Genomic DNA, 72,089 nt, shown 5'->3' on the forward strand with positions numbered 1-72,089 from the left:
TTTATGTAAAAAAAATGCAGTATCAAAATTCCAGTCGCTTGAAGAGATACTGAAAAAAAATTATGTTAAAAGACTAATGGTTCTAGTATATAGAATCCCATTGCTTTGAGCATATGTTTCTATACGGTCACTTATATCTCTTTTGGGCGAACTTTGTCTTCAATTAAAGGAATTCGATGGTCCCACCTCCAAATGTTATACCTGTGTCTGTGACGTGTGGAATAAATGAAGCCCTGATGAAAATACACCTGAAAATCATTAAAAGTTTTTAAAAATGGAACATAAGACCATCAATTTCAGTCCAGTTGTTACTATCATCACCAGCTAAAAATAAAAAATAATAAATAGACCCCTGATGGATTTTTTTTTTTCGGTCATATATAGCCGTAAGTGTCATTGTTTTCCTTCCTGTGTAATGTTTTTCTTTTACTAATTACAAGGCACATGCACCCTTCTAGCTCAAGATCCCGTTCCTGCATGGCCAGTAGATAGCCCTCAGTGCCAAATAAATAGGAGTCGCGTGACGTCATCATATCACTTAACAGAACGAAAATATATCTTTTATTCTTCTTTCAAATCGATACTGCACGATCTACCCCAAATCATATACTGCACCCTCCTCGATCCTCCCCCAGTGTTCTATTGATTCACTGTCTAACTGTTTAGCAACGTGCTATTGTATTTTCCTTCTACTCGAGCTCCGCGGGGGAATTGTCGGGGGTTATAGTTTGAAGATCCGATTTTATATTTGCTCGCTCGCAGTCTGTGTAATTTGTCAGCTCACCCATTGTTGAACTCTAACGCGCCTGTATTTTGGTTGTCTGAAGTGTGTGGGCCCATTCACCGAGCTCTACAATAAATATTTCCTATTTGCAGTAGACCATCGTTATGGGAACCTAACGGGTTGAACTTGCTATAATGTTCGTAACGAGGTGAATAGGCTTGTTGAATATCATGATTCTTACCCGGATTCTTAATACAAGGAGGCAATAAGGAATTAAAATAATGTGAGATTTGTGTCTCCGACAGTTCGTGACAGCTTATCGCTTCACGTTGCCAAGCACTTACCCGTCTACCGGATCGCCCAACAGGTCAGTACTATACCTATCGGATTATAACTCCTTTACTAGGCCTAAACTCGTATTTCAACTAAATAACGTGGCCAGTCTTCGTATATCTAGCCCTTAGCAGTTTACTGTGTTAGGGAATATTAATATATTTTGTTAAGTCTTTAAACTGGAGAACAATTAATAACATGCGTTGTCCGATATTTTAGACATTATTAAGAAACAAGATTGAAAATTTTGTTTTTTTCCAACATAATTGAATTTTATATATTTCATAGGAGGAGGAAGAACAGTTTAGAGCTAAATTAAACTAAAAAGCATGCATGTAAATTATTAAAATTATTTCAGATGAACTTTCATATTTTTCTTTCTTCTTTTTCTCCTCTCCCCTTTCCCCCTCTCCTTATCGTCGTACTCTCGCCCTTCTTCTCCCCAATCTTCTAATTGGTCTTCATTCTTTTATTTTGATTCTCCTTTCTCCTTTTTCTTTCTCCTCCTCCTCCTCCTCTTTGTCTTATTTTCTCTTTTTACTTGTTCTTCAATATTTCTTTCTTTGTTATTCTCGATCTCTTCCCACTCTCTTAAATTTAGTATCTGTGTCAATACGTGTGTTTTCCTCTCTCTCTTTCTACCCCTCCCTCCGTCTATCTTTTAGTTTGTCTTCCTACATGTATCTATCACTTTTCCTTTTTATAAATCATAATCATTCTTGTATCATTTTAGTGTGATGCTTTTTCATTGGTCGACTCTTTATACCTAATTATAATGTTATCTGTTTATTCATGCAAGTTTATTTTTGTATATTAATTTGTCATGATAATATTATGTACTATGGTGTTTGTTGATATTTACCTCTGCATAAGCAGTCCTGTCTGGAATAAAGACTTAAATTGAATATCTCTAACCCTTTTTGACCTACTTAATTAATATTTAATTTTCGTTTTGGTCAATGAATTTTTGTTGCTCAGTATTATTTTCACGAATCTGCACGTTACACGTAAATATTGGATACAAATACTTTTCTATTAACCGTTACAAATGCAGTGTTTGTAGAATAAAACCAGGTTCGAATTATTACTTTACAAACATTTAAAAATGAACATTAAAGGAGAATGAAACCCTTGAAACCAGCTGAATCCATATCAAAGAGAAAAATCAAAGAAACATATTGTTGAAAGTTTGAGGATGATTGAATGAATAATAAGAAAGTTATGAGCATTTGAATATTGAGATCACTAATGCCATTTAGATCCTCCAAAAAATTGGCAATGCGACCAAGATCTGTTATGTCACACACGTACAACTCCCTCATTACTTTAGTACTTATTTCACTTATATTCTCACTTTTATAGAGTCTATCACAAGGTGAGGTGTTCTCTTTATGAGAGGACAAGTACAGAGGTTTCACAACATTATATCATTGATGAATCGTTTGTCATATGATTAGAATAAGCAAAAAGAGATGTTTTGGGGTATATTTTCAGTGTCCAAAAGGGGAGAGTTGTTCATCTGTGACATCATAGATCTTGGTCGCATTGCCAATGGGAGGATCTCCATAGTATTAGTGATCTCAATATTCAAATGCTCATAACTCTTCTATTGCTAGTCCTATTTTACTCAAACTTTTGTTGATCTTATTCTTTGATTTTTCTGCTTTCACAAAAGCTAACCTGCTCCAAGAGTTTCATTCTCCTTTAACAACAACAAACCAATGAATAAAGACCCCAGTGCATTCTACATACTCAATTTGTTACCATGCACTACAAGTTGCATTCTGTCACGATCTGTGATCCAACATGATAAGATCAGTAAAACTCCGGCTAGTTTATCGATCACGTCACACATCGTCTTATTATTTCTACTCTTCCATTTCATGATAATATCTTCCCAGCTCATTGAACTTTGATTTCAATCTATTGAGCCCATGGATTAATTTAGACAATCAATATCTAAATCAACATCAAACCCTAACAACGTAAACATGATGCTTGAACTATAATTGTGAACAAGTCGTCACCAGGGTGCGGCATGCAGGGATCACCCTTCCCCCTTTCCCGGTGATCGTAGAAATGATGACAAAAGAGAGGGAAAGAAACATGATAATTGAACAGCCATTGTTTTATATTAATGTCAACTGTTGATGATGTCAATAAAGTGTGACAGTTCTCTTCGTAACGTTTTAATAATATGACAAATACCGATGAGATTGTATTCCGGGGAGTATATCAAATGACGAGTTTCCATTCAAAGCACACTCCGCACACTATACCAAACACATTAAAACAAAAACCAACCGACCACTCTGCGAGGACTGCTTACCCTGGTGGAGAGTGAAATATATTATGGTAAAAACAGAGAGGCTTGTGCGATCGCCCCTCCCCCCACAATTAATATATTGGGGGGGGGGACATATCGCTTTGCCACCCTCAGTAATTTTGACAACCTGAAAATTTTATAAAATGCAGTCCAAATGTATTAAAACATTGGAAGGCATTATAAAAAAAACTATCAAACTTATTGGCATAAAATACTATTAACCGTACAAAATTGTCAATTTTTCGACATGCGTCGCACTCAAAGTTCTCACCCCGAAATTTGTGTATTTTTGTCACCCCCCCCCCCCCCTTCCACTTTCCATCCGAAACATGGATGATTTGGCTTTCCCATGTTTACTTTATGTCGGACACAGTAAGGAAATAAATCATAACAGTTTTAGTATCTTATACAAGTTGAATACATGGGATCTAGATTGATTGTTTTTTCTCTGATATACCTTTTTTCTTCCATTTTTCGTCATTTGCCTTTTTTTATAGAACTTTATTTCAATTAATTAATATGCTACGAATTGTCCCAACTATTGGCAAGCTTTTTTGTACCGTTGACATCATTTAAAATCTGTAATCTTAGAAGAATTCTTCAACTCGCTATCGCAATAAATAAACAAAATTAATCATTTGGTATCTTGTATCGTTCCATAAAACATGGTCAGTTTGATGTACTTTGTGTGATAATTATATGGTTTGTTGATTGCTAATGATGTAAAAGTTCAAGGAGTCATTGCTTTCGCGGTTTTTTGTTTACCTGACGTACCAAAATAAACTTAAATTAATTAAATCAAATCTTCTCCCACAATAATTTACTGATGGGGAATTTATTACTCGCTTGCATCACGAAATAATACCGAATGGCAGCATCCATGACACTGTACCTATTTAGAAATGTTTGTATATATTGTGAAATAAATAATATTACCAGATTAAACAAAGATGTTTTTAGATATCTAAATATGTAAAACTGTATAAAAAAAATTAACCCTGTGTTAATTTCTCATCCAAGTTTAATGATCCGAGGACCCTTTTAATTTGTCAGCACTGACATGTTGAGTTTCTCCGACAGTAATTATAGTAACAATCAGAGGTCAGTGCTTCTCAGCCATTCAAAACCAAGGATTTCACTGATAAAACCCCACCCTGGAATTACTTTTTTTATTCTTTTTCCTACATTGGACACAGGTCGGTTTAAACACGTTTCATGGAATGTGATTGGGAGTGCGTTTGAAATTGTAATGAGATCAGATCTTATTTTTATTTGGTAATACAGTACATTTAGTTTGTCGACCTACATGTAGGAGCACATTTAAAGTTGATTTGTGTATAATGCAAGTCAATCCATTGACCGCGGTGTAGGCCAAAAAAGCTCAGAAATATCATTCCAATGTGATAATGATCAATATAAAAACATAATATAATTGGTTACCTGCCAATTGGTTTTTCTGATTATCGTGATTGTGATTTAATCTGGTGGCCTGAAAAATATCATAATTCTACTGAGAAGAAACCAAACTTGATCGTCTCTAAAATAAAAGAAAGAAAAGTAGCGCTCTCGTCTATTTTAAAATAAAGGATGCCAACACAAACTACAGCTTTTAGACAAACAGGGGGGGACATAACGTGTTAACATGTCTATAATGCACAATTCTGTACATGATTGACATGTTTTTATTTTTTTAATTAGGATGATCAAAATAATCATAAAATTTATCGGTTTCGTATTGGGTATCATTCAGAACCTGAATGGGGGGAACTAAATCAATATCCTCATTCCATTTCTTCTTTGAATAAAAGCACGATTTAAAAAGTGAATACCACCTGACAAGATCCAATCAATATCAATCGGCCTTGTTTCAATGTTTGAGGTTTGCTGGGTTTGGTGTCTATAATGCTGACCTTGCCTTCATCAATGGTATCTATAATTGGACTCAAGTGACAATCAAAAGATGTACATGAAATGTGGTTTCTTCTGCCAGAGCCTATATCATCTTGTGAAATAGGTCACTGTCATCTCCAGCAACCGCATGTGTTGCGTGAAGAGATCAGCTGGCCACGTCCCCGGTCCTGTGGGTCTACTTGATGCTGTGAAGTCGTGTGCTCGCGAGTCTGCCGTGGAATTATATATCCTGTTCATTCAAAGTATCATTATACTCTATTTGATTCAAAGATAAACTCAGATACAGATATTGTCCAAAATCAATTTTGTTTTGGAATAGAAAGAGCAACATCTAAGCAGCATCATTCATCCATAGATTTACTTGACTATCATTCTGAATCCACTGTGACCTGTTCTGTAGTTTAATTTATCAACAAACATATGGACCTACTTATGAAGACGTTAAGAGTCTTGGCGGTGAAAGTACGATTCAGCAACAGCTGTGAAACTCTTTAGAATAATGATTGTCTCTGCTTAATACATAGGTTATTCATCTGTTAACTAAGTCTATCGACGACCGAGAACATTACAGATTTAGAAGAACAATAAACACGATTCACGAATCGTGATATAGACCTACTCAAAATATTGGTTTGCAGTTCAAAATATATATGTACCACTAGGCCAATTGACTGATTTCATCCTCTGGATCTTGCAGAGGGTCCACAACATGCCTCACATGGTACCCACCATGCACAAGGTGGGTGTTCGGGATGTCAGCGGTAGGTTCGTTGACACGTTCGACCTGATGCTGCAGTTGCCATGGGGAGCTCTCATCACCGTCGTCGTCCACCACGACATGACCATCCACCAGCTGAAATCCGCCATCGAGTTTTCGGTCGGGCTTCCGTCTGATCTACTGACACTGGGTTACAAGCGCCACGCCTCCCTTGCCGAAAATCTAACTCTTCGGGAGATGAAATTGATACCAGGTATACGAGAGTGGAGTATGTGGTTCTTTTGTTATGTGCGTTTAAGTATTAGATAACACGTTAAATCTCAAAATGGTTACTGCGATTTGGTTTGCATTTTGCTCTGTTTTCTTGTTGTTTTGTAGTTGGTATTGGTAGGCATATTGTTTGAAGATTGGTTCCCCCAAGTAGGTGTATATTTAGTAAAGTAGCAGCAGTAGTATCAGTAGAAGTAATTGTAGTAGTTGTTGTAGCAGTAAAAGTAGTTGTAGTAGTTGTTGTACTAGTAAAAGTAGCAGCAGAGGTAGTCAGCAGCAGAAGTAGCACACTGCAAAAACTCCGGTGTTGATTTAACACCAGCCAAGAATCTATATATGTCAACACCTGCAGAGAAGTATTGAAACAACACCAGTTTGGAATCAAACCGATGCTGTTTTAATACTAATTGGTGTTGTATAAACACCTATCTGGTGTTAGGCCAAAACGAAACTGGTGTTGTTTAACACTTCTCTAGTGTGGACATATATAGATTCCGGGCTGGTGTTAAATCAACACCAGATTTTTTGCAGTGCACTAGTAGCAGCAGCAGTAGTAGTGATAGTGTTGTTTATTGATGTGGTGGTGGCGGAGATGTGGTAAGGATAGTAGCAGTATCCTTATAACAAAAACCTAATCTCTATTATAACCATTTTCGTCACCCGAGGAAAACAAATTTGAGTCAGTGTAATCCTTCTTCCAAATGTTACTGATCATGTTATGTTACTGATTATTTACAGGGGATCGCGTCAATGTCATTCTCGAATATGGATTTGAAGAGCTTGTGTCTGGTGCTGTTTCTGGCAACACTCAGTTAATCATCAACGATATCAAGAGGCACTGGAACGAGGACGATGTCGACAGAAGGCGCATGGTCGTCATGTTCATCGCAGCACATCGAGGATTTCATTATCTTATTGATAAGTATGTACTTCAGTAACTCCTGTATGCAATTACGCTGATAGACACGCTCGTTTCGTTATCACCTGACTCCACCAGAATCATAATTTCGATGAAATATAGACATTGTGACTCTGGAGCTGTCAAATTTTCAAAAACAAATTTCAAAGAAAGGCAAAAATTTGCCGGAAAATTCTCAAGTGAAGTGATATGGGATATGCTCAACCAAAGTTTTCCCAAAAGTTTGAAGATCACAATTGCGAGAGCCTTAAGAATATTTCCCTAAGTAATTGAGGGAGAGGGGAGTGAACAAATCTTTCGTTACATTTTTTAGGTTACATCCAAAATTTGCTAATTAATCTTCAGAAAGTAACATTAGGAGTTTTTCAGTGTATGCGAAATGAACTGAACAATGGAAAGAGACGCAGTAATTATCGACAAAAAAGACAATAAAGTTTGCTTGTCAAAGACATCTATATTATTTTCCAATTGAAAGATATATTGAATTGATTTCTTTGATTTATTGATTTTCTTTCAGTTATGCATAATTATGATAAATATGAATTATGTCAAAAATATAACAAGACATAATACCATGTACAGGGACACAATTGTATTGCTATGTCTCATTGTCTTTGTAATTACATTACGATTTTGATTTACAGGATGTTAGATGATGGAGCTCACCCCGACTCAATAACACCTGCTGGTCGAACACCTCTTCACATCGCCTGTGCCATGGGGAATGGTGGATGTATAGATACCCTCCTGCAACACGGAGCTAACACTACACTAAAGGTATGTCATGTTCTTGACAGGTGCGACGCTCGGAATTTAGAGGGGGTACTGAGATGACCTGATGGTGACTTTGTTTTCATAATAATAAAAGGGGTAGCACGTGGTTACACGACCCATTACAATCTTTTCAATGTTCTTATCTATTTCTCCTCCTTTCTGATTTTCTTCTTCCCTACTTCTCCTATAATATTTCTTTGAGCAATTATATTAAAAATGACAAGTGGCACACCCGAACAAGAAATGCCAACTGCCCCAAACAAAAAGTTTGGATATTATTTGTTATAATGATATTGTCAAAGCATGAAGGGTATAATTCAAGGTTAGAAAACAACAAATACCATTCATGGTGACTAAAGAGCGTCTACCACCACCTCGTTTATTAATTCTCATTGCATAAAACTTTTCAGGATGCGAACAACAAGACTCCAGCTCAGCTTGCCTTCAGTTGCGGCCAGCAGGAGGCCGAACGTCGGATGGTCTTGTATGAGAGGGCTCGATCCCGTCAGACCAGACGGCTCAGCAAACACGATGATTGGTTGCTTACCTTACCAAAGAGCAGTCCATCGCCAACTACCGCTTCGACCTCATCCTCGTCATCGTGGTCTCGGTCACCAAGGTTTCCGGTCTCACGTCTAGCGAGAAGCGTGACACCAACACTGGCCCTGCAGGAGTTATCTCTTTCCCCGGCACCTGGTAAAAGCGTCTATAATTATTGTCACTGGCTTTTATTTTGTTTTGGGTTTTTTTTCCCCCGGAAACTCGTAGGGCATGCATTGTGTTTTGATATTTTGAAATCGACCCACCTATAAATACGAGATAAACAGATCGACAAGCAATCGCATCATTTATGAAAATAATTTATATGTGAGTAAGGCTTTCTCATTTATATTTGATAAAAATTAATTAACATACTTCAAAGATGGATCACTACAATGATCATCTTAGAACCACCTTTCGCCTTCCTCATGTTCAAATCGGACTTGTCAGGGGCAATTGATAGCATAAAATTAACGGAGAGAGAGAGATAGAGAAGGGAGAGATGGATACAGATAAAGAGAAAGAGGAATAGGAGCTAAACCTACTTCAGAATCTTAATCCTCTACTGAGGTCGTCATCGACATATTTTATGCTACACACAGGTCCGGAGCTGATGGTCAAGTCCTTGAGTGGAGCGGTGAAGACGAAGAAAGCACTGAACAGGTTTTCTGTTCGGAGGCTAACTCAAGCCGACCTTGACGGGATGAGCCAGAGCAGTGAGGGCAGCGTCGATTCGGAACCTGCCAAAGAAGAAGATCTTCCCACCTTCGATGATCAAGAATCTGCAAATGATGGGGAAGAGAACGAGGAAAATGTGGTAAGCTTCCGCAAAAAATAGACCAATTTTGACCATCTGCAATAAGATCAGGGGAGCGTTTTACTATAGTTCATCCCACAAAATCTGTTTCATCCGACAATTACCACAGTAACAACCAGACACTTGTGCCTCTCAGCCAGTCATAACCTAGGAAAAGTTGTAAGATCTGACATTTCGGATGATAAAGGTTACCGAAACTCTTTCTTTTGTAATATCGGAAGGTATCCCACTTCCGGAAGAATGCAGTGCGAAGCCTACACCATGCTTTTGTGTTCTTGGTAATGACAGAAAGTCGTCAAGTCATTGACTTATATTTCATTCATTTACTTCATTTTTAGTTTTATTAGAATAAGGTAGAACTGTCAGTTACAAACTGCTCTAACAACGCCCCTGATAATATAAGCATTCACCGAGGGGATTTACTATTTCTCAATAAAAAAAACCTGTATAATTTAGATCAATGTAACATGTGCAAATATCATGTGGCCAATATATTCTCACTTGAATAATCTCGATAAAGCGTAAAGTATCATTTTTGTCACACCTGCATAGCAGAGTGAGACTATAGGCGCCGCTTTTCCGACGGCGACGGCGGCGGTGGAGGCGGCGGCGTCAACACCAAATCTTAACCGAAGGTTAAGTTTTTGAAATGACAGCATAACTTAGAAAGTATATGGACCTAGTTCATAAAACTTGGTCATAAGGTTAATCAAGTATTACTGAATATCCTGCCTGAGTTTCATGTCACATGACCAAGGTCAAAGGTCATTTAGGGTCAATGAACTTAGACCATGTTGGGGGAATCAACATCAAAATCTTAACCTAAGGTTAAGTTTTTGAAATGTCATCATAACTTAGAAAATATATAGACCTAGTTCATGAAACTTGAACATAAGATTAATCAAGTATCACTGAACATCCTGCATGAGTTTCACGTCACATGACTTAGGTCAAAGGTCATTTAGGGTCAATGAACTTTGGCCGAATTGGGGGTATCTGTTGAATTACCATCATAACTTTGAATGTTTATGGATCTGATTCATGAATCTTGGACATAATAGTAATCAAGTATCACTAAATATCCTGTGCAAGTTTCAGGTCACATGATTAAGGTCAAAGGTCATTTAGGGTCAATTAACTTTGGCCAAATTGGGGGTATTTGTTGAATTACCATCATAACTTTGAAAGTATATTGGTCTTGTTCATAAAACTTGGACATAAGAGTAATCAAGGATCACTGAACATCCTGTGCGCATTTCAGGTCACATGACCAAGGTCAAAGGTCAGTGAACTTTGGCCATGTTGGGGGTATTTGTTGAATTACCATCATATCTATGTTAGTGTATTGGTCTAGTTCATAAAACGTGGACATAAGAGTAACCAAGTATCACTGAACATCTTGTGCGAGTTATAGTAGTTTTCAAAGTCAGCACTGCTGCTATATTGAATCGCGTGATGCAGGTGAGACCGCCAGAGGCATTCCACTTGTTTTTAAAAATTTCCCTTTAATATCCTGCCTCTCTAGTTACAAGTTACTACAGGGCAAATATATACACTTTGAATTGTGTTTTCAATTGTGGTTTATTTAAAGACATTAGATACCATACCAGTATCCAGTCCGGATGATACAGCTTCTACAGTCACCTTGCAGTCGCCTTCGCCACGACCACCGGCGATGCCGCCCGCCATACGACCACCACATCTTCTTCCATCGAGGACTACAGCTTGGCAACAAGAAACGCGGAAAGTCCGCTTCAATGATTCTACAAAAGACGCTGGTGTGATCCATACTGAGCGGTCAAGGGCACGTTCTGCTCCAGCCAGGAGATCAGTCAATATGTCGTCTGTGGTATTGGGATCAGATACAACACATCAAAGGTAATATCAAACTAAATGAAAGGGTCATGCTGATAAACAAATCAAAATAATCCTGTAAATAATTATGTAGGCCCTGGTATAATTGCGTTCATGTCAAAGCCAGTATAAACTAATCAATCTACTTATCTTCCTATAGGCAATTATCACAAAATAAGCTAAAAAATTAACTACTAATATATAAAATGAAAGAGAGAACGACGTGCTTATATATTTTGTAATGATTGTTATTAAATCAGCCATGACTTTTGTTATTTTCACGATATGTGATCAATATGTGTCATTCGAAGTTCACATACTTTTTCATCAGATAAACATTATTTTAAATAAGACAATGTTTAGATCTTTGAAATGTAACGTCGTACTTTTCAGTGTTGTATAGCTTAAGTCATTAGAATTTGGTCTATTTGATATCAGGTTCAAAATTTCTCATATTTTTGGCAGCCCTGACACTGGACCGGATTCCCCATCACGCGTTAACAGCAGCGGAGACAATCAGCATCTATCTAACCTTAGCAATGGAATTCAGTGCAATAAACCTATCGCCCCTCCCCGCAACAAACCACGAGCATCATCAGCTAGACTCCGAAGCCCACGTTACAACCCCCGATATCCTGATGACCGTTACGGTCGGGACGAAATATTGGACATGAGAAAGGTCAAAGACATCCAGGCATCCTTGGAGGTAAGCGTCGGTCTCCGTGAGACTACTGATCAACCATTTTTGTCAAACGGTCGCAGAAAAGCCACGCCAGAAGAGAATGGCGAAGCCTTTGTTGATTGGTTGGAGGGGAAGGTACAAGGTGCCAAGGATAGGAAGCTGTTGAACAATGTCCAGAAGATGTTGGATGAAGCATTTGGTAGAGCTGACGAGGAGATTAAAAGACAGGAAGAGAAGCGGCCCAAGATAACGGGCCAATCGTATGAGGACTGGAAGAAACAGAAAGATGAAGAGGTACGGAACAAGCGGAAGGCTGCATTGGAGAAGCAACGGCAAAAGGAAGAGGCGCGCAGACTCCAAGCATCCACTGATGCTGAGAATGAACTTCTCATAAAGGCTTGGATCGCCCGCAAGACTGATATGGAGAGGAAGATAAAGCTTAGCGAAGTGAAGGAAAAGAAAGAAAAACAGAAAAGAAGGACCGAAAAACAGATCGCCGCAGAGAGTGCCTTCACTAAGTGGAGACTCAACAAGGAATGGGAGGAACTGGTCAGGTTAAGAGAAGGGAAAGAATTCTTTGATCCGGCTCTGAAGGCCACGAGAGTGAGCGTAAAACGATCAGCAAGAAAACGAATGCAATCTGCAGGTCGTAGTAACACGACAAACTTGAAATATGGATCGTAGACATTCGCTTATTAATGGTAGTTCCAGTTTTGGATAATCGGACTTTAAAGCTTGCCAAATTTTATTTCACCCCGCATTGCCTTTCGTCAAGTGTTGCAGTTGAAATGTATTTCTATATTCTATAATTTTGATATATATTTCCGTCTTGATAATCCATTCCATTTCGATGCAATAATGTAGATACATTTTAATCACACTGATGCAATTTTTAACAAACGTTTAAAACGGTATATTGAAAGTAATTATTCATCGATCTTCGTCAAAAGTTTACAAATCATTGTCTGATATTTTGTATTTGACTGTTTGATGGCGCTTGATATATCAAATCATGGCATAACGGTGGGGTTGATTTCTCATCACGACCGGAGGAGGATATGTGACGTTATCCCCGAGAAATAAGGGTGATTTGGATGCAAGATAGGGTAGCGGCCGAACAAGAAAATAACCATACACCTATATGATAGTATTTGCTCATTAGTCTTCAAATTCCTGAGAACATGACCCCAGCTGCCTGGGAAGCGTCCACCCCCCGGTCACCGGATCACCGTCTCTGCTTATAACGGGATTATACATGTTCAGACTTCGATTTAAACCGTACATCGGTCATGTTCAATTTTAATCATTTCACCTATCTTTAATCGTATTTGTGTGTGTATGAAATGCACCTTTCATTCAGCTGCACTCTCAAAAATAAAATCTTGTCATTGATAAAAACACGTTTCTCATTCTTAGTGGAGTGAAACGTAAATATAAAATAACCACTCAGTTTAAAAAATACATGTTTCATGTATATACAACCGATCATCAAATTTTTTTTGCTTTCCGAAACCAACTTGTTTTACAATCATTTTTTTGTTGTTACCATCTATATAATAAGAATAAGCGTACCTATATAGCAAGGGAGAAAAATAACTCTTCGTGGTCGAAATGATAATCTGTCACCAAAACTCTTAATGGATCTTAGAATCATTTTTATTTTGTATATCTGGTCTACTATTAATGTATAAACGAGCGACGTAATAGAGTGAAACAAGGATTTTTGGTAAAAAAAAAAAACAATTGTCAAATTAGAAAATAATTATACTTTTTTTAGATATCTAAAAATATTTTTTTATTGCTATCCAGCCGAATAAGTCTGTCATGGCGACATTTTTGGCATTTAACCTGCTGTCCAAAATCAAGTCATGATCTGATGTAAGAGCAAAATGACCCTTACAAGTACTAAAGGAATAATTCACTTTACGCTTAAAAATTAATATAACGTACATTTTGTGTAAAACTATTGGGGCTAACCAGACTCTTTAATGCAAAATAAATTAATGATGCATGTTATCGATGCTAATGTTATTGAATAAGAGTGATCACTCTCTGAAATAATCTTGAACTTGGATCTTATGAGAGATGGAAGCACTCGATCAAAAAAAAATATTAATTTTGTCCATACTGCAAACGACCTCAATTAATTTGAAGCATTTTATTCGCGAGAATCAATACCCCCCCCCCCCCATTAAGATGTGGGCGCCACAAAGAAATTCCTTAATCGTCTCAAACTGAAAAGGGGTCTACATTAATTATGTTTTCACCTTATTTGTCACAATTTGAACATATCATAATTCCGATGGTACATTGCAATAAAGATCGATTCGTAAATATGGTGTCTTATTTTGTTATTTTCGTGACAGTAGTCTAATGGAGCGTACGCAGAAACTTTCAATGAATTACAAGTCAAATTTGGTTCCCAACATCAACATGATCAATCATATATCTTGCAATCCATTGCAAATTTGCACTCACTTGCTGTTTTTCTTTTTAAAGTAGGAAGTTCAAATTGATTTGATATACTTAAACATTTATATATTGATTGTAAATTTGCAAATATTTTCTAGCAACCCCATATTCTCAAAATTGTGCCCCTAGAGGTCTAGTTCTTGACCGTGACCTCGAGATCTGAAATACTTAACATTTCCTTAGGAAGTTGGGGTGCTGAAGCACCCCAAAAAAATTACCTGGAAGTGCTGCGTGTATTATCCTCCATGGGCAGCACCCTTAAGATATGTAACAAAAATGAAAAATGTGACCAAAATGACTTTTTTTCTTTCCAAAAATTACTCAGGACCAATTTGATATCCATTTTGTAGTGAAAACCCCCTTTGGGGCTTTTTTATTTTCTTCTTCTTACCTCATATATAAAATTGCCCTAACGGTGACAATATTTTTAAAGGTTTGTCCCCATGACACTTAAAAGTTTAGTTTGCATTTCGTTAATTTTATGCAACTTTTCCACTTACATGTACTTATTTTGGTCTATGTATCCAGCGCTTAGAAACAATGCGTATTAAGCGCTTTATAAATGTTGTTTATTATAAATTAGGCCTATTATTGTTATAAATCATATCAAAATTAAAAGGGGTCTAGATGTTATCACCTAGGTTGCCACCATTTAAATACAAACAAAGAGATACCAAGTTGAGAACTCATTAAGCAACTAAAGTAGCACATGGTGGATAATTCTGTTCATGCGTGAAATACGAAAGAAAAAAAATGAATTTCTGACATCATCGACTCTCTCATAACATGATCGAGCTGAATTGTTATGATATTCTGCCTGAAAAAAAATGTCACCTTTTATCTTAAATACTACAAATGCATCTCATTGAATACCAAAAATGATAAGAGTGAATCAGTGAATCAAAATTTCTAGACATAGGGACGCAAAAACTGGACATTTAAATCAGTTTGTAATCGTAAACAGAAAATAGGGGCCTATACCTTGTCAAAAACATGTTGCGAGCGGGAAAAAAGAGCTTCAAAATTGTCATTAAGCACAATCTGTAACCGTGAACAAGTTATATTTCTTTTTTTTTAAGAATAACCCTTTCACGGGGAGAGAACGGACTCTCGATTCTAACATACTTACCCAGACAACTTTAAGCATTTTATTGTAAGCACGTACGAATAAGATATGTTTCTCATTATAGAAGAGTCAATAGCGTGTTTCCGCACATCAACTCGAACAGACCTCTGCGACGCCAGCAGATTTTTTAAGAGACTTTTGGCCCCGTCGGAAATTACTGTTTAAAGGGGAAGTTCACCCTGAAGAAAATTTTGTTGTAAAAATAGCAGAAAAAAACAATAAAAATATTGGTAAAGATTTGGGGAAATTCCATTAAAGATTAAGAAAGTTATTGGAATTTTAAATTTTGGATTTGTGTATCATAAAAGAGCAACTGTTCCATTTGTTATATAATATAACATGCATAACTTTCAATTTGTTAATGGTTCGTTATGACTTTTTTTTTTCGTTTTAGAAACGGGTGTAAACAAATTAAGGTACAGTAAACACCATTTTAGATTTTATGAGAAAAACTGAAGACATTTCATTGATTTTAACCATACGATATATAGTAAAGCTGCTTGTATATGACGTCACAAATTAAATAATCAAAATTCTAATCACTTTTTTTTTCTTTGATGCATATTCCTAAGTCCTCCGGCAATATTTTTTGTGCAAATTTTACAAGAAACATTTTGTCAGGGTGAACTTCCCCTTTAATAACCATTTCGCGAATCCTGCACCGAAAGTTGTGTGACATTTGAAAATCCCTTCTTTCACATATACGACCGCTCAGGCTAGCAGCCCGGGAGTGCAACAGGCTAGATATTCCTGAGAAGCGCTACATTATGGCATCGAGAAGACAGTAGTTCTTCAAACAAATCGAGGACATTTCAAGGGAGAAAAAACTTACTGAAATAAGCAGGGGCGGCGGATCGAAGTTGATAGTGGGGGGGGGGGGGGGCACAGGGATAAAAGGGCACATTTTCTTTCGAAACTGGCACTATACGTTAAAACAAAGAAAAATGAAGGTGGCGTAATGAGCCAAAAATTTTGAGGGTGCTAGATGTCATATCACGTAAAATTTAAAGGATTTTACGAGCGAAGCGAGCGAGGAAAGTTTTTGACATTTTTATAACGAAAATACAATTTTGTGATAAATTTTGACATGATATTCAGAAAAAATAATATATTTCACCCTTCTCTCTTTCCTTTTCTTCTTTTTTCTTGGTCGTGATTCTTTTTTTTGGGGGGGGCAAGAGGCCCCCCAGCCCCTCCCCCCCCCCCCATCTGTATGCCACTGCTTATCTACCCTAATCACTTGACTCTTGAAACTTAAGGCACGTAGGATTATTCTTACAAGTTTTTTTCCTTCATATTAAGTAGTAATAATTGTTTTCTTGTTTCAAAGGGGCACTCATTTTCACATACAAAGGGTCCCTCTTAGGTAAAAGGGACACAGAACACATTCGAGAGGGGGCATTTTTTGGTAAAAATTGGCACTATATGAGAAAAGGCACTTGGTAAACGGGTCCTCCTCAGGTGAAAGGGGCACAGTAAACGTTCATGAGGGGGCATTTTTCTTGCGTAAGGGGGCACTCGCTCACACATAAAAAAGGGTCCTCAGGTCAAAAGGGCACAGTTGGCAATGGTACGAGAAATGGCACTTGCTAACACATTCGTTCTCTGATGAAAGGGGCAGAGAGCACGTTCGTGAGGGGGCACTTTTTTGGTAATGGCAATTATACGACAAAGGACATGGTCACACATAAAACGGGTCCTCCTCAGTGAAAGAGGCACAAAACACGTTCGAGAGTGGGCATTTTTTGGTAAAAATTGGCACTTTATGAGAAAGGGCATTTTGTAAACGGGTCCTCATCAGGTGAAAGGGGCACAGTAAACGTTCGTGAGGGATCATTTTCCCACAGGATCGCCGCCTCTGGAAATAAGGCATTACAGTCTATCGAATCGGTATTGCATCTATAAAGCTAGGGTTACGTCGGAAACGAATCAGCTGCGAATCCATCCGAATACTCGTATTCGGGTGGTTTCGGGAGTATTCTGTTCTCACCTCCGCGAAAGCGAGAAAATTCGGGAGGGATTCGGGAACATTCGCTGAGGAGTTCGGATCCTTTCGAAAAGTTCAAAAGCCAGCCGAATACCCTCCAAAATGCTCCCGAATGTGACCACAACAAATTTCATTCGGGCCCCATTTGGGATGTATTTGGATCGATGACATTTGGTTGGATTAAGGGAGCCATTCGGAGTATTCTAGACTAGACCCATTCTGGAAAAAGAGGCCTACATAAACTTTAAGAAGCATTTTGGGGTAAAAGTTGGGAACCGGACAATTTCACACAATTCAAATATGCTGAATCTGATAAGATCGGTTCCCAAGCTAATTTCTCATGTTTTGACCACCTAATTTGCATAAACAAAATGGCTGCCAAATTGACAATTCAGAATATTATTTCGACAATGTTCTTTAATAATATTCGTTTTCACAGACATGAAAACTGCAAAATCCTGCATACGTACGTGTACCTTTCGGGAAAACTTGTTATTTTTGTTTGCGGCTAATTAATTATGCAAATTTATGCATATTTTGGATCATTATGCTATAATTTGATAATTTCAGCTCAAATGTTTATATTTTTGGTACAAATAGCATTTAAATCATTATAAATAATGTATTTTTTTTATTTCTTATGTACTTCTTTGTATTTTGTACCTTTTGTTTTGTACATGTTTTGTTATGGGATCTGTCAAATTATTGATTATCAATGGCAGAAAATCATAATCTTCAATGATTTAATTATGTAATCACTTTTTAACATTTTTTATTCGCATATTTCCATGGGAAAAACAGATGCACCCACTCCCACACCCACATCTGCATACAAAGGTAAACTCCTGCAATTTAAAAGCACACTGGTGGAGATCCAACGAATTTTATTCAAGCGAATGTCACTATTAATTGCTAAATTTTTTATTATAAAATGGTATCTTGAATTATGATATCAATCAATTCATTCATATTTACAATTTTAGATGATGAATTATTAAATTTGAATCATAATAGTACTGTAATTCTCAACTCCTAATAGTCAATCAGTTGCATTTAATATCCTTTGGAGTAGTTATGTTCCTGACCAACAGAATCTGATCACACATACATGTATATATATTTAGTGTTTTTTTCTTCAGCAAAATGAAGTGAAAACAGTCTGCTGAAAATGAGATGTCCTGTGTTTCTCTCCATTACGCTTGTCAAATGTTTTATTGTCCCAATTTTGAAAAAAAAAATGGAACTGAACCCACATATAATCCACCTAATTTCTCATTTTGCCTATCAATTAGACCGTTTTCCGTGTTTTAAAAGCCAGACTGTGATGTTATAAAGTTCTACAACGAATAAGTCACTGCATATCCTTTTAATAACAATTTTTTATCATTGGACTTCATTAACGGATTACATGTGCATCTCCATTATATATCTTTTCCGATGCAGTACTGCACCTAACCTATCTAGGATTGCCGCTTCATCCAACTTAGAGGCATCCAGCTTCCCCCAGCTTGATATACACCTTTACCTTCGGCGGCGGGTGATGAATGATCAATGTCAGTTATCATCGATTTGGTGTTCCATTGGATGGTTTGATTGATAGGGCAGACTCATATTATAAAAGTCATCTCTAATTGTTGAAATCAAACCAATTTAGTACAAGTATTCTGCGGAGGCAGTTCGTATCGAAGTCATCGTGTTTGTGTTCTTGTGATAATTTATGTCCGATTCTCATGTCACAGATCCATAGAGAAAACCTAAACTTTTGTCTTGAGAGAGAATCTGCTGTCTAACCAGATGTTGTTCCAGGTGTTAAAATGCTCGGAGTGCACCTTTTCAATACCGCAGTGAATTGTCTAACGTCTTCTAGGCCATTTATCGAACTTCTAATATTCACACATCTTCATATCTTCATAAGATAGACTATTTCAAATTGATAACGAAGATATCTTTCAGAGGATGGTGGGTTCTTGGCATGTTTGGCGTTCATGCAGGTGATTATCAATCCACTTATTTTGATCGGTATTAAACCCTACAGCATCCAATAGCTTACCCAGCTCTGATAGGCTGCATGCGAGTCTGAGATATCACCATCAAAGTCTAGGTCGAGAATTTCTTCGATTGTAGAGCCAGGATTTCTCTTTCTATGAGGAAAGCAGTTGCCTAAGTTATGTTTGACTTGTCAACCGGTTTTGATACCAGTGAACATGTCATTCTTCTTGGGAGACTGACAGTCTGTTTTGGAATTGATGATTCTGCACTCCAATGGCAGGTTTCCTCTTACCTTGCCAACAGAGCTGTATGAAGCTGTATTCATCACTGGCATGCAGTCTCCTGTGACTACCCTTTGATATGGAGTTCCTTGGGAGTCTGTCCTTGTCCCTTGTTCTTCAAACTGTACATCACTCCTCTTGGCTCTATAATGTGGCAACATGGTCTTGGTATACACTTCTATGCTGATGACATCTAGCTGTGTACCTCACTTTTGATCTAAAAGTTAAAGATACAGAGGTTCGTGCAGCTGCTGTTGTAGGTGCTGCCATTGAGGATTCGATGTTGGATGAAGGTCAACTTCCTGGAGCATAACAGTAAAAAGCGAAGTTTTGTCATCTCCATATATGCGTAATTATTATGACTACAACTCCAGTATTAATAGGTGAGGAAGCTACATATCTCCAGTATGCAATGCTAGATCTCTTGGCGTAGTCTTTGATAGAACAAGGGGGATGAAGAAACACACATGACATGTCTGCCAATCTGCATATTACCTGCTCCACAGCATTGCTGAGATCAGACATTGTCTTACATGCGGTGGTGCGGAAAATATCATCCATGACCGGATAACCTCTAGACTGGACTTCTGCAACTGTCTCCATGTTGATTTACCTTCAACAGGCATCTATAGCACTTTTTAACCATAGGACACACTGTGAAATTTTGTTCTGCATTGGGCAGGGACTGGACTGGAAACCTTCTTGTTTTGCCCATGTTTTAACCATGGAGCTAATCTGTGTTTAGCCCCTTGTTTTTTTTATCATTTCCTCTTCTGTATTCAGTATCGTTCGTCAAAGAATCTTCCAAGGCAAGGACTGGGTAGAAGCTGTGGTTTTCAGTTATCACTTTGATGGTTGACTTGGGGAAAATGTATCGTTGCAAAATAAATAAATAAATCAGTAATGACCAAAAAAATTAGTAAGCGATCCAGTAATACATACCCTTTGCATTTATTACAAATTGTTCTTTGGTTAACTGCCATGATTGCAGTTCTGATGGAGCTGAATCAAAGATATAATTTTGGATGTTAACTATGTACTGATACTTATATCCGATTAATAAACTACACTGCGTAAATCATACGTTTAATTGATTATTAGATCTGTTTTAAAATATCTTAATATATCTATTTCAAGAATTTAAGTTCAGCATGATTACAGGTTTTCCAACTTCTAACTCTTCTTTTCTTACGGGTTAATTGAATTTGGTAATTGTCATGAGTATAGGATCAGCATCAATGTTTTTATATTTGGCATGTCTAATATACCTTGCAAGTATATTACTTTCTATATACAGGTGTGGGTGTGTGAGCATGTGTGTGTAATTGTTCCTGAGTACAATTAACAGTTGTGGCAAAAGAAGTTTATCAAATGATTCTATCATTGAAGCTTAAAATTTGTTTGCCATTGATATTATTTTTTTAAAGATCTCATATCAAACATATACAAAAGCAAATGGCAGAAAATACAAGAACACAAAAGAAATATCAAAGAACAATAAAATACATATAAAATTGACTTGAGTATTATATTTAGGGGCCAAATAATTATCACAATGATACAAATGCTATTTGTACCCAAAATAATAAACATTTTAGGTGTAATTATCAAATTATAGCATAATATTGCAAAATATGCATAAATTTGCATAATTAATTAGCCGGAAACAGAAATAACAAATTTTCCCGAATGGTACATGTTCAGTATGCAGGATTTTGCAGTATCCATATCGGTGAAAGCGATTATTATAAAAGAATAGTGTAGAAATAAGATTATAAATTGTCAATTTGGCAGCCATTTTGTTTATGCAAATTAGGTGGTCAAAACATGAAAAATTGGCTTGGGAACCGGTCTTATCAGATTCAGCACATTCAAATTAGGTGAAATAGACCAGTTCCCAACTTTAACCCCAAAATGCTCCTTGAACTCAAGTTCTCCCCATATTGGTCTGGTCTATATTTCAGAAGGGGGAGGGCAAAGTGATATTTCACATGGCGCCAAATTCATGTTCAACCGAGGGCGCCAAATTGACCTTGAACTTAGGGGGCTCCATGCAATTTCATGTTCGACCGGGGGCGCAACATTGCTCGTATTGCCTGTTTATAGTGAAATTTATTTCCTGCCCAAAAAGGTTAAATTAATGCGGCTGAATTAAAATATCCCGTTTTTACGATAATAGAAAAAAATCAATGTGCTCGAGTTTGAAGTTTGTTTGGCGAGATAGGTATCTTGTTCAGGGTCAGAAAAGGGGTTAATATCAAATTCAGCTGGCGCTACGCGCTCGCAATATTTGATTAGTGAGGTGTGTATCCTCTCCATCGATCACACGTACATAAGTCCTTAAAATGTTAGTGTTTTTCAAGTCAATATACATAGGCCGATCCAGGGGGCAAAGTTTTTGCCCCCCCCCCCCCCATGGTGGAGCAAAAAAAAAGGAAAGAAAAAAAAAGACGAAGAGAAAAAGGAAAAACTTTTAGAATAGGAATTATACGTTAAAAGAGTCCTTCTTAAGTCAGTATATAAAAAAAATGAGCTCGCGCTTCGCGCTCACATCACTATTTAGTTATGTACGCATCCCGACCTCACAATTTTTTTTATGCGAACGAGAAGCACAAGCTGAAAATAGTTTATATTCTAATCTAACGAATGAAAATGTCCTTTTCATTTTATCATAAAAAAGTTTTCAGCTAGCGCTTCTCACTCGCATTCATTTCTTAAAGGACAAGTCCACCCCCAAGAAAAAATGTTGATTTGAATAAATAGAGAAAAATCGAACAAGCATTATGCTGAAAATTTCATCAAAATCGGATGTAAAATAAGAAAATTATGACATTTTAAAATTTTGCTTATTTTTTACAAAACAGTGATATGCACAACTCAGTGACATGCAAATGAGACAGTCGATGATGTCCCTCACTCACTAATTCCTTTGTTTTTTATTGTTAGAATTATACAATATTTCATTTTTTTACAGATTTTACAATATGGACCAACTTGATTGAACCATTTAGTATTAAACAATGCTAATTGCTCATGTTCAGGGAGGAATTAATCGTTGTTTCACACGACAACGGAGAAAAATTGAATATTTCATATTTCATATACTAAAATACAAAAAGAAGTAGTGAGTGAGTGATGTCATCAGTCTCCTCATTTGCATACCCACAAGGATGTGAATATAACTGGTTTGTGAAATTAAGCGAAACTTTAAAATGTTGTAGGCCTACCTATTATCTTTGTGTATTTCATATAAGATTCTCAAAATATTCCTTTTCAGGTGCCTCGATTGCACGTGCCCCCCCCCCCCCCAACAAAAAAAACGGGGAAAAGGAGAAAAAGAGGGAGAAAGGAAGAGAAACGTAATGGGGAAAAAAGAAATTATTGTTTATTATAATTTTATATTATATTATCATAATTATGTTACATAAGAAGCATTTTTTTCATGACTTTATGAAACAGTTTGATCAGGGCCTATGTCTTCATTGTTCCTGGTGCTCGCATAGACTGTTTAACGAGATGTATAATCCTGTTGTACTAAAACATCCCGTTTTCAAATCAATATACACCAAATATATTTCCTCGCAATTCGAGTTATTATTGTTTTATGTCGTGACATTTGCTTCTTTTTCATGACTACTTAAAGTGATTGCCCAATTTTAAGGTCTTTATATAAAACATTTCCTGTCCGTGCTAACGTTCGCATTAGTTGATTGGTGAGATGTCTGCTCTTCATGAATTCCTAAAATCAGTCCTTAAAATGTCAATTTTTCTGATCTGAATATCAAACATTTTCAGCTCGCGCTTCGGTTAGTTAAATACGTAAGGACTTAGTGAATTCCTATAAACAAGCCTTAGAATACCCCTCTTCAGGTCTGAATTTCATAAATTTTCAGCTCGCGCTTCGCGCTCGCAGTATTTGATTAGTGAGATGCGTATGATAATCATGATTACAATGACTACAAAAAGTGATTCATATGTTAAGATGTAATTCTAACAAAACCAGCAAAGGATGGCACTATCATTAGATGACTATGCTGAGATATTTATATCTTAATGGATACCTAAAATATTTAAATTAGTCCTTAAAATGTCCCTGTTTGGGGTCAATATATACAAAAATTTCAGCTCGCGCTTCGCTCTCGCATTGTTTGTTTAGCGAGATAGGTAAGTTTCACGATTACAAACAATTTTCTTATAATGTCCCTTTTAGGTCTGAATATCAAAAATTTTCAGCTCGCGCTTCGCGTTCGCATTATTTAATCAGTGAGATGCTTATCCGTTTAATGACATTGCATGTCCTTAAAAATTCTCTATTAGGTCAGTATACCTGGCAACTGAGCACGCTCCCTAAGTGACACCAAATTTGTGGTGGTGCCCCCCCCCCCCCCCCCAATGCCGTGACCCAAGGTACGCCACTGTACCTATATATTCTATAACAAACTACTTGAATTCCCCCCATTTAAAAATTTCGGATCGCGATTTGCGCTTGCATTGTTTGCTATAAATGTATCAACCCATGAATCCTGTTCATGATTACAAAAAATATAAAATATCCAGTTTTTCAGGCCTCATGCACTGTCAACAAATTTCACGCACTCATTAGGCTTATTAGTTTAATAAATATGAAATAAAAAAAATTATGAATTCATAACTAAATTGTCCCCTTTTTCAGGAAGAGGAATAGAAGATAGGCATCATTTTTATATAATGACAAAATGTCCTTAGGCCTAAAATGTCTCGATCCTAGTTTAAAAAAATAATAAAATATCAGTTCGCGCTTCGCGTTCGCATCATTTACTATGTGCTTTCCACATCCACTTCACAATTCCCCTATATACACAGTGCTTTAAATATTGCTTAAATTGACCCATTTCATATCGGAATTTCAAATATTATTTCCAGCTCGCGATCCGCGCTCGCATTATTGATTTTCATGATGAAAAATGAAATGTATTCAGAATGCCCAGATTCTGTCTAAGTCTAAAACACGTGCACGCATGTTTATTAAGATACGCTTCTTGATCTTATTCAAAACGTGCTAAAATTATCCATTTTCAGATCAGAATATAAAAAAATGTCTGCTCGCACTTTGCGCTCGCATTATCAATGTAGGAAGATACCAAAAACTACCCATCATTTTTCATGAGTGACAAAACATGAATCGAGTGTCCCGTTGGGGGTTTGAAATCTAATTTTTTAGGTTGGAATATCAAAAATGTTCAGCTCGCGCTTCGCGCTCTAATTATTTAATCGTTGAAATATGTATCGTCTTAATGGCTAACTGCAAAACTTGCTTAACAGGTCCCTTTTCGACCAGGCCAGAACGCACATTAAAAATTTCTGCTCGCGCTTCGCGCTCGTAGTAATTATCTAGTTACATACGCATCTTGTTCAGGTTCACAAACATTGCCCAGAATGTTCAATTTTCAGGTCAAAATACATGAAATTTAATTATTTTTTTATCTCGCATAGGGCTTAAGAGATTATTGCACATTCATGTTGTTTATAAAGTAAAGCTAGGAAATGACTGTTAGGACATGGGCGTTTTGCCCCCCCCCCCCAAAAAAAAAAAAAAAAAAAAAAAAAAAATCACGACCAAGAAAAAAAAGAGAGAAAAGGAAAGGGATTATGGTGAAATATAATAAAACTTTCCAAATATATCGCGCTTCGAGTTATCATTATTTATTTAGGCCTTGTGAGATACCTCAATGTGTTTTTAAGAATAAAATTTCGTAATTTCTTTAATTTCTACCCCCCCCCCCATTTTATTTATTTATTTTATCTTCATGCCCTCTACAAAAGTTCAACAAGCCCCCCCCCCCCCCCGTGCAACCCTGCTGAATAAATCACAGCTTCGCCACTGATGAGGAGATTGAGTCGATTGCTTCGAGATTGCATTATTCCCAAGAGGTTATCATTGATATTATTGAAGGCTATTCTAAACAACTAGTAAAGAAACTACAGCTCCCGTTCACACAATATTCTAGTAGGGCCTACTCTGGTGAGAAGTTAAACCAAATTGAGACCCCCAAAAATCGCTCGCGCTTCGCGCTCCCATTGATATTACATTATATTTTCATGGATTTTTTTTTTCAAGAACACATTAAAAAAGTGGTCTTTAATTGCCTTTTTTTTAATGTGATTATGTAATAAGATAATTCAAAATACATTTAAGGCATTTAAGTTACATTTAAGTTAGCCTGGCCGGGAGGGAGGGGGCGCAATTTTTCAAAAAGTACACATGGGCGCCAAAAATCAGGTCAAATTTGGGCCCCCCCCCCCCCCCCCCCCCTCCCCACGAAATCTTGGATCCGCGCCTGTCAACAGCCATAACGGCAAAGTATGTGCAGCACAAGCAATACCAGATGCTGACATCAAATTATGTGGTTATGCCAGTGATGGCAAACATCTAGGCAGATCGTTGAGGCATGTGAGGCATATGTCAGTGCGACGGTTATATTAACCCTAAAAGGCTTCGCGCAATATTTCGGAAACGCAAAAAGATAGCGCCGCACTTATGACTTTTTTCTTGTCTCACGCAACTTCCGAAACCAAATTCGCGACATACGGGCATAGCATCGCGACGTCACGTGACTTTTTACGAGACAATGTCGATATGGCAGTTATTTTATCTTGCCATGTTGACATAATAGCCTAATTATGTCGACATGACGAGTTATTTTATCTTGCCAGCGAGCAGAATTTTTCACATTCCGATCTGAAAACTGGACACTTTAAGCACACTTTTCAATAATAAGACATAATTTGAATAAACATAATTTCATGTACAAAAACAAAAGAACAAGTTGGGAAATGACGTCATCAGCTTGCTTATTGAATATTAATGAAGATATATATGCATAGAACTGTTTCACCGAAATAATGCAATTCTTTATTATGATATATTAACTTCTTTATTCCTTGTCCGATTTTGATCATATTTTCAGTGTTTTTTTTTTCTTCAAAATCATATTATTTTTAGCTTGGAGTACCCCTATAATGCATATGCAAATCGCTGAAAATGATTGATATAGGCCTACTTACATGAAAAGTGGATATTTCAAACACTGTTCTTTGGAGTTTGGGAATTAAATGGGTTACACACCTCGCTAATCAAATATTATTCAAGACTTTTGGGGGCTGTTGGCAAGCGGCGGGGTTCCGCGGAATCCAGGAATTAACCCCCCCCCCCCCCCGGCTACGGCCCTGTTTAAAGAGGAAGTTCACCCTGAAGAAACCTTTGTTGTAAAAATAGCAACAACAACAAATATTGGTGAAGGTTTGAGGAAAATCCATTAAAGATTAAAAAAGGTATTATAAGTTTTTGATTTGTGACGTCATAAACGAGCAGCGACCCCATATGTTATGTAATACATGTATAGAATGCATAAATTTCAAATTTTAAATGGTTCGTGATAACCATTTTTTTTCTCTTTAGGAACAGGTGTGAAATAATATATCTATTGATATACTAAAGGTATACAGTAAAAACCAGCATTTTCAATTTTTTGAGAAAATGACATTTCATTGATTTTTGTTACCATACGATATGCAGGACAGCTGTTCGCATATGACGTCACAAATCAATTGATCAACATTTTAATAACTTGTTCATTCTTCGATGGATTTTCTCAAACCTTCGTCAAAATGAATATCTTTTATTATCTTTTCTGATTTTTTTAAATAAACTTTTTTTTCAGGGTGAACTTCCCCTTTAATCTTCAAAAAATTAAGCATGGTTGTTCAGACTGTTAAACATTTACTTAGCCGTAGGCCTAAACTCCCCTAAACTTAGTAAATAGCTTTGTATAAGATTTTAAACAGCGATTTTACTGTATTTATGAATATTATTTTAAGCATATCTTATATAATGCATCTAATTATTTATTAGAAAATTTAACATCAGTAACTTACGTGACAAGATAGCTTCTCTTGCTCCTTACGAAATTTTCTGAAACATTATCTAAGAAGTAAATGTATGAATCTTTCCTATTACCATTTATTACAGGGGCCGCGTAAGCGGGGGGGGGGGCTGGGGGGGCTTAAAAATTACCATATGATTGTGATTTTTTGCATGGTCAGCCCCCCCGGCACTTTGAAAACCGTTCCGCGGCCCCTGTTATTATGTAAACCTCCCCATTGACACGATGTAAAGCCCCTGATGTATTTCTGTGGTGTGCGAGCGTGTGTACGTGCGTATGAGGGAGAGACAGAGGGCATTAATCGTGTATTCTGATTGAACAGAAAAAATGGAGGCTGAAGCCCCCCCCCCCCCCCCCTCCAGATTCCGCGGCCCCTGTAGAATTGGCTCCAATTACTCTGGCCCGAAAGAAACTGTTCATGCTGGCAACTTGAACGAAGCGTTACTTTCTTTTTTAATCTGTAAAATTCAATATTTGAAAAATAGGCCTTGAACTACAAAAGTGTGGAAATCGCTGAAATACTACATTTGCTTAAATTCCAATGTCTTACGGTCTATGGACTAATTACCCGAATTCGAGCTTTCAAAATCATGGACCTACTCAAAATGGGCCTATCGATGAGAAGCAGTCCATGACTGAAGAAGTACCCTCATCTGGGTGGAGAATACAACACATTGTAGATCGATTTCTTACTGGAGGAAATTATACGCAATGGTTGGGATTCGAACCCATGACCATGTTCATCAGCGCCCCTGAATTTGGATAGAATACTAGTTGAGAGCGGGTTTGACCCATAGAGATATATACTAATAACGCAAACTAGTAATATATCTCTATGGTTTGACCAAAATCACACTAATTTTTGAGTGCCAAAACTTTTTTTTTTTGCTTGATTTTTTTTAAACCAAAATCAACTTTGATTTGGAGAGAAAACCTTTTTTGGGGAGTTGCTTAAAAAAAAAACCAGCATGATCCTATCCTCATTAAAAAAATTCCTAGACCACCCAGCTGCCCACGATCTCCTTTGCAAAGTAGGCCACAACACTCCACAAAATGTGATAAAAATAAAATTAACGTCTTTAATTCCGTCCACTATATATATTTGCGGATCGAAGTTGCATGAGGCATGTTCCTAATTATAGCGGCTGGCATATATTAATAAATCACAATTGGTAATCATATATTTTTTTACGGAGCATAGCTCTCAAAAATGAAAGATAAAATCACACTCTTCGTCAGGGCCCATGGGGTGACAAAAAGATTTATGCCCGGTGAGTAGAGGTCCACTCGGAAAAAAAAGACAAAGCAACTGAACTAGACGAAGAAATGCAAAATCAATGTAATGAAATACACGTCTTTCAATGAATGATTTGGATCTGGATTTTAGGCTATAGGGCCTATATTTCATGCTCTTTGGGATGGCTCTTTTATTTTTTTTTTTAATTTATTTTCATTTGTTTGAAAAGATATCATTTTTCAGACTGAATTAATGTACCCTTTAATGTGAAAACTGCTATTTCAACTAAGAAAATCATAATAATAAAAAAAAAAACATTGGATGAAACACTCAAAACATGCCAGGCCCATGCCAGGACAGCTTTAAAAAAAACTCCATACAGGTGGTATATTGTAAAGGCGTACGTGTTGCAAGAAAACATATTTGCAAATATTCTGTAGCAATTTTACATTTGATCAGTTTTAGTTTCTTGCAACGCCCGACTCGCGCAAAATCAAAATTCGCCACCATTGATTGCCAATCGCGTTCCATACTCATTTTTATTCCGACTCCGAGGACCGACAATCAAATTTCTGATAAAATCTTACAGAATTTGTCTAGAATTATGCCTTATGCCAACCAACCAACGATACAGTTAACGGAGCTGACTGATGACAATGTGAAGTTCATAATCGAAGACACAGATCTTAGGTAAAATTCGTTTATAAAGTCAAAGAGTAACTTTTAATGTCATGTGTGACTTGAGCTGTGCGAGTTGGATTAGCACGCAATGTCAATTGGGTTGAAACGAACAGGGTTTTTCGGTCGTGCTGCTCACTCAGTGACTCACACGTATTGCGAGGTTAGTCCTTAACTCTTATCTTAAGGCTTTAGTATACTAACCTCGCACCCACTCACACGTATTGCGAGGTTAGTATGCTATAGGCCTACAAACCTTGCACGACGTATCCGTACGTGTCTACGCAGTCGATATTTTACTAGTTGTCGGTTAACATCGCTTCATATTAACGGGAATAATGTTAGCCAAAACTAAGTCAAAACTCATTCCGCTACTCACCACTGACACCACTTTTTCTGGTGACGGGCGTTCCATTTTCATTTTTTATATTTTTAATATACAAAGCACATAAAAAAAGAGCAAAATCGCTTACCTCGGCCGGGGAAGTGGCTTGCCTTTGCATGTCTCTTCCATCAGTCCATGGAAATTAAAAGGAAGGTCGTTGGTGGCGCTAATAGTAATAGTAATACAATTCACAACCTTATTTCAGCTCGTCTGTATTTTATAACTAGAAAAAGTCTAGATTCATTGTATGCGAAATTCCCATGATTGTTTGATAAAATATAGACACCAATAAATGCAATAACTTAAAAAACATACTTTTCAGATTACTTTTGCTGACACTAATACTTTTTGGAAAACATCCAAGGCCAAGCGATGACAAATTAAACAAAAAAATAGAAAATTCTAGGCCTACATGCCTTGAACGAAGCCAGCAGTGCTACCGTTCGTTTGTCAACGAACATTCCACCGAAGTCTTTACAATAAAAAGATTGGACACTTTGCCGACTTTGCATAACACTTTGCATGTAAATCGCACGCCCTCTTTAGCTAATTAGACAAAAAAAATCGGAAATTAAAAGACGGATCCATATTTTATCAACGAGAAGAGAAATCAGCGCTTAAATGACTCGGATATTTGTGATATTAGGGGGAATTGACTTTACATCGTTCGGTAAGTTTCGTAGAAGGACTTGATTTTATAAAACCTCTTTTTAATTATATTTGCGGGATTGCCATGCAATTGTTGCAATTTTGCATGCGCCATGCCTTCAATTTTCCTGTACACGGTGCGTAATGCACCCATGGGTGACATTAGGGCTGTTATCGATAACGTCTTTATCGATAGTCTTGTCGATAATCGCTTGTTTTTGCCACTTAGGGATATCTATAACGTTTCTCTCGTCAATAATACCCAATATTATGTTTGGACTCAGTGATTTTCCGCGATTTCACAGAAATGGCCTTTTGAAAGTGGCTTTTCAAACGGAAAATCACGGAAAACATATTTTTCCTCAAACTGCACAGTCACAGAACAGCAACAGAAATTACTCCAAAATCTTAACCAAATATGAATGCTTACTAGGCACAAAACACGATCTCACCCCCACTTCGCTATAATCATGTAAAAATATTTTTTAAATATCATCATGGAGTCCTTAAGGCTACATGTAGCAACCACCCTGCCTGTGTGGAAAATCTACATGACATGGTATGCCAATGCAGTACAGAGCACATACATAAATAATTAATTTAAAAAAATTTATTGTAACCAAAAATACTAATTTCCATAGTAATCATGGTAATACAGTTGCAATTTATTTTATTAACCTTGCCCGTACCATTTTTATATTCACTAAAGTTAACTTAGGACGCTAAAAAATCTATTTCTAATTTATAAAAAATAATTAAAAGAATTCAATTTACTTAAGAGCCAAGTTTATGATGAATAGCTGTATTGGAAACTGACTGTCAAAAAATCAAGTTTTTGTCCCCTAGAACAGGAGAAAATACGCCAAACATTGCCAACCTTATTTCACCACACAGGGAGTAACAGAGAACAATGTTATATCATAACCTTGTTCATTGAATGAGTGCATTGCCCCAAATCCCAAAACTAATCTACTGTAGAGTAAAATCCCCCATATCAGATGCTTAAGCATAATTGGACCAAAAAAATACAGCGCTAATGGCTAATTATACAGTTTTGCACCGGCCGACCTTGCGATGTTACATTGTAGGACACTAATTTAAGATTTTCACCTCAAATTTTGTCCGTTGATCGATCGATCCCACTCATTCTTGACAGTAAACAAGGTTCTGAAGTACTCTTTTCTTTTTCTTTTTTTCTGTATTGACCACAGTGTTGCGAACAGTATCAGGAGGACTATGCTGGCAGAGGTTCCCACAATAGCAATTGACTGGGTAGAAATTCAGGCAAACAGCTCAGTCCTTCATGATGAATTTATTTCTCATAGAGTTGGTAAGTTCTTAAGATAAGATTTGCCAGCCCTAAATTCCCAACACTGAACATATTGAAATCCTGGATGTAAAATATTAAAGAAAAGTTTAGTGAAAGAGCACGCAGTCAGTGACCAAATGGGAGAGTGTGTCTTATTATTATTTTATTCGGCACTTCATCAAAAACAAGACAGCATGTACAATGCAGGATTGAGAAATAGTACAAAAATACAAATAGTTTTTAGACCCTTTCTCACCCAACCAGGTAGCCTGGGTAGGGAATAGGTCAACTTAATGGCCATGGCCCACAGGCCTTCCCTCCCACACCCGATTGGGTGAACAAAGATCATTACATAATAGAGTTACAAAATGGAATAACATGATAGTATAAGACAGGTAGGTTGCACACAAAAAAAGGGAACCAACTTATGTTTGACATAACCATAGAAAACAGGAGGAACAAATATTTGATTGAAAATAATTGACCCAGAATTAGGGAACAGTTGAAATAAATAACTTTACAACGCATGAAATAAAAGATATAACAAAATCAGAATATTGGACACCGTTTAGGAAATAAAAATGAAACTTGATAATGTGTTGTGGATCTTTAGACATATTCTGATTTATATTTTAATCTAACTGGAACTTAAGGATATCCCTCTTGAGGACACACAGAACATGATTAATGTTTCCCGAGACTATTTCAACTCTGCATTCAGAGGGCAGGGCTTCCCATACTATGGGATATCTGTGAATTGCAGTCTGATGGAGTCTCTCTGTTCTTGCCTTTAGGTGTACAAATCTAACATCTACGTCAGAACGCCTTACACGTATTACAATATTATCCCTTGCGACTTCGCAAACGATCAAACCATACAACAATTTAACAAAAAAGGACACCATTAAGAAAATCCTCCGAAATTTTAACGTGTGCCATTTTAATAATCGCAAACGTTGGTCATATGGCATCTCTTGACGTCGCTGTCTGAGTATCATTCGTGTTGCCCTTCTCTGAATGTGCTCAGCATATCAATATGATTCTGAGTATAGACCATCCAAGCTGGCACTCCGTAATCAAGGATGGGCAGCACAAGTGACTTGTATAATGTCAGAAGCGCTCGTGAAGAGAGGCCAGCCGACATACGGGTTAGGAGCCCGAGCATACGGTTACACCTTGAAACAACATGATTTACATGGTCATCCCAATTCAACTGGGAATTGAGAAATACCCCTAAGTACTTGATACAACTGACCTGTTCAATTACCTCATCATCTATCATGTAACTAGTGTTACCAACATTCTTTTTACGAGGAGCAATTCTCATTGCTTTGGTTTTACTGGCATTCAACTGCATCCTGTTAAGACTACACCATGATACAACCCTATCTAGATCTTCCTGAAGGAATCTGGTCTCAACTGGGTCTCTAATCAATCTATATATCAATGTGTCATCTGCAAAAAGCAGGCAATGTGATTGGACAACTCTTACTAGATCATTGATAAACATATTAAACAATCTCGGACCCAGGACACTTCCTTGGGGTATACCAGAAGTAACAATTGCAGGATCTGAGCAAGAACCACGGTATTGCACAGCCTGGTAACGATTAGATACAAATGACTTTATCCAATTCCACAGACTACCTTGTATGTTGTAATTCTCAGAGAGCTTATTAAGAAGAATGTCGTGGGGCATGCGGTCGAAGGCCTTACTAAAATCAAGGAACACAGTATCAATAATTGGGGTAGGAGAATTGTCAAGGGCAGTATACCATGTATGAGTTACATTCATTAGCTGTGTTACACAGGACCTCTTTTGGCTAAACCCATGCTGGTTGGGGCTTATCAATCCATATGTTTCTAGATGTTCTCGAATCCTATTATCAATCAAAGTTTCCATCATTTTACACACGATGCTTGTCAAAGCAACTGGACGATAATTTGACACATTAGATGCACTACCAGATTTGTGGACGGGGATAATAAGAGCATCCTTCCATTGAGAAGGCAATTTACCAAGTGAAATTGAAATATTGACTTCAGAATAACTGCCGTGATTTTATCGGGTCCCGGTGATTTATTCATGGGCAACTTGCTAATGAGATCTGCGATTTCCCGAGAGTGAATCTTTATTGAACTCAAAGGGGGAATCGCCATGTTACAAGGTCGGGGCGTTTCAGGTAGTACATCACAATCACTAAACACTGATAAAAAGTAATCTGAGAAACATTTAGCTATTTCATCTGATTTGCTAGTTGGTTTACCATCTACATTAATGATTTGGGGAGGGGGGTTGCGTTTCTTTGAGCGTATATAGCTAAAGAAACGTTTCCTATTGTCTGGCAATGAAAATAAGTCATTCACATACTTCCAATAAGATTTGTTGACAATATTCTTCACTCTATTCCTGATTTCTTTATATCTTGACCACAATTCAGAACTACTACCTCCAGACTCTCTACATGCTTGAGCACGTTTAAAGCATTGTTTTTTCTTTAACAACAGTTGCTTTATATCCTTATCGATCCATGGACGACAGAACTTTTTACTTTTTTGTACTTTGGAAGGGATACATTCATTAATTGCCGCCTGAAACACATCCATAAAACCTTCCCAGCATTGGTCAATATTTTTCTCATCTATGAATAAATTCCAAGGGGCAAGATGAAGCAGATTATTCAAATGATCATAATCACCTTTACTATAACACAGGAACCTTCGAATAACAGACTTTGGTGGTTGTGGTTTACAAACGTGAAATATGATAGATACAGCATAGTGATCACTCTGAACACAATTTTCTACCACATCAACACTCTGACATAATTCTGGACGGTTAACAAATACAAGATCGATAACCGTTCCCTCTGAAGGGCTGTCAATTCGAGGTCTAGTAATATCATGAACACATTGAGTCATTTCCATAGTGTCAAACACACGAATCAAATTATCTCTATTCCTATTACCGTGATCAGTCCAGTTAACATTGAAATCCCCTACGAATAAGACACCCCGGTATCTATTACCGATTGCCTGAATCTTGTCAACAGTACATTCAAGTTTCTCAAAAAAGTCATTTGTTGAATTTGGTGGTCTGTACATAGAACAAAGTAACCACTTCGACTCCCTCATACTTATTTCAACAATAACGAGTTCAAGGTCAGGGTGTTCTAATTCTGACACTCGCTGTGGCAGCAAATATGGTCGAGCTCCCACAAGAACTCCTCCACCACGGTTGAGGGATCGATCTCTGCGAAAGATACAAAATTCTTCATTTAAGCCAAGTTCATTTGTGCTGAAGTCCTCATTCTTATAAATAGAATTCAAAGTATGTTCAATCTAGTCTATCAAAACAACAAACCATCGTTTAGTTTAAGCAGAAAAATAAGAATAAAATGACATTGCACGTGTATATGAAATTTATATTTTATACATTTCACATTGTGTTGGTATGGAGACTTTCTACTGTATCATCGATGTGAGGTTGGGTTATCATTACACCATAATTATTACTGCTAGTTCGTTTGTGGTAAGATTAATTTATTTTCCGGAGTTTGAATAAGCCTACATGTAAGTAAGATTTGGACATGGGGTGTGAAACTCTGGGGGGCTGGGGGCTCTAATGGGCAATTCCATAGGTTGGTGGACATGAGCTCAATGTGTCTTTGTACATATACATGTAGCCCATCTGAACCGTAACGTGAGTAACCACTTTATCTGCACCCCTAGTAAAAACCATGTGTTCTTTATTTTTTGAATTATATACAAATTTGTCTCCCTAATATACTTCTTTGAAATGGATATAAAAGCCTTGTATGAGGACACTTTTCACTTATGTCCACTTTTCATTTTATGCATGTCCAAATCATGTAACATGAGTAACCGACACATTTCAAAGATTTGCCAGGAGCATAATGAAATTTCCCAAGTTTTGTTTTTATACAAAGGATAGTCAGACTGCGTACTATGTTGTGATTAAGAGATCTTTAGTTCCTATCAATAATAATGGAGTTAGAGCTCCAAGTATGAGTCAAGGTGTCTCCAAATGTAACGTGGGTAACCGTGGAATAGCCCTTATGTAATTTATGGGGTGGGGTATTTTGGACAGGCATTTCAGGAGCGAATTGCCGATGTGTCTGTTTGGCTGCAGTATGTATGGTTGGTTCTGCTTCTATTAATTGGTTCTATTAAACTCATTTTGTTATAGGTCTCATTCCACTTACAAGTGATGAAGTAGTTGACAAACTTAACTTCAACAGGGTGAGTGATTTCTAAATCTAAACTTATTATAAGTTTGCAATAAGATTCATATGCCATTTTTGTCATATTTAAACTAACAAGAAGTATTAGAATTTTGTATCAAATGAAAGGAAATATATATTTTTAAAAATTTCAAAAAAAACCCTTACGATATGATCATTGAAGCATTCATAGTTATGCTTTAAATGATCACAGAAAGTATGAAAGTATGCATCATTCATATTTAATTATTTATTCAATCATGCATGATCGACTGATCAGAATTTACATCTTGGCATTAAAAAAATAGGCTAAACTTTCAAATTAATTAAATTTTATTATAGCTGGGCTTGGTATTGTTTATTTCCAATAAAGTTCATCTTCTTCTTTTATTGTGTAAATGTAAGTGTACAAATGATTTAGGACATTGTATACCAGCACTTGCTGATTGAACAAAATAATGTATGGGTATTTGGCATATTTAGAGGACATGTTTAAAAGTGCGTTAGTGTTCTAGATGATGGTATTGCATTGCTTACTTTCCATATTAAATCATTCCCCCTACTTTGTAAAACCAGGCCCTAAACTTATCTCTATCTATAAACAGGACTGTGGATGTGAGGAGTTTTGTTCAGAATGCTCAGTGGAGCTGTCATTGGACGTGAAGTGTACAGATGATCAGACACGTCATGTAACATCCAGGGATCTACTCTCAAGTAACCAGAAAGTCGTCCCGGTAAGCCCATGCTGCCTTCTAATTTGGGCCCTTATCATGACGTCACTCGTTCAAATTAAGCCTGAGAGATTGATTGACAACAGTGTACCCGACACCCTGTATTAATAACTGCGTTTTCTTCCTATGATTCTATGTTATTACAATCACTTAAAATTTAGTTTTATTGAGACCTCACTGTTACATGTAGTTTTATTGATTATTTCTCTATTCCCTGCACTTTGTATTCATCCTTCTGATAAATACTTCATGTCAATTTTCAACTGCGGCACGTTCTATGGAGGAAAAGTTGTTAACCCACAGGGAAAGTAGGCTTGTGTTAATCTAATCAATGTTTATGGCACATGAATTGTGTATTAAAACCTTTGTATTTTCTGAACCTGATACATACAGTCGGCATACCACATTAAAGATTGATTTTGTTTCGCCTGCATAGCAGAACGCAACTATAGGCGCCGCTTTTCCGACGGCGGCGACAGCGGCGTCGTCAACATTGAAATCTTAACCAAGGTTAAGTTTTTGAAATGTCATACCTTAGAAAGTATATGGACCTAGTTCATAAAACTTAAACATAAGGGTAATAGTGTATCACTGAGTTTCACATCACATGATTATGGTCAACAAACTTTGGCCATGTTGGGGTTATTTGAGGAATTGTCATCATAACTTTAGAAGTTTATGGATCTAATTCATGAAACTTGGACATAAGAGCAACCATGCATTCCTGAATATCATGCGCGAGTTTCAGGTCACATGACCAAGGTCAAAGGTCACTTAGTGTCAATGAACTTTGACCATATTGGGGGTATTTGAGGAATTGTTATCATAACTTTGACATTTTATGGATCTAGTTCATGAAATTTGGACATAAGAACAATCGAGTATCCTTGAATATCTTGTGCTAGATTCAGGTCACATGATCAAGGTCAGAGGTCATTTAGGGTCAGCAAACTTTGGTAATGTTGGGGGTATTTGTGGAATTGTCATCATAACTTTAAAAGTCTATGGATTTAGTTCTTGAAACTTGGACATAAGAGCAGCAATGTATCCCTGAATACCGTGTGTGTTTCAGGAACATGGCCAAGATCAAAGATCATTTAAAGGTCAATGAACTCTGGCCGTGTTGGGAGTATGTGTTGAATTGGCATCATAACTTAGGAAGTTTATGGTACTTGCTCATGAAACATCGACATAAGGGTAATCAAGTATGAATGATTGTTTTGCACATGTCTTAGGTCAGGTCATTTTGGGTCAATGGACATAATATTTTATTATCATATTAGTGTTTTCTTCTGTGAATAATCAAAGGAAGCACTGCTGCTATATCGAATTGCGTAATGCAGGCAAGACTGCCAGAGGCGTTCCACTTGTTTAACTTTATTTTTTCAAGTTGAGAAAATGTCCATGATGTTGATCATGCGATCATTTTTTTTTTTCATTCAAAATTTCAATACAGGTTCCATCAAGAAATCAAGAGTCAAGTGACTATGGTGAAGTAGATGGTGAGTTGTGGAAAAAAGGGCTTAAATTTGTTTTTACTTATTTGGTATTTCTTACACAGATATTATGGCCATTGCTGCAGATAAAAACATCACCAGTACATTCTTTCCTAATAAAATATCTCCTTTATATCTGGTCACATTTGCTCTACGGCAGCCGTACGGCGAGTCGAAAACAGTCGTTTTAACATTTTTTGTACCAGCTACATATAGGTGGTTTGAATAAAAATGAATAAAACGGCTGCTTTCTACTCGCCGTATGGCTGCCGTAGAGCAAATGTGACCGAGGTTTTAGTGTGGATTTAAATCTTAGCCAAGGCATTGATTCCTGTCATCCAGGAGATTTTCATCCACATTGTACTGCACTCTGGTAAGGTGACTGGGTACTCTGTATAATTTGTGTGTGTGTGTGTGTGTGTATTGCTGGGAATGACAGTTTGAGTTACAGCAAGAGGAATAAGAAATGTGTGCCTTGAATTCTTGAAATATACAACAGATTACACAACACGAATTATATTCTTTGATAGAATTCAAATGTCTCCCAAGTCTAACAGACTTCTCTGGACCCTATAAATCTGAATTAGGCAAATTTACCTGTATTTCATTAAAAATACTCAATCACCAAAGGTATTGAAATCAATATAGAAAGTGTTTTTGAGCATTTTTCTTTAAGCTGACTTTCTCTTTCTGCTCATTTCCATCAGACATCCTTATTGTAAAACTGAGGAAAGGCCAGGAGCTGAGGTTACGAGCGTATGCCAAGAAAGGTTTTGGTAAAGACCATGCCAAATGGGTCCCCACTGCAGCCATCGCATTTGAATACGACCCAGACAATGTGATGAGGCATACAGTGTACCCAAAACCAGATGAGTGGCCTAAGAGTGAATTCACAGAAGTAGATGAAGACACACGTAAGCACAAAGAGTTCAGTAAAACTTTGAGTTTGAAAAAGACTTGCATGACTTCCCTTACATAAAGGGTATTTTTCTTATTTGGGGCAATGCATTATTTGATCAGCATTTGCTCTGCAAATTTGTAACATTTTATTTCATTTATTGCTAAACTTTTTAAAGAGAATATATGTTGAAATTTAATTTGCATAGAGAGCACAGGTAAAGAAATGGTATATTTAAACGATTACCAATGTTAGAAACCAAGTACCTTGTACTTATTGATAAAGTCCAGAGCCTTTGGTCTAGTCTTTATTTTATTTTTGTATTTACAGATCTTAATAGTGTCCCATGTGTTTAAACATTGAAAAGAAATTCTAAATGTTGATTCATTTTGCATGCATGAGTACAAGTTGAAGTTTAATCATTTGCTAAATTAGTATCATGTTTTTTTTTTTTTTTTTTTTTGGGGGGGGGGTTCATGGATTTGTCCTTAAAAAATACATATCATAGTTGTCCATGCATTGATGCATCTTTTCTTTTTGTTACCACTCCATTTTTCCAAGCAGCACAAGGCAAGTTTGATGGTGATGCAGTTCCCAATAAGTTCTTCTTCAATGTGGAGTCTATTGGTGCTTTGACACCAGAAAACATTGTTTTCTCTGGGTTATCTGTTCTGAAAAAGAAATTGAGTGATCTGCAGACCCAGCATAGCCACGAAGCCCAGGCACAGGCCGAGGGTCTAACCATTAATTGAGCTACTTGTATGGTATTCACAGGACTTTATAGAAATCTTCAAGAGACTCTACGTTTTGAGATTAACATCAGTGGAATGGAATGGGAAGAGAGAGAGCAAGCAAGAAGGGAAAATCCAAATTTTACTGCTAAAATGAATGGACATTGGCCCGTATCCTGAAATCGGGTTTAATTCAAGCTTTGGTAAAATGTGGTTTAACTATGGATAGCCAATTGTGGTAGGTATCTCTATTAACAGTACAAGTTTAGTTTGTCAGCTCATTTTTAATTCAAATCATTCATAACTGACTTGGAATGATTAATGCATACCTGCCAACCATTCCGATTTTGGCGGAATTATACCGATTTTTCGACCTCCATTCCGAATTCCGAATTTTAAAACCAAAATTCCGATTTTTGGGTTAATCAATTTAGTGCTGAAATTATTGAAACGGCTGTATGATGCAACTAACGCATGCACGGCTGTAAGATGCGACTAACGCATAAACGACAGGAGCGCACGGCTACGCAAATACACAGTAAACGGCGCACAAACACTGTTAAGTTTGCAGTTCCATTGCAAATGCATGTGAAAATAACGAGCGCACACGCAACGGCCGCACTTAGAGCCGATGTTAGCGTTGACTTCCGGAAAAAAAATGGCAGCTGACATCGGCTAGCGAAAGTGCCAGTTTTTAGTGAGGACATGTTTTTACAATCCACGAACATCGGAAAAACCGTTAAAATTTCACTTTTTTAGACCCCTTGTTTCCTAACTACGATGTTAAGAATCACCGATGGTGATATTTTTGATGCGAAATATGGTGATTTAGGTAAGAAAAAATGACTTTTTATTTGAGGTATTGCCCATGTCGCCGGATGATTTTGTAGTGTGGGAGAGTAAGAGAATGTGTAGTGTACATGTCTAGAGTGTGTTGGTGATTCGATTTCAGTGGTATATTATAGAGTCGGGCTGCGCTGATTTAACGGCTGCACACCGACGCAGTTACTCTAACTTTTACTAGATCTATGAATTTTAACATTGATCTGTACTTTATTTTTTCGAATATTTGTCAAATTTTTGAGGAAGAAAGGAGATTTTCAACTATTGATCTCAATTGAGCCTTCGGAGTCGAACACCAAATCTACTTGCTTCGCTTGTCTAAACTCCCGGCGCCCGCCGAGTTGCTGCGCCTCAGCCTCGCCGGCGCACCGCAACGTGCTGTGGTGGGTGCGGGCCGGGCGGATGCAGCCGTTAGTTTCGGCTCCGTTTTTGTCATGGTGGAAAATCTGCTCAAATTAAAAATGTTGAGAGCTCTGGTGAACAAAAAAAGTTATTCCTTACAGATTTAAATGAAAACAAATCACACCTGAATGAAACTGGGTGGGTTTTTGTCACAAAAGTGATATTTTAAAGACCCTTTTAAAATTTTTAATTGATAAATTAAAGTCTACTCTACATGTACCTGTAGGTCATCCTCTGGTGTGGTAATGAGGGTAAATTTGCTTTTAAAAGTGTAGGGAAATGCTACTTTTACATGCTGAAAATGTAAAGAGTCCCTACCGTTGGAGCGGGCCAGACACCCGCTCGGCGCCTTCGTAGTTTTGATACTGATTTTTTATTATCAAAGGTTGGCAGGTATGTTAATGAAATAGTTCTCATTATCAAAACATGTAGAAAATGGCCAAGTAAAGATAGCAAACATAAGGTGAATGCAATTTGGGAATTTTTGGCTTCCCATATTTTTAGCAGTTAGCAGAGTTGGACCATGGCCCAAGTTAAACAAGACTTCAGAATATGGGCCATTGTGTTTAAGTATTATTAGCATATACTGGAATTATGCCTTTTGAAAGGGATATTGAAATCCAAGGAGCTGTAACACAGTGAATCTCCTGCCGCATGCCCAAATGCATTGGGATAGTCTTGATACTATACCCATTCAGTTTCAAAGGCACTGTCACTTTGTTCTAGATTTGTGGGTGACTGTTTTTGACAGTATCTCACACACAGTTGCCCCAGGAGCGCATGCAAATCTGATATGCCCACAAAAAAATTTGAACATGCTCAAAACTTGTTTGCGGGCGAGTTCTGGGTGAGTGCCAGCAACTCACAATGCTTGCACAGAACGATGTGACAGGGCTTTAAGATACTCTTTTTACAAATAAAGAGGAATTCTTTGAAGCGTACTATGTGTTTGAATTGTAGAGTACACAAATATTGTGGTATGAATTATGTTGAAAATAGTGGCAAAATTTCCCATCTTCCTATTTGGTATGTATTACAATACTACAGTACATGTCCAAAATGTTGCACCCTGGGTAAGGACTCCGGAACTAAGTAAGTAGTACAGTCTTCAGCTGGTGCTCTTCAAAGTGAATGTGGCGGACTGACTGTAATGTTTCACATCATTTGTTTTCAGTAATCATATATCTTAACTCACTAGGCCTATATTCATGATGGTCTGGTAATAATTTATCGTGAATATGAAGCATCTCTATCAATTTGATCACCTGCTGTTCTGAGGTTTGGCTTCAGAGACAAAGTGATACAGCCTCTTTGAAGAACATCAGCTCAAGGCAGAAACCAAATGTAACAGAAATTCTTTAAAAGATTCTAGTATTCAAAAACACAAAATCATCAGCCTTAATAGGGAAAGTATCAAAATAATTGCCAAAAATAGAAATGCTTTTAAAGTGAATTTCATGCTCATGGTTTTGTTTTTGCTTAGTGCACAGTAAGCAGTGAGACTAGATTCATTCATGCACAGAGACTGCTTCTACACACAGAGTTTGAAGTCTAGTCTTGTTGCAGACTACTTGGGTATAGTCACACAAGCATATTCTGTTGAAGAAACTTATGTCCATCGGCTTTGTGACATTATATGCCTTGTGCATACAAGCTCTGTACCTGGGTCGCAATTTATTAGTCACACAAAGCAATGGTATCCATCGCATCAAATGGTTGTAAATATATTTTCAAGCAATTGCTTTGCTATTTCAAATTCCATATTATTTGTGTCATTTTTTAACAAGCATTGGTCAATGAGGGCTAGTGGTGAATATCTGTTTCTGTCATGTAAATTTATCATGTGTATGATTTGTAAATAAATTGTTAGAAAATGAGAAGAAACTCTTCTGTATTGATTTTAATGTTTTGATTTCTGAATCGCATTGTTCCTTTAAAAAGAAGCATGCCGATTCTAAGAATTGTGACCATCTGCCTCAAGACTAGCAAGATTCTCTGTAATTGGCCAAAATAGTATTTTAGTCTTCAAAATTTACAGAGTAGCTTCTCTTCTCCATAGTAGCCAAATTTAAAGATATTCCTGGACTACTGGAAGTTTCACTCAAATTGCAATCATGCTGGAGTAACCCTGTGAATTCAACCTTTGTTTTCTCCTTATTCTTTGAAGCTCTCTCTTTTAATTTTCTTCATCGAATAAAATACTTGTGTAGGTTGTTTATTGTTGATCAATTTTTACAAGCTATATATCATTTCAAGATGAAGATCTGCTTTTACACACTTAATACCTCAAAATTAATTTTGGACGACTTATTGTGGGTTATAAGGTGGAGAGTCAATGAAAATCCAAGAGTGATGCATGCTTAATTGGCTCAAACGTGAGTATGCCAGCAATGAGAATATCTGGAATGAATGATTTTCCAGGACTTTCCAGAATTTGACAAATTATATGATTTAGTTGCTCCTTGGGGATTGAATTCTTTGTGTTGCAATACAATTTGCTATGCACATTGTCTGTTGCAAACTACATTGGACTGCTAACAACCTTTTAAAAAGTCCATTACCTCCAAAATTGTTTATCAACATTGAAAACTAAAATTTATTCTCAAGATAATTTCAAACATGACAAGCAGCACACAATGGATGCCTATCCGATATTATTTTTTAAAGGGTTATCCCAAGAATGTAAAATAATAAAAGAAACAATACAAATATAAAATTACATGTACTACATTTATTGTATTCTGATCACTGCAAATATTAAATATACAATGTAATTCAATCAACATTTGAGCATAATAGCACATACATTATGCAATTATCATTTTTTAAGTCCAATAAAATTCTGAGCGAATGATATAAAAGCATGAATCATAATTGTCATGATTTACAAGACAGGTCCATGAACGAAAGCCAATCAAAACTTAAAAGATGCATGGACTTCTATGTAAGTACATGTAACAAGATAGATATGGAAAAGATGGATATGCAGAAAACCTATACTCACCTAAATTACTCGCATGATATTATAGTCTTGTTCAATCGATATGTGAAATTGGTATTTTAATATTTAGACTATCATTTCTTTAGACTGGCATGATCACAGTCTGATGAATATCTATTGCATACATGTTAAAACTCACTTTTCCAATATGCCTATTGGCAACTGGGAGAGAATACAAGAATTGAGAGTAAAACATCAAAATATGACCATTTAAAAGACAAGTCCACCCCAACAATAAAATTATTTGAATTAAAAGAGAAAAATTCAACAAGCATAACACTGAAAATTTCATCGAAATCGGATGTAAAATAAAAAAGCAAAAAAAATAAAAATAGCTTTATATATCTGAAAGAGTAATTCTTCTTTATATTATCAAAATGTCAAGTTGTAAAGATGAATAGAAAACAAGATACAAGAGTTTCTTTGACACAATTTTTAGCAGACTACCGGTAGTTGGAAGTTTCACAGTGTGCACATCTCATGCTTGAAAGAACCAAGAACTTCAAACATTGTTTTCTCCTTTATTTTTGGAAGCTCTCACGTAGTTTCTTCTCCATGCAATCAAATAAAGTACATAACTGTTGATCAATTTCATCAAGTTATATATTATTTAAAAGCTGAGGGTGTGCTTTTTCAAACTCAATAAAAATCTCCACATTCATTTGAGTGACTTAATGTTGACATTGAAACTACAATGAACAAATATGGGTAAATCTATCAATCATGCCCGGGAGGGCCATTCAAATATATTGCTGTACACACGCGTGACCAAGGAATTTCCAAACACCCCCTAAACGAGTTTTTCTCTGTGTGCAAAATAACCCCCTAAACAAGTTTTTCCCGGGCTTTATTTACACATTTTGGCCCTAAACAAGTTGTCGCCAAAATATGACCTTGGGGAAAAAAAAACATACCCTAAACACGTTTGGCTAGTCTTTAAAAGAGCTTTGGGGGAAAAAACATACCCTAAATACGTTTGACCCCGCGATTGACCATTGACTAGTCTTTCAAAACCACCCTTTTTCTTGAAAATCAGTGTTTTTGATACCCTTAACGAGTCCACGCGCGGACCACGTCCAAAACTGAAAAAACACCCCTTTAAACACGTTTTTTTTGGTCACGCGTGTGTACAGCAATATATTTGACTGCCCCCCCCCCCCCCCCCCCCGGGCAATCATGTTACTGTAATAGGTGGGAGTTCCAATACATACGCAAAATCAAACTGCCTCACTTAACCCTTAACGTGCCATGAACACATCTGTGCATCCACTGGAGTGCCACGAACACATTTTCGTGCAATGGTCATACAGCTATTGTTATGCCTACTGCATTCTGAGGAGTGCATTGCATGCATGAGTGATTCCATTGTTCAGTTCAGTTTATGGTCAAGAGGTTTAACATTATTGTCTCAGGAGTGATTCCATTTTTTATATAAATAAAGCAATTAAATATAGACTCTGAAAAAAAATGGCACTCGCTGATTACAGTGAATGGCACATTAAGAGTTAACAACTAATCTCATGAACGGGGGCTTGGGGGCCATGTAACGCAAACATAATCCCCACTTTTCGAATCCACCTCCTTGGAGTGATTCATGAGGGCCCCAGGGGGGCCACTTACATTGACGAGTGGATACCATGCGCGACCAAAAAAACACGTAAAAAGGATGTCTTTTTCACGATAGGGCACGTTACGTACGTAACGTGATAAGGGTGTCAAAAACACAAAAATAATGAAAAAAGGGTATCTATTTCGCTAGGACAATTACGTGTTTAGGGTCGAATTTGCGGGGATGATAAAACAAAATTAAAATGTTTTATAAAGGATGTCCTTTTTGCCCCAACACTTCGTGTTTAGAGTCCAATTTGCGCGAGGTGTAGAAGATGGGGTCGTACTAAACCAAATTAGGTAAAGCCGACGACCGAAGGACCCGTAACAATAAAACATTCCTGTACTTGTTTAGGGGTTCATTTCAGGGAATATTTGGCAAGAGTATCGTTTTGTTTCCAATACTTGTTAAGGGTAGGGTTTCACACGCCAATACTTGTTAAGGGGTGCATTTTCAGAATATGGAAATTACGTGTTTAGGGCCCTTTTAGGGTGCTTTTCGAGACCCCATGGTCGCGCATGGTATCCACTCGTGAATGGAACTGGCCCCCCCGGGATGAGGGCCAATATATCCCTTTGTGCCACAGCCAGTGGTGATGGAATACCTTTTATATGTAATGGTGTGTGGCTCTAAATCAACCAACTTAATATGCAACAGTCAACTATAGACCCAAGTTTTCATCTCCACAGGACTGTCTTGCTCCAGCAGGGTTTGAATCCTGACCTTGTAGAACCATGGTCTTAGAGTAGCTTACCACTAGACCTCTACGTGTATGGTTGTGTGTAATGTTTCATCTCCAGTTAGCTTCTTCTCCATCACGGTCACTGAGTTGTAATACTCTCCCAGGCCGTGCGTGGTAAGAGAGCAGATCAGTTTGAATCCTGACCTTGCAGACTTCTGGTCTGAGAGTAGTATACCACTAGACCTCTACGTGTGTGGTTGTGTGTAATGTTTCATCTTCAGTTAGCTTCTCCATCACGGTCACTGAGTTGTAATACTCTCCCAGGCCATGCGTGGCAAGAGAGCAGATCAGTTTGAATCCTGACCTTGCAGAGTTCTGGTCTGAGAGTAGTATACCACTAGACCTCTACGTGTGTGGTTGTGTGTTATGTTTCATCTTCAGTTAGCTTCTTTTCTCTCACCATCACTGAGTTGTAATGCTCTCCCAGGCCATATGCATGATGGTGGTACCTAATTAAAAGGTAGATGGTTGAAAACAATTTGGTGTACAGAATAAAGCTATCCTTCATTGTGCTAATCCCTTTTGCCCAGCTCACACTATGCGATTCGTTGCGACGTGATTTGTCAAGAAATCGCATTTTGCATTAAATGTGAAGTTCCAAGAGGTAAAATTATTTTATTTAAAGTTTGGCATAATGTTAGTAATACTAAAATCATATTTTTACTTTGCAGCAAGCCCTGTGGTCAGAGTAAAGTGCAAATTGGCTTCAAGTCGCAGCCGATGATGACGTCATTACAACTCGATAAGTGTGAGCCAAGCTTAAGTCACAATTGGTGTAATTGCCAGAAGGTCTAACAACCACTTTGGTTATTCATAATTTAGTCAAATATATAACCATTTGTTGGATATAGCTGAAGTGATAATGCCACATAAAATTGATTCATTTCAAACTGGATATTAGACAACTGATAGCTACATGTAGAAGAAATTGAAATTAGACAAAACGGGAAGTACATGATCAGGATCCCGAAACACAAAGCTTAGCAATTAATCCTACGGTTGATTTTCATGATGATGATTGATTGTACATTGTAGTCTATGGAATCAATTGTAGAAAGATGTTCTACGATCATTGCTAAGCTTTGTGTTACGGGCCCCTGTTTGTACACAAACTGAAGTTAGACAAATACATTACAGTTTAAAGACAAGATGAACCAGCACACTTATACAGCACCATCTCTAGTCCTCAACTTCTCAATTCTGGCCAGGATCCTAACCCATAATGCAACATTCTGAGCAGTCTAGTCTTACAATTAAGGCCCACATGAATAATATCACACTGATTCCCTACTCAATACAATAATTACAGTATTAATACTTACGATCTTTAAGGTACATTTTACGACTAGCTTTTTATAACACACAGTCAATGACAGACCACACAAAGTGTTAGTCAGTTTGATGAGTATGTATTGAACAACACCATCCATTTCATCCTACAAAAATATAAAACTGGGGTGTAAGTGGTAACATAAAGTTGTAACATAAAGTTGTACAGTTGATTGCAACTTAATATGCACGTATTACCATGTTACGCTTGATTAATTAATCTTATCTTATGAAATCAGCCCTCGGCCATGTAATATGATAAAATCAATTGTAAAATAAAGCGTACATGTAAGACTATGTAAACAAAAGTTACAATAGTAAATATTAAGCATAATCTCTTTATGTTACACGGTGCCAATCTGATGGGGTTTAGTTTCATTTACACATTAAATATAGGAATCAGCCTGTCCAAATGTTCAGTACCAGTAATAAAAAAAATAATGACATTTTGAAATCTAAATTCCACCTCCCCACCCCCTCATAATAAATACACATACATGCAGGATTATTCAACCTTGTGATATAACGAGTATAGATACTTTGTATAGTATAGATTATTTAAGAAATGAAAAACACTTGTAACATCAACCAAATAATAAACCTGCATGTATCAGATTCAAGACAATACAATAGCCTTTGATTTTATAAATATTTTTCATTTTTTTCATTCACGCATGAACAGAGTCGGTCAGTAGGTTAAAAACACTATAAACACAATGTGTCATATAAGTGTCTGAATTTTAATCTGTAAAGTTAATGGTAGGATTTGTTTTTTTAATGTCATTTATATGATCTTGGATTGAATTACAAAGTAAATGGAGTAAATAAAAAATTGTTGATTGATCAAGCAAATTTCTGGTAATGTCATTTTCATACCTTTCTATGATCACTGAATCATAACTTGTAATGCTTTGATGATCCTTGCTTGTTCATTCAGAATTTTGATCAAGGACATAATATGACTTACTTTGATATATGATTCATAATATTTCAGTTGGCACTACTAATTTTGGAATGTGTTTCCAGAAATAGAGATAAGAGAAAATTTCCTCCATTTAATTCACACTAGGGTTGTCGAGATTCAATATTCAATTTCAATTCCTGACATAATTAATTATAACAATTGAAATATTAAGAGTCATCTAATGAAAGGATATCATTTTATCAAAAATATCCCAGTCCGAACTTAATGCGACAATTCAAATCCACACATTTCTTATGCATCCATCATGTAAAAGACTATGACAAGAATGAAGATCCATACTTGGACTAACAATGTTGTCCTTATGTCTTTATTATATCTAAAGATGTGTCTGTGTAAAAAGCACTTTTTTGGCTGAAATTTGTATTTTTCCCTCTAAAAAAGTACTTTTTGTTTCAAAGTTGAAAACAATGTGGCAGGGTTAGGGGTTATGAAATGGGTCATCAATACATGACACCACCACAATGTCTGACTCATTCACTATTGGCCTGGGGCTGGTGGCTCAACTTACCCCGCCTTCCCCTACATGTATATGCAAATCAGTCATATTTATGTTTGATATAAAAACAAACCAAAATTTACTTACGATAACATGATAGGCTGGGTATCGAAGTGTTCTCCAATTTTCAGTAGTGGACCTTCTGCTTGCAGCACTTCAATTGGTGTCTTGTATATCTCTGTAATTGCTTTCATCTGACAAACATAAACAAATTTATTATACTGTAACATTAATGTCTTACGGCCGGTAGAGGGCCGGGCAGCAAGTAAAATATGGCCGCGGTATAATTTGGGGGAGATCGTTTCGAGCTGTCGTAAAGAGAAGACGTGTAAAGCAAAGCACTATGAGTAAAGTCATTATAACTCACTACAGAATCCATGGGCAGAAATCCCAGGGGGGATGCGTCCCCCCTACCCAAGATAGTAGGGGGGACACAATATCAAATTCTCCCCTACTATTTTTGGTCTTTTACGATGGAAAGAAATACATCATTCAAAATCGAAATAAAACATGTATTTTCGACGAGATGACCTTACTTTTTGGGTGATAACCTTTTTTGTTTGCTTGTTAAACTTATTTTGGTTGAAATGACTTCATATTTGTTGTGATAACCCTTTTTTTCTTTTTTTTTTTGCTTGTCAAATTTATTTTGGTCGAAATGACCTTTTTTGCTTGTCAAATTTTCCAGCCTCTGGTCATCCCTACCTCTGGGGAGAGATTTCCGTCCTTGACAGAATCTCATAAGTTTCCCTTTACCTTGTTCTAGTTTCATTTGGGTGTGAATGATAGTAAGTAGTGAGAGAGATACATATATTGTGAGACACGTTGGTTGCTTGCACAATATACTTTTGTGAACAAATCCAATCAAGAGAGTGAGAGATTCGAGAGACATGAACTGGGTTCTGTGAGACCGCCTGAGAGGCAGAACGCTACCTCGACAGAGCACCATTACTGGGTGACACATTTGCTACAGCGACAATTGCACTGGGCTTTATTTCGTCTAAGATATGGGGTAGGGTAAGGGCTGCAATAGGGTTTTATATTAGGTTTAGGATAGGGTATAGTGTTAAATCCAGGGTTGAAGTTGGTCATTCCATGAACATAAGGAATTTGTAGCGGAGCAAATGTCATGGAACCCATAAACTGATCATATCAAAGTCATTCATGTCATACTCGTTCATATCAAAGTTGTTAACATCTAAATTATTCATATCAAACTTGTTCATACATGTACCAAAACTGTTCATTGTTTAAATCATCTAACATTCATAGTATAGAAGCATGGACTACTATGAAAAGCATGGTTGTATCGAGAGACTCAAGGGGACTGCAACATAACTACGCCCAAGGACATGGTCAGACCAATTTTGTCATTTTTAAAAATATTCAATTTATATTATCAGGGAGAGAATGGACAGAAGTCAAGGTTTGGTATCCTTCCATCGATATGGAATCTTTGTTGCACGCTAGTGCACAAATAGTGCGGAATAAGCAGGATTTCTAAAATTATCTAACAAATCACGCTGAAAATATGGTATCAGCAATCATCGATCAATGCAAATTTTTGCATTTAACAAATAGGATCTCAGTAAAATTAAACTATGCTTGTTGCCCTTGGTAACAACAAAAAGTGAGGTTACATACATGACCTCACTTTTGACCGATCAGATGAATGGAATATTCAATATTCTTAAACTAAAAACTTATAACTTACAAAATTTTCCGTCTTGCTACTGGCTAGATAAAACACACTGAAATAAATCATTTTCAGGTCTAAAACAATGGACTTGACATTTTAATTCTGAAAGATACACTGGTGAAATGTATTTCCTATACATACCTCATGATGACCACCCCAAGCAGCGGTATTAGCAACATCATCACAATACTTCTCATATTCATCTAATAACAAAGAAAAATATTAATATTAAGATGATGGTAATCTTCGACATCTCGGTCCAATTTCTTAAAGACTTGTTATAATAACAATTTCTATCACAAATTTACTATCAGCCAATTAGATTGAAGGATTTCACTAGCTTTATTGGAAATGTATCATTATAAAAAGTTTCATGAATCGACAATGTGATAGCAAAATGCTTTTCACTAAGAAATTTGGCTAAGTAAGGAAAAGTTATAAGTAATGAAATGAATATGAAATAATAAAATTTTTTAAGCTGAGTAAAACAAAGTTGTGCTTAATCCAAAAACTGAATTGAATATCGGCCTTGTGATAGTAATATAATATAATAATATGTTTAAATAGCGTAGCTACTATGTAGCATATACTCTACTGCACTTGATACTTGGTATCATATTATTACCCCGGCTGTAGCTGAGCCGCCATATAGGCGCTAAAGCATTCAAGGAATAAATCCAAAACAGGTACCCATTCACCTCTCCTGGATGGAGTGCAGCACAATATGGGTAAATTTCTTGCTAAAGGAAAACACGCCATGGCGTGGATTCGAACTCGCGTCCAACTGATTGAAAGACGAGAGTCCTAACTAATCGACCGCAACGCCCCTAAAAAAACACCATTACGAAATTTCTTGTGTTCTCTAAAAACTCAAATGCAGTGAAGATGATAGCCGTTAGATGCCGCTCTTTCTCACGATCATCTTTTGAAAAACATGAGTAAAAACATAAATACTTGTCACAGTAACATACTATGGGTGGTCCTTAACGATGTCTCTGCACAGCAATTTTTACCAAGTGGGAAAGTGGATTAAGAAAGTTTACCTGCTGTTAACGTGTCTCCTGTATCAGGCTTGGTCAAGAAGCACAAGAACTCATCAATATTGGATTTCAAATGATCTGAAACTTTTTGTCGAACCACCTCCATTTTCTCCTGAAATTAAATAAAAATCGAAACATATTTATTACAAAAAATAAAGAAGAACTATAAAAGTAATGATACATTTTTTTGTTTTAACCATTAAGACATTTTGAAGCAGCTACTACTACTTAAGTTGAACAATAAGTAATCAAAATTATTTACTGTATTTTGGGACTTTTCCACCATCAATTAACTTTATTCATCTTAATAAGTCTTTAAGCAGGATTTCTGTTATTCGTCTTTCACCATAGCTGTTCAGTGTTCTCCATTGTTTTATTGATGCTGCAATGAGAGGATAAGCAAGGAAAAGATGCTGAGTGAAGATCCTGCCAAGTATCTTTCAGAGTGGCTTTCATGCATTCTCAATTGTCTTGCCTATGTTGAAATGGAGGATCAGCAACAAAAAGATTCTGGAATCGCCTCATGATGCCAGGGACCCATTTTATAAAGAGTTACGATTGATACGTTCAACGTCAACTATATGGAAATCTATCTCTGTCATAAATTTTTCTCACAGAAAATTTGCACAATGTCCTGTGTAAACAAAGATGATCACACTGAATTTTCAAGAAACTATGAATGTTTATTACAACATATCTGGAAATCATGTGGAACATGCTTTTTATATGATGACATTGCTGGCTTTCCAGAGTTGATTGGATCAATCATAAATCTCTAAAAGATTGGGCCCTGGTCAGTATATAGGAGATGAAATATATATGAATTATCAGGCAATAATAGAATAGGTTTTATCCATACATGATCAGGATATCAAAATAGATAGGTCTTCAAATTCTGTTTCAACTGATTCAATGTAGGTAAATGTGCCATAGGCCATTCAATGATTTCATGGAGAAGCATAATGATAACTTGTGCAGTGCTTGAGCAGTGGTAAGGCAATCTAGTTACATAGGTTCTATTTGGTGATTACTATTAGGCTGGTTTACTAGAAGAAGAATACTCACCTCAATACCCTGTAATGACAGTTGATGAACAACTGCATTATACAGACAATGTCCATCGGATGGTATCTGCAAAACACAAACAAAACAAGAAATGATCGTTAGTATTACTACATTCTTGGGTGGGTCATGAAGATGTGGGTCATGAAGATATGGGCTCTGTAGATCACAGCTGAGTGACCATATAAAAAATCAATTTAAATAAAAATTGATTAGAATGCCATCAGTTTTGATAATCAATGCTATAATCAATCGTTTAACTCTGCTGAAAGGGCCAAAAGAATTATATAATGAAGGAGTGAACGATTGAACTGAATGTTTATTATATTTTCGTTATCTGACACATTTGGATTTTATTTGTTGGTTTGACATCTTGCCAAAGTTTATCTAGACTTGATCTACGCAGTTTCAGAAGTTGAAAATCATGCCTAACTTGTCTCAGAAGAAAAAGAAAACGAGAATATCCAAACGGAACAATGGAGGTAAGAAACTTTACGAGACTCTCGGCAGTAGCCCACCCAGGAGTTCCCGGCTATCAAGCTCCGACGAGGACAGAGATCTTGCTGCTGTTCAACCAACCAGATCAGAATGTGCAAATAACAAGCCTATTTCAAATTCTTCCGCCGAATTGACATCCATCATTAGTGACGAATTGCAGAAAGCTTTACGTTCACCGGCCGTTACCGTGGAGACAGTGGACGCTGTCTTCAAAAGTGTGTGAGTGTGTGAATGAGAAGCTAGCAGGTGAATTACATTCCGCTTTCCAGCTGGACCTCGAATCCAAAACATCAAAACTTCAAGAATTAGACCGACAGATGCACAAAAGTATTGGTGACATCAACAAAGCCCTTGATAACCAGGAACAATACAGTTGAAGAAGTTATCTTCATTTCCATGGAGTCAAGGAATCAGCGAATGAGAATACTGATGCTGTCATCTTAAACATTGTTAAGGAAAGCTGGATGTTGTGCTCAGTCCCAGTGACATTGACCGTTCTCATCGACGAGCATCGCGGAATCCAATAGAAGTATAATACTTTTTCATTTTGTATATATCATTATTATGTATTATGTAAGGTTTTTACTTTGTGATTTATTGTGTGTATTTTAATGTTTTTATCTAGACAGGGCCCCTTGGCAGAACAATACACGATATTGAAAGGGTTACCCTGTATAAAGAAGACCAAATACAATAAAACAACTTGCATGAAGTGATTTTCAAAAACTACAGGCTGCTAACAATTTGCCATTGAGCATTCACAGAGCTCTGGAAAACAATGCCTTTGTAAACACAACGTTGCCTCGGTTTGTTGGGTCAGTCAACCTCAAAATGTTTTTGAACAAACCCTTTGATTGAAATATAATATACGCACCTGCTTTATTTGTAAATTTCTTTTCGACGTGATATCAGCAAACTGCCTGTTTTCAATATTTCTTGCACTATTTACATTGTCCTTCTCTGCTATGGCTATTCTTTCTGCTTTCTCCTTTTCTTCTTGAGCCTTCTTATTCTGGGAAGGAATTAAAAATTACACAGATTGGTTAATTTCCTTTAATACAGTAGGCCTACACACATATACAAAAGAGTTCTCATTCATTTTTTTTCCAATTTGAGGCAAGTATTGGTCAGGTATTACCTACAGATATTAATGACAACTTCAAGGCAAAACATCATTGTTTGGCTTAGTTTTTAGGAAGAAAAATTTATAGAATGAATTCACTCACTGTGAACTAAAATAGACCATAAAACGTAATATAATTTTAGAAATGACATTAACAAAATAATGACTCTGCCACAATTATATTTCACATTTCCTTGATAGAAATGGATAAGTGTATGAATACAAACTCAATAATTCCAACATAAACAATGCTTTTGACCTGCCCATTGGCACGAAAGTAGTTTAATGTAATAACTGATGGAGTTGCTCTAAAGATGCACTATCAAGTCCTTTCATCATGCCTGTGTTGATTTTCTTGTTTTAGTTTAACTAGCTCTTCATATAACTTGGCAATAAATTGATCTTAATCTTCTTTCAAACAAATGAGATTATTTTGCTATGGGTAATCACGTGACAACAAAAAAATCATAAGTGATTCTTTTGCTTTGGATGATATGGTAAGGGTCATCAACAGAATCATAACTCTAACAGGTAGACAATTTTACCTACCCGGCAACCATGAACATAATCTTTTCAATAAAAGTCATGAAAAACACCAGACTCACTCTTCTTTTCTGTGCTTTTGAGAGCTTCTGTGATTTATCCTCAGGTTCTTCAGCGATGTCTAATTTTTCAAGCATTTCTTCTGCTGATGCTTCCTTTAAAAGTGAAGAAATTGGAAAATACACAAGAAATTTAATATTGAATAAAAACAAAATTACAGATTCATTAATCACTTTGACTTAACCCCCCCCCCCCCCTACTCTTCCATTGCTATGTGTGCTTCTCTTGCTTCTCAGACTTGCTGTCACATTTTCAGCATAACATCTGAACCCAATCTCAAAATGAGATTAATTCATAAAGACAGTCAAACAAAAGCTAGTACCAGTAACAGCACCATCTAGGATGCATATGCCCACTCAATGTTTCCCTGTAAAGGGAATGCTCACAATTGATTGTGCAATCAATGCAACAATTTGGTTACAATATACTTTGTACATGACTGCAATGTTTGCAAATAATTACAAGACCTCGCTGTGATAGACACAATGCATGTATACTTTATTGTTAGGACTCATTTAACAAAGGGGCACCAATCACACAAAAAAAAAAAGAAATATGAGATAGCTGCTCAATTTCTTTTCTTTTTGGAGTAAGATTGATTGGATCAATTAAAATGCTTTGACAGACAGATCCTGCAATGATCTCTTCATCATGTCACTAAATAACATCAGAAGCAGGAAATATATATCTTATACTAGTATTACCTTATATGTATATAAAACCTAGACAACACAAGTGGGTGTTTCATAAAGTTCTTCTCAAGTTATCTTCACAAACGAGAGCTAAAATCAACACCAATGAAAAGGGTCACTAGTTGTTTATTCAGTCGTGCGTAACTTACGAACTGCTTTATGAAACTGCCCCCATCCAACATGGTAAGAAAAAGATTATTTTCTTACATTCTGACATACATCATGGGGAACAGCTGCCTTGTTTTTGTTTGCCTCAAGCTCTGCCTGATGCCTCTGGTCAAGATCTGCTTCTAATTGAGCAATTTCCTCGGCTGCTTCTTTCTTCCTCTTCTTATCTCCTTTGGGCACAGCCTTCTTTATTCCTTGAATCTTTGCTGTGATACATTGAAAATCATCCCTTTAATTGTTAATATGTCCAAGTTTTCCTCCTCCTTTCTTCATATTTCTTGTAAGATATTGCCTTCAATATTCTCCTCTACCTCCTTTTCTCCTCCCCACCTCCTAATTCTCCTTCTCTCCTTCTCCCCTCCCCACCTCCTAATTCTCCTTCTCTCCTTCTCCATTCATCTTCTTCTCTCCTCCCTCCTTCTCCTCCATCCTTCTCTCTCCTCTTTTTTTATTCCTCTCCTTAATACTTCATTCACCTTCCTCAGCCTTATCCTTTTCATTCTCCTTCTCTCTCAGGACTTTGACATATGTCTTTTTTTTTAGTTTACTAGTTTGAGCCCCATCCTTCTGCTTCTTGACTCTTTTCTTTTCTTTCTCCTCCTCCTTTCCTCTCCCTCTCACTCCTCCATATTTCTCTTCTCCTTGCTCTCTCTGTCTGAATCAGACAGAGTCACTGCATTGTACGATTACGTACAGTATTACTAAATATTTTGTTAGTCATAACAAAATCAACACTTGCTCACTGCAACCATCCTAGTGATCCTACCTGTGGAGAATCTACAGGTAGGACTATATGGTATGCCAATGCAGTACACAGCACACACTTTAAAAAAAAATCATTGAATTTGAAATATCACTTATGTGACCAAAAGGCAAAAATACTAATTTCCAATTCCATACAGTTGCAATTTATTTTTCATTGGTATTTTGCCTTTTTTTTTAAAATAATTTTTGTATTCACCAGAGGCAGAGCACTCAAGAACTTGAATTTTTGGCATATTTTTGTGTATTGCCTCTATTGGTGGAAAGTAATATGGCCAGAAAACTGTCATTTTTCAATCTCTGTTTTTAATTTATATTTATAAAAAATCAAACAAAGAATCAAATTTACTTGCAACAAATACAAGCCAAGTGTTGAATTTGAAACTGATTGTCAAAAAACCAAGCATTTGTTTCAAAGAAAAAGAGAAAATAAACCAATCATTTCCATTTTTTGTACCACATGGAGTAGTAACAGAGAACAACCTTGTTCATTGAAATGATGAAAATTACCATGATAAGTTAGCAGCCTAGATAGCTGACAAGAAAAGAGTGCTGTGGGACCAAAGACAGATCTACTAGTACTGTCACTACTTCAGTTGTTACTTGGCTAGGCTAGGGCTGTTATTTAAAAACATAAAGCCATTTTAAATCATGATATGTATTGGCGGCTGTATCAAGTTACAGTTGTTGTTCCTTGCCGGGATAACAATTAAAATGTGCCAAAATTACCTTGCAAATCCTTCCGTTCCTTTCGATGTTTTTGCTCCAATTCATCTTGATCCATGGTTCCGAGATTACTTTCAGAGAGTATTGATTGCGAAGATTGCTCACGATCACAAGTACATCTCCGAGACTCCGACGTACAACGACAGTACGCAGTGGATCGGAGTTGAAACGAGCTCGCGCGCAGACTGCACTGGGATATTTTTTTTAAGTGAAAATGTGTAATGTAAATTAAATGCAAATCAGGGGGTGTGGAACTGCATGGGGGTGGCTACAATCTTCTCTGAAAATTGATTACCATCGAATAATTATAATAATGTTATGCTGCGGCCCCTTCTCCCCACTTTCAAAATCCTTCCTCCCGCCGGCTGAAATGTAAGGAAATTTATTGACACCTTCACTGCATGAAAAGTTCTGAAGGAGCACTCCAGGCTGAGAGAGAACTATGATTTGAACAGATATAGAAAAATCAGACAATCAAAACACTGGGAATTCGATCAAAATCGGACAACTAATAACGATCGAAGTTATGACATTTTAAACTTTAAAGATTAACATTATTTTGATGAAACAGAGTCTATTCCATGGCTAGCCAACGGTTATACCACTTAAAGGGGAAGCTGAATTACTGAAGGTATAAAATTAATTTTCAATTGACATTTCATTGATTTTTAAATTCAAAATACATGGAAAGCTGCTAGCATATGACGTCAGGCGTCACAAATCAAAAAATAAACTAATAAAATATTTTTAAAACCTTCACCAATATTTGTTATTATTTTTTTCCTATTTCACTATAAACTTTCTGTGAGGCACCATCACCCCCACCTAATGAATATTCATGACGATGTTCATATAAATGTTTTCTTTAAAAACTGCGTAACTTTTTCGATGAAAATTTCAGGATTTTGCTCACGGTGAATTTTACTTTATTTATACAGATATAATTATTTTCAGGTAGTACTGTACATGACCTCTGTAAAAGAAATGACAGTGATGATAGTACAAACTGGGGCAAACTTAATTTGCCTCATATTAATTGATGCATTTGTGCTGGAACCCAGATCGAAACACTGAAGAAATCAACAGGTGTGCGGTTCTCTGGAAAGTGGGATGCATGAAATGGGCAAGAGAGGCGCAGCATAATTGCAGCAAAGTGAGGGTCAATTTTGTTTTCCTCATTTTAAGGGCACTTTTAAGTCCCTGGGAGAAAAGTCTTGATCAAAGAAATATTTTCTGGTAAAAGGGGAATTTTATGTTTCTAGAAGTAGACGTTGGTCTCTCTTACCGTCCGAGTTATCATACTTCTTGCATGATGGTTTTAGCACACACAAACGAAACAAAATTATCTAATTCATAATCAAATTGTTTTATTCTCTCAGTAAAACCTGTTGTAAATTGACAAAATATAATACGAAGTTGAAATAAATGAATTACAAATCGGTGTACAAGACAGTCTAAAAATTGCATTATGTGGTTCGGAATCGAACTGAAAATAATGCCATAATTGTAGAAATAATATTAATAGTGAAAACTACGCTAATAAGTAGAGGCCTGCGCCCACTAGCGTACCTACGGGGGGGGGCAGAGAGGGCAGTCTGCCCCCCCCCCCCCCTGACGAGCTTGAAGACCTTTTTTTTTTTTTTTGCTTGTCAAATTTTTTTCAGGTACGAAATCCTTCATTTGTGATTGAAGACCTTTTTTTTTTTTTTTGCTTGTCAATTTTTTTGGCGGACGGTTTTGCCCCCCCCCCTGTGAAAAATCCTAGGTACGCCACTGCCTGCGCCTGATTTTCGGCAGACACTAAAAAAAAACACGAATAAAACGAAAAAAATAGGCCCCTATAGTTTTTACTTTGAAACATTTACCCTATGTTATGGGTTGTTATTTTCATATTCGATATGAGTTCAATAATCTTTGACAAAAATTTTGAGATTCAGGCAGGTAAATGATCCTTCTGGGCTTTTTCTTGATTGGTCTCATGAGACCAGTAATAGGCTTATCGCCATACAGGCGCGGTTCTAGGGGAGGTTTGGGGACTGAAGCCCATGCACCCCCGTGCATCCCTAAAAAAATAAGAATTTCAACCACAAAGAAAAAATATATATATATTTGCGTATATGTATTGAATAATCCAGTATTCCATTTTTTGTCTTCTGGTCCTCTAAAATCAAAACTTTACACGCTCCCTCTCAAAATAACATCTAGATACATAAAACATTAATTTTTTCTTGCTTAAAACTGGGTACTTTTCAGTGCTTCAAAGTGAGGGGGCACTGTGCACCCCCCCCCCCCCCCAGGATTCCCGCTCCTGGGTAGGATTTAGGGTTGTCGATCCCTATCATTTCGGATTGGGTGGGGTGAAAAAAAATATCCAAAATTTCCGGCACGCTTAATCCAAGAGCCAAATTTTAACACTGAGAATTAGTAGTTCCCCGAAATCTTGACCGTGACAATTTTTCTATGTATAATAGTATTTTTGTGTCAAGTATAATGGTTTTATAGTGCTTTCCGATGTCATTGTCAAAACTATTTGGGGAACAAATCGATATGTTCGCCCCTGCCCCCTCCCCAGATCGAGGCCTCATATGCAGGTTCAAGTGATTTGACTCTAATACTGCATGTAGTCAATGTGTATACTAAATATATGTAATAAATGGGAAGAGATCCTGGGTATACTTTTGCAGCCTATCTGCATGCATGTTGAGTAATTCAGGAATTTAAAGATGTTGCAGATTTACATTTATTTGGAAGTTCATAATAAAATGCTCCAAAATGCTAGGCTCACTTCTCCCCGGTCACCACATCCCTTAACACATTGAAGCCTCTGAAAGGGGGTTGTTCCCGATATGACATTAAAAACCCCACCCCTGCTATATTCTATATTATACCTATTACGTTATAGTTCTTATCTCTGTAAATTAAAAATATCGCTTTTGAAAGTAAGAATTTTTTCTCTTTCATTTGGCTCTCTTCCGTATGAATAAATGAAAAGCCAACTGGAAAGGGTAACATCATTGCAAGCCCCCTTCTAGAATTATCCCTCTTAAATGAAGTGAAAACACATGCTGTGCCCTCATTTACATTATACACCAATCTGGGCCTGATGGGTGCTGAAATGGTTATGAAATCATTCTCAAGCATTTGTAATTTATTTTGCTCGGTCGCTAAGCCCTCTCGCATATAGAAACATACGGCTATACGCATAGGCGGATCCAGGGGCCCTATTGGCGGAGCAAAAAATGAAGAAATAAAAGGGAAAGAAAGACAAAAAGAAAAAGAAGGGGAAAGAAAGAAGGAAAAATAAGAGGACAAAATAAGAGGAGGGAGACGAGTAAATGAAATAAGGTCAGGGAAGTCTTGGAAAATGATTTTTTTTAATATTTAATGTCACTATATTAAATTTTCGCTCTCACATTGCATGTTCGATGAGATACACATCTTGCTCAATAGGCTGATATGTATCAAGTTTTGAAGTCAATATTCAAAGCATATTTCAGCTCGAACATCGAGCTTTCATTATTTTGTTTGATTTACAAATTGATTTGTTTAAGTGCCCCGTAAAATGTCCGTTTTATGTTGTGAATATATCATTTGCAGCCATAATGGTTAGTTTCGGTCATTATCGCTCATTTGGTTTACCATATCGAAAACTTGTATGCAGTGTACCGGACATGTAAAAACATAGCAGACGACGTTTGCAGACCTCGCGATCATCGTATGACTAGTGGTGCGGAATGTTCCATTGCGGCTTTATGGGGGTAAATAGCATTACAGAGGGATAAAATGTATACACAGATAATGTTTCAGCGTTGATTCGCAATATTTTGAGTCAATTTCCATGAATTATCGTTGTTTGAACATTTAAACATAATTATAAAATGAAAGAAATAAGCAAAACTTAATTTTCAGACTTAGCTATGCAGTGGTAAGCTAGGATGCACCCCTCGTATGCATAATGGACCCGTCACGAGTCTAGGTTTGCTCTTCGGACATCACTATCACAAAGAAAATCTCCTCTGATTTGATGATAAAAGTGCCCTATTTCCTTATTAACCAATCTCCATGGTTCTTTCATGAGTATTTGCCTTACAATGTGCCCTTTATTGTAATCTGGGCGGAAATTCATGATACCACCACCCACCGATGTGACGACGGATATAATCCACCCGGGTACTATAAAAATGTCCCCCAAACCCATTATCCCAATACATATTCCTGACTATGGATGGTTTCTAGTGATTTTAATGTAATAAAGTGCCATATTTCCCACCAATTGAATGTAAAAAAAATTATGGTCATCTGATAGAAGAAGTTGTTACCATTCATTTCAGGGGGGCGGAAATTCTATCTGAATCAACGCTTGTCCTTGATACACATTTGTTTGTGAAAAAAGGGTATAATGCAAGGGAATTCTGCGTGTTATAAGGGTGCGCGCGTGCAGCGAGGACCTTCTGTCCGCTAGTTTTCCATATGTAGCAGACGATGCTAGCCTGCTAGTATATAGTATACTTACGCAGACCCGATTGCAAATTGCTTCCTCAAACTTTAGCTATATTATAAATATTAGTAGGCAAAGCTTTATAGTACAAGAACATTGTTACTTTCAACATTGAATGCGTTAATTAAGTTTCTTTGGACTGTATTAAAGGGGAATGAAACCTTTGGAATAATTAGACTTGTGTCGAAACAGAAAAATCAAAGAAACAGATCAACGAAAGTTTGAGAAAAATCGGACAAACAATGACAAAGTTATAAGCATTTCAATATTGCAATCACTATTGCTATGGAGATCCTCCCATTGGCAATGCGACAAGGATGTGTGCATGATGTCACATGTGAACAACTTTTCCTTTGATGGACTATAAAATACCCCCACAATGTCTCTTTTTGCTTTTTCTTATGGTGATACAAACTCTTTATCCATGATGTATTCTTTAACAAATCTCTATTACATGCCCTCCTATAGAAAGAACACATGATCTACTGATAGATGTGATGAAAGAGGCAATTTAAATGAAATATATACTAAAGTAATGGGGAGCGATTGTTCGCAAGTGACATCACACATCTTTGTCGCATTGCCAATGTGAGGATCTCCATAGCATTAGTGATTGCAATATTCAAATGCTCATAACTCTCTCATTATTTGTCCAATTTTTCTCAAACTTTCATTAATCTGTTTCTTTGATTTTTCTGCTTATATACATACAAGCTATGTTGTTCTTAAAGGTCAAGTCCACATCAGAAAAATGTTGATTTGAATCAATAGAGAAAAATCAGACAAGCACAATGCTGAAAATTTCATCAAAATCGGATGTAAAATAAGAAAGTTATGACATTTCAAACTTTCGCTTATTTTTCACAAAATAGTTATATGAACGAGTCAGTTACATCCAAATGAGAGAGTCGATGATGTCACTCACTCACTATTTCTTTTGTTTTTTATTGTTTGAATAATACAATATTTCAATTTTTACAAATTTGACAATTAGGACCTCCTTGCCTGAACCACAAACCGTTAAAATAATGGAATTCCACGTGTTCAGGAAGGAATGAAACTTCATATCACATGACAATGACGAGAAAATCAAAATAATTCATATTTCATATAATAAAATACAAAATAAATAGTGAGTGAGTGATGTCATCAGTTCCCTCATTTGCATACCGAACGAGATGTGCATATAACTGTTTTGTGAAATGAAGCGAAACTTTAAAATGTCACAACTTTCTTATTTTACATCCGATTTTGATGAAATTTTCAGCGTTATGCTAGTTGGATTTTTCTCTTTTTATTCAAATCAAGTTTTTTTTGGAGTGGACTTGTCCTTTAAGGTTTCATTCTCCTTTAATTGTTTCAAATAAAAAGGGTCTAGGAACGGAAACTACCATACGTTAGTCACGTGACGTTGTACACAGAAATATGCCATGTTCTGCCTGCTCGATCTCAAAGTTTGGGAGAAAAATGAGATGTAACCATTATACCAGTCATAAAGTATTATACATCAAGCTGTAGGTAATCCATTTAGCATTGAGATGACAATCAATCTCGACCTTTCTGACCCTTAGGGATATTCCAGGGGGAAAACAAAGGTGCTGGTGTCTCGAAAATATGGGTGGTTTTCGACCGTTTGCCATAACAAGATTTGTGAACATGGACACTTTCAAATCAACAGCGAGACGTAAATAGTGACTTAATTGTAATAATATTTACATTAAATTAATGGAATTTGATAAAATTTTCACACTATTATCAATCTGGTGTGAGATTATTAATAGTTATAAAGATATATTCCGATTTCTGCAATATTACGTTCATGAAAACAACTGTTCCCTGTGTTGAAGCTGTGTGTGTGGACTTTCGGACACTCAAATGCACGCGACTAACCATTATGTTTTGCGCTGTGCGCTCGCATTATTTGATTTGCCAAGTAGGCCTACATATTGTCTTTGTTTATTCCATAAGATTCATTATATATCAATTATATAACAAACTAATTATTATCCCCCTTTTATGACAGTTTATCAAAAATTTCGTCTCGCGATTTGCGCTCGCAATAATTTTTACAAATATATCAACTCATGAACCCTATTCATGATTACAAAAGTTTTTCATGCCTCAATGTCAACAAATTTCACTCACTCATTAGGCTTATTAAATTAATAAATATGATGATAAAATTTTCATGAATTCCTAATAACTAAATTGTCCCCTTTTCAGAAAGGAATATCGGCAAGTTTCATATCGCACTTAGGAAGAGGAATATTTTTTTTTTTCATATGATTACAAAATGTCCTTTGGCCTAGAATGTCCAGGTCCTAGGTCAAAATAGTAATAAAAATATCAGCTCGCGCCCTCGCTCTCGCATAATTTATTAAGTGCTATCCACATCCACTTCATAATTCCACTACACAGTGCTTAAGATACTAGTAGTGCTTAAATTCACCCTTTTCATAACGGATCAAATTTTATCATATTTTCTGCTCGCGCTTCCCGCTCGCATTATTCATTTTCATGATAAAAAATGAAATGAATTCAGAATGCCCAGATTCTGTCTAAATCTAAAACGCGCGCACACATGTTTATTGAATACGCAGCTTGATCTTTATTCAAAACTTGCTAAAATTATCCAGTTTCAGATCAGAACATCAAAATTTTTATGCTTGCGCTTTGCGCTCGCATCATTAATGTAGGAAGATACCAAATTACCCATCCTTTTTCATGATTTACAAAACAAGAATAGGGTGTCCAATTTTTAGGTCTGAAATCTCATTTTTTTTCCGCTCGCGCTCCGTGCTCGCATCATTATTGTTCGGTTAGTTACCTATACCGTTATCGGTTACAAAAAGTGCTTAAAATGTCAATTTTTTTTAGGTCGGAATGTCAAAAATTTTCAGCTCGCGCTTCGCGCTCGCATTATTTAATAATAGTTAAAATATGCATCGTCCTAATGGTTAACTGCAAAACGTTCTTAACAGGTCCCTTTTTGATCAAGCCAGAACCCATATTAAAAATTACTGCTCGCGCTTCGCGCTCGCAGTAATGATCTAGTTACATAAGTATCCTGTTCAGGTTTACAAACTATCTAAATAGGGCTTATGAGATTATTACACTTATCTAAGAATGAAGCTAAGAAATGACTGTTAAGACATGGGCGTTTTGCCCCCCCCCCCCCATTTTTCACCACCAAGAAAAAAAAGAGAAAAGGAAAGGGATAAGAAAGGAACATAGGCCTATTTTTTTTTCCAAGTGTTATGTAAAAAATGTCAAAATTTTTGCTCGCTCGCAACTTCTTATTCATTTTTGTTAAGCTCATTTCGCCACTGGGACAACCCCTTCAAAGAAACAAACAAAATTCAACTATGAGCGGCCGATCGGGGAAAATATGGATGAAAAAAATTCGCCCCCCCCCCCCTATTGGCGGAAGCTGGATCCGCCCCTGGCTACGAAATCCTACGACACACTCAGAACCCATTTCCCTGATCTTACGGAAACGCACTAGATTGAGATGTCTTGTAAAGTAGATTCTTTAGAGGATGCCCGACTGCTGCGCTGCATCGTTTTGTCTTTTTTGATGCCGATTAAGGTGAGATAATATTAGAATTGTTGAAAAAGATATTGCCCTTTTCAGTTTGCAGTGTGTGAGTGGATATTCCATGTGCAATTCGCATTATTATTATGAAGATTTATTGAATTATAACCTCTCCTTCGTGTGTGTGGTTTGTTCTTGGTATTCACAGCGCAAACAGGCCCAGGCCAGGGAGCTCCGCCGCCAGGCTAGGGCCGACTCGTGGCCAAGCTCTGGTGCGACTTACCTCAACTTGATGTTCGTGCAGGCTCCACTCCACTTCAGTCACTACCGCTGCACTACGCTCCACCCACCCGAACCTCAAGGTGGTGAACTCATTTTGATAGTTTGAGTGACAAAGGTGGGGAAAAGTGCATAATTATAATTTATAGTGAAAAATATACGTCGAAACGGCATTATAGTAAACTGACTATATGGATGTTAACCTAAATAAAGTAAGCTGGATTACCGAGAACCATATACTCACCTTAATCCTGGGTCAGTCCGTCTTAATCTTACAAAGGATGAAGACTTCGATGACTTGTAAGTATATAGAGCTTGTCGTAGAACTTGTAAGTAGACTTGTCGTAGAACCTGATGACTCGTGTGAACTTGAGGGACGTATACGTAGTAGACTGTAGTACTGTACTGATCGAGAGCTGAACGTGAGAATGCGTCTGATCTTGGGATCCTGATTCTGCGTACGTATGGAGGGTTTCTGGGGGGCATGGTCGCACGCACGGTCGCGCGTATTGTAGCACTTCGCGCGGGCGACCAAGTTCCCCATATTCCCCCCAACCGTAAAAATAAAGGGGAGATTGATTATTAACTGTACTTTCCTAATCACTCATGTAGATATAAAGATAGGTCTGAGGAGTGGACAAAAAAGTAACAATAAACCGGTACATGTAGTACCAGGAATAAAAACACTCGTCCTAGACCCCTGAAAGGAACTATTTACTTCCCAGTATCTCGGAAATATCACGAAAACATATACTAAGGAAATTTAGGTTTCTTTCCCTATACTCGTGGGCATTAAACAGACCCTCAAAAAACTTTATTGAACATATACATATATATGTATACGTATGTCTTTAGGTTACGAGCTACTAAGCATGTAGTTCATGTAGTTCATGTAGTTCATGCGTGAAAAGGACTATTTACACACAAAAAAAATATGGATGGCCCCAAATCTCAATCCCCAAACTTTGGAGGATGATAACCAAGTAATAAGCCTTGCTTGACCAGCAGACTTTAAAACTAAATTGAAGACCATATCGCCTGGATATCATTAAAGGAAATGTATAATTTTACCTGTGACGTCACTCGGCACAATGGTTGAAATAACTAAAAAACTTTGTGTGACACAACTTGGCACAATATTGTCTTTGAAAACCAAACCTATATCCGCTGGATAGTATGTAAAGAAATTTATAAACTCACTTGTGACGTATTTTGGCACCACGGTTGGAATAAATATAATATCACCTGGATATATAACTTTACGTGCGACACAATTTGGCACAATATTTCAAAAAACTAAACCAATGTCCCTTGGGCTTTATGGAATATAAGAGTCCGCAACCTTTACCAGTCCCTGAAGACTAAGGAGGGTCCGAAAGATGACAGCCAACAGACACTTTCCACTTGGGAATGTAAAATCTGGTCTAGTTCGGCCCGGTACGTTGGGAAAACTTCTCAGTCCTTCTCCGCCACGATACAGAATAGAAACGTTCTCCGGAGAGAGAAAATACTGCATCGCAGAAGAGAAGAACCTAAGACCCCTCAATTACATGGATAGGCCGCGACTTTATCTTTTAATTAACCTCCAAAGTAGGAAGGGCAAGATTTTGGACAGAAAAATAAAACATGAGACAGGGGCCACCAAAAAAAAGAATAACATACCCTATTACCCTAACAGGCCATACAGTAGTTTTGCATTGTATGTGGCTTGGGCCATTATAGTGGCCAAGGGCTGCCCCCGCAGGTTGGCTACCACCGCCCCCACATCACCCAGGCTTTCAGGTGAAGTCACCGTCATGTCCGGGCGAGGAGGGAGATGCGGAGCATCGGTCTCCAGAATTAGCCGATCCGCGGGGACGGCCCTAAGGCCTTGAATTTGTTCTGTTGTGAAGTACGCTGCCATCCCGGCAATACCGAAATAGCAATATGGAAAGGCAGCGATCCATTTCCCGGCTTGCAAAGCATCGCTGGAGAAGTTATGGATGTGTATCCTTTGGAGTGGGGAGCAGTGCTTTGCAAGAAGCCGGCGGGCCAAAGTGTGCGCCGCGTACGCGGTATTATTCTTCGAATCACCCCTTAGGTGAAGGATAAGGACCCTCCCTTGGGTGCCCTGACCAAGAAGTCGCAGAAAGAGCGCTTCCTGGTCAGGCCACCACTGGGAGTTGACAGAAAAGTCAAAGCCCAGTTCGCTTACGCCTACAACCAAGGGGCTTTGAAGTAGGGCAACCAAACGCTGCCACTGATCTTCGGTGTACTGTGAGGCCTGTTTAGGGTGTATCCCTACTGCTAATCTCCAGCTCCCGTCCCTCTTGTTGTATGGGGGGCTGTGAGCCAGCACCCGGGAAAGAAAGCCGGGGTCCATAAAGAACTCTGGGTCACAGAAGTTCAGGACCCCTCCGACTATCTCTACCGGGTGCTTTGTCACCACGCTCTTCCCCTTTCTCTTACTGTACCAACCACACCTGTCTGGGTGAAAATGGCTATCAAACCCTAGTAGAGGCGGGGGATGGGAGCTCGGAGCAGGGGCGGGGGCATCCATTAAAGAGAAATCTTCTCGGTTGAGGTAATTCAAGAGACCCCTCCCTCTCCCCTTACTATGGAAAGTACCGGGCGTGCCGGGTGTTATGGGACCCTTGCGGACCCTTGCGAACCCTCTCCCCCTCCCCATTCCTTTGGATGGCTTAACGCCCTTCATCATGACAGGGGCAGGACCGGGAGTTTCCTTTAGGGAATTAGGGGAATCCCTGGACCCTGCCCTTAACCGACTCCGTAATCGACGCAACTTACGGAGCCACGTACGTTTTTGTCTACTGCCAGGGGGCGGGATTGGGCCCATCCGTGCATCTATTTCTGCTTGCCAGGCAGCCTCTGGAGGGATAGCCTCTGGGGGGGTAGAGGGGGGCCGGGTGTCCATTTCCACCTCGAAGGTTGACTCGGCGTGGAGTTCTAGCTCATCCATCTGAAAAGAGAAAAGGAAATGGGTTACCCACAGCTACAAAAAGGACAAAAATACTTGTCAATAGACATTCCTTCCGCATGGGTAACACCAACACATGCACCATGGAACCACTCATCGCACCCATCACATTGAATCATGAACGATCCATCGTCGGGGGTTCTACAGTAGCAATACCTTTCCTTCCTCCAGTCAGGGCCTGAGGGCTTGGCCTCGTCAAGGCACCTTTTGAGCTGGTCATGGTTTACAGTCAGGGCCTTGTTCCGATAGATCACCCGGTATACATAAGGGGTATATCGCTTCACGATAATAGCCGGACCCTTCCAGGGAGATTGCAGCTTCTTGCATTTTCCCTTGGGGGTCGCCTTGGCGAGAAGGTATACTCGGTCCCCTTCTTTAAATTGCCGCAAGTATACCTTTATGTCGTAATCCCGCTTCAACCGTCGCTGTGTATTCCGGAGGGTGGCTCTCGCAGCATCGTGCGCCTCTCGGATGCTCTGGGATAACTGAGATGAATATTCATCCAGAGGTCGGTCAGAGACGGATGGGGGAAGTGGAAAAATCAGCTCCGCTGGTTGATTAGTTTCACGCCCCAGCATCAATTGATTGGGCGTGAATCCCGTACTACGGTTGATCGTGGAACGAATCGCTCCAGCGATCTGGGCGAGGTTGTGGTCCCAATGAGTCTGGGACTTCCCAATGTAGCACCTTACCGCATCCATTAAGGTTCGGTTGAAACGTTCAACCTGGCCGTTTGCGGAAGGTCGGTACGGGGTAGTCCTAGCCTTATGTATATGGAGCAGTTTACAGATGTTCGTGAATAACCTGCTCTCAAAATTTCTGCCCTGATCAGTAAAAATCTGGAATGGATAGCCAAAGCGGCAAAAGAACTCGCTAATGGCTGCCTGAGCGGTTACTTCCGCTGTCTGAGAGGGCAGTGGGACACACTCAACCCACTTGGTGAACTGGTCCACCATCATCAAGATGTACACGTTACCTCGTGAGGTTTTGGGTAAAGGACCCATGAAATCGAGGTGTACACGTTCCATCGGGGCCCCCGCATGATAAGTTATCATGGGGTGTTTCCCATACCTCACGGCTTTCTTATTTTTATTACAGACGGCACATCTCCGAATATACTCTTGGATGTCGCCCGACATACCATACCAGTAGTATTTGGACCGAAGTTTACCTTTAGTACGGTTCACACCAGCATGAGCTGCTGAAGGAGGATCATGATTTAGCTTGATCACTTCAGTACGCAAAGACTTGGGCACTACAAGTAGGAGATTGTCATCGCCTTTACGCCAAATGACACCATCCTTAAGCACAAACAGCTCTCGGTTGACCCATAGGAACTTTCCAGCGGGGTCCCACAGAAGAACAGTTCCCTCGTCTGGTTCCTCTTTATCGAGCAGCCATTTGCGCAAGGGGGTCAGTTGACCATCAGCCTCTTGTTCTTTCCGAAGAAAGTCCATTGAGGTGAGGTCGATACCAGACCCGGCATCATGGGTTACCCCGTTGACCCTAAAAGAGAATGGACCGTCGATTGGACCAATATCCAGGTGAGTGATAAAGAGGTCCTCCGATTCTCCGGGGTCAAGGGTAACTTCCGAAACTTTACTCCTTTGTGCCAATTGGATCACATTGTCCACAGCATCAGTGAAGTGTGCCCAGTTTGTGTGGGCCTTCAGACAGTATGCACAACCACCACAGGGCAAACTCTTGGGGTCAATACCCAGACGGTAGTTCTCACATGTAAAGTCGCCGTCGGGTATACGAGACAATGCATCTGCATTCTGATGTTTCTTGCCAGGGCGGTGTTCAACTGCCATGTCATATTGGCCCAGTTCTTCGAGCCACCGGGCAAGCTGCCCTTGAGGCTCCCTAAAGTTCATTAACCATGTCAGACTCCCATGGTCCGTGCGAACTGTAAAAGGCTTTCCGAGGAGGTAATGCCTATACTGGCGGGTAAACCGTACCACTGCCAACAGCTCACGCCTGGTTACACAATAGCGTCGTTGTTCAGGGGTCAGGGAAAAACTGCCATATGCAATAGTTCGCTCTTGCCCCTGTTGGACTTGGGTTAAAACAGCCCCAATAGCTGTGCCAGACGCATCGGTATCCAGAATGAACGGATCCGTGGAGTTGGGTAGTGCGAGGATAGGGGCGGTGGTCATGAGCCTCTTGACTTCCTCAAAAGCCACTTGATGCTGGTCCTCCCAGCGGAAGTCATTGTTCCCAGTGAGGCCATAGAGTGGCCCTACAACCTGGGCATAGTCTTTAAGGAAGACACGGTGATAATTTACAAGTCCGAGGAGCCGTTCCACCTCCTTTGTGGACTTAGGGGTGGGCCAGTCCACTACGGCTTGAACATGCTCTTCCTTAAGGTGGAGACCATTCCCATCAACCTCTCTACCAAGAAACTCTACCCGACGTTGGAAGAAGGAACATTTCTTTGGCTTCAACTTAAGCTTAAAGTCCCTAAATCGTTCCAACACCTGTCTGATGTTAGTGACGTGATCAGAGAAAGAGGTGCCGAGCACTACAACATCATCCAAGAAGGCTAAAGCGATATCCCAGTTCAATCCCCTGAGGATGAGATTCATTGCTCGAGAGAACGTGGCTGGGGCATTACATAAGCCGAAGCCCATGCGAACAAACTCGTATAAACCATACTTGGTGATAAATGCTGTCTTTTCACGGTCTTCCGGCCTGAGATTGACTTGCCAATAGGCAGAATTTGCATCTAGTTTGGAGAACCATGAATTCTCTGCTAAGGTATCCAAACACTCTTCGATGCAAGGAAGCGGGTAGACATCTTTCTTCGTAACGTTGTTAAGTTTACGATAGTCTATACACCAACGGACGCTACCGTCCCGTTTTCGGATTAAGACAGGGGCGGACGCCCATTCCGACATCGAAGGTTGGATCACCCCGGCGGACAGCATTTTGTTAAGACATGCTCGCTCCTCTTGAACAAAGTTCATGGGTGTACGCCTCATCTTTTGCTTGATGGGCGTAGCTTCGCCTGTGTCG

The 72,089-nt window shown here is 37.7% G+C and overlaps 4 protein-coding genes across 5 annotated transcripts; 2 read left to right on the top strand and 2 right to left on the bottom strand.

Annotated features, from left to right (window-relative positions):
* Nucleotides 1-417: 417 nt before the first annotated feature.
* Nucleotides 418-14,202, top strand: LOC129253858 (synphilin-1-like). Of its 2 annotated transcripts, XM_054892290.2 has the most exons (8): nucleotides 418-1,091; nucleotides 5,992-6,265; nucleotides 7,021-7,204; nucleotides 7,846-7,978; nucleotides 8,386-8,671; nucleotides 9,118-9,332; nucleotides 10,924-11,210; nucleotides 11,652-14,202. In XM_054892290.2, exons 2-8 carry the CDS (start codon nucleotides 6,004-6,006, stop codon nucleotides 12,550-12,552), a joined length of 2,268 nt encoding a protein of 755 aa, XP_054748265.2. In that variant the 5' UTR covers nucleotides 418-1,091; nucleotides 5,992-6,003; the 3' UTR covers nucleotides 12,553-14,202. The 2 variants fall into 2 exon arrangements, with proteins under 2 accessions (XP_054748265.2, XP_063951372.1); XM_064095302.1 differs by lacking the exon at nucleotides 5,992-6,265 and having other exon boundaries at nucleotides 805-1,091.
* Nucleotides 14,203-29,275: 15,073 nt separating this feature from the next.
* Nucleotides 29,276-43,131, top strand: LOC129269258 (DNA-directed RNA polymerase II subunit RPB3-like). The gene is made up of 7 exons (XM_064095303.1): nucleotides 29,276-29,572; nucleotides 31,805-31,923; nucleotides 36,113-36,165; nucleotides 36,752-36,880; nucleotides 38,334-38,379; nucleotides 39,081-39,287; nucleotides 39,836-43,131. The coding sequence occupies exons 1-7, from the start codon at nucleotides 29,487-29,489 to the stop codon at nucleotides 40,021-40,023; spliced, it is 828 nt and encodes a 275-aa protein (XP_063951373.1). The 5' UTR covers nucleotides 29,276-29,486; the 3' UTR covers nucleotides 40,024-43,131.
* A 2,803-nt stretch (nucleotides 43,132-45,934) lies between these two features.
* Nucleotides 45,935-57,917, bottom strand: LOC129270113 (deubiquitinase OTUD6B-like). Its single transcript, XM_064095304.1, has 9 exons — nucleotides 57,786-57,917; nucleotides 56,334-56,500; nucleotides 55,437-55,529; nucleotides 54,583-54,720; nucleotides 53,214-53,279; nucleotides 52,152-52,260; nucleotides 51,250-51,311; nucleotides 49,497-49,603; nucleotides 45,935-47,048 (listed from the first exon to the last, which is right to left on the bottom strand). Exons 1-9 carry the CDS (start codon nucleotides 57,838-57,840, stop codon nucleotides 46,964-46,966), a joined length of 882 nt encoding a protein of 293 aa, XP_063951374.1. The 5' UTR covers nucleotides 57,841-57,917; the 3' UTR covers nucleotides 45,935-46,963.
* An 8,356-nt stretch (nucleotides 57,918-66,273) lies between these two features.
* Nucleotides 66,274-69,149, bottom strand: LOC129277195 (putative deoxyribonuclease TATDN2). Its single transcript, XM_064095305.1, has one exon. It carries the CDS (start codon nucleotides 69,051-69,053, stop codon nucleotides 67,761-67,763), a length of 1,293 nt encoding a protein of 430 aa, XP_063951375.1. The 5' UTR covers nucleotides 69,054-69,149; the 3' UTR covers nucleotides 66,274-67,760.
* Nucleotides 69,150-72,089: the final 2,940 nt, after the last annotated feature.

The sequence above is a fragment of the Lytechinus pictus genome, chromosome 2 (genome assembly GCF_037042905.1).
Source record: "Lytechinus pictus isolate F3 Inbred chromosome 2, Lp3.0, whole genome shotgun sequence".
Classification (NCBI taxonomy): Eukaryota; Metazoa; Echinodermata; class Echinoidea; order Temnopleuroida; family Toxopneustidae; genus Lytechinus; species Lytechinus pictus.

Bases quoted from the DNA above. Each gene is read 5' to 3' on its own strand.
- LOC129253858 (XM_054892290.2), top strand. From the start codon at position 6,004: ATGCCTCACATGGTACCCACCATGCACAAGGTGGGTGTTCGGGATGTC. The intron at 6,266-7,020 runs GTATACGAGAGT...GATTATTTACAG, and splicing joins GGAGATGAAATTGATACCAG to GGGATCGCGTCAATGTCATT. The intron at 7,205-7,845 runs GTATGTACTTCA...TTTGATTTACAG, and splicing joins TTTCATTATCTTATTGATAA to GATGTTAGATGATGGAGCTC.
- LOC129269258 (XM_064095303.1), top strand. From the start codon at position 29,487: ATGCCTTATGCCAACCAACCAACGATACAGTTAACGGAGCTGACTGAT. The intron at 29,573-31,804 runs GTAAAATTCGTT...TATTGACCACAG, and splicing joins ATCGAAGACACAGATCTTAG to TGTTGCGAACAGTATCAGGA. The intron at 36,881-38,333 runs GTAAGCCCATGC...ATTTCAATACAG, and splicing joins GTAACCAGAAAGTCGTCCCG to GTTCCATCAAGAAATCAAGA.
- LOC129270113 (XM_064095304.1), bottom strand. From the start codon at position 57,840: ATGGATCAAGATGAATTGGAGCAAAAACATCGAAAGGAACGGAAGGAT. The intron at 56,501-57,785 runs GTAATTTTGGCA...AATGTATCACAG, and splicing joins GGAACGGAAGGATTTGCAAG to CAAAGATTCAAGGAATAAAG. The intron at 53,280-54,582 runs GTGCGTATATTA...TGTGTTTTGCAG, and splicing joins GAAATTTACAAATAAAGCAG to ATACCATCCGATGGACATTG.
- LOC129277195 (XM_064095305.1), bottom strand. From the start codon at position 69,053: ATGGATGAGCTAGAACTCCACGCCGAGTCAACCTTCGAGGTGGAAATG.